The sequence below is a fragment of the Peromyscus leucopus genome, chromosome 2 (genome assembly GCF_004664715.2).
Source record: "Peromyscus leucopus breed LL Stock chromosome 2, UCI_PerLeu_2.1, whole genome shotgun sequence".
Lineage (NCBI taxonomy): Eukaryota > Metazoa > Chordata > Mammalia > Rodentia > Cricetidae > Peromyscus > Peromyscus leucopus.
In genome coordinates this window covers 95,336,030-95,408,118 of record NC_051064.1, presented here as the reverse complement: position 1 = coordinate 95,408,118, position 72,089 = coordinate 95,336,030, and the positions used below count along the sequence as shown (strand labels likewise).

Genomic DNA, 72,089 nt, shown 5'->3' with positions numbered 1-72,089 from the left:
TTTGTCCAACTTGTATTCATAGAGGTTGGGAAGCTAAGACCTGGAAAGTTCAAACACCATTTCATGCCTAAGATTCTTTGTATGTTGTTTTATATGTTTACGCCAATGTTTAACTTAAAATTTATGCAATTCAATACATGAAAATTTATATATTGACACAAACATTGCCTGCATATAGGCCTTCAATTCCTGAAAAGGATTATTTTTGAAGAAGTGTTTAGATAAACTTATATCCAAAATGTTTAATTAGTATTGATGACATCAGAGATATTTTTATTCTGCTGCAGCACTTGCATGCAAACTAATCATTATGATACTTTTACTACTGCCCAAAATGTTTGTATTATTTTTCTGTGATGTAAATGAAAATATTTATTCATTAAAGCCCATAGATGTCTGCATGTTTTATTATCTTTGAAATTGTCTTTCCTGTACATGGCATTGACATTAAACAAGAGCCAAGTATTACCCTGACAATTCTAAAATTCCATACAATTTAATACATGCTGATAGCAGATGTTATGCCAACATATGCATTTTAAGAAAGTGTTTCACCTTCTTTCTGAGTGAGAAGGTATTTTTGTCCCGAAGGTTGCAATTTTATGAATTAAATAGTAAATACAATGGTAGACCTAGAAGGAACCTTTAGGGCCATTTTTTTAAATCTACTTTTGAATCTTCAAACAGGATACCAGACACATTACATAAACAAGTAGTGGTCCATGTGCTGACACCTTAATGAATTCAGGATGGGACTAATGAGAATTAAGCACTAAGACATTAAAGTTTAATCATCTCTAAGCCTCTAGTTCCTTGCCATCTGAGTTTTTATGGATGCTGAGTATGGCAGAAATCTCAGGCAGTCAGTCATTAGGGGTATGGAGAACAACACAAAGCAACATCAAAGCTGAGATTCTTGACCCCTCATCAACCATGGTGTACTCGGGGAAGAGAAAGCTTTTATGCCTATTGCAGGAAACACTTCACTTTTCAAGCTTAAAACAAAACAAAGCAGGCAAACAACAAAAAAATGTGATACAAACATACAAAAAAATTGAAACTGTATTATATATTTCCCAAGTACCAATGATGTGCAGACATAAGCTTCAGGCCCAGTCAGAATTTCACATTACATTTTAGGATCCTTTACCTCTGAATGAATCTTTTCCTCCCTGAACAGTTAACATCTGTGTTGATTTTTCTAATTTGGGATTTTTCTGTCAAAGTGTGACAATGCATTTTAGACTACACTTTCATTTTCCTTTTTTGTTCTCTTTGTTGCACACAAATCCCATATTTGCTGTTGCTCTCTTAAAGTTGACAGTTCACCTGTCTGTATTCTTACATTGTTACTAGAAAAATGGTGATTTTACAGAATATTGTGACTGACTCCTGTCTTAGATCATGTCAAATTTCCTTTGACTAAATTTAAATATAAAATTAGAGATTATGAATGAATTTCTTATGACTGTACTAAAATTGAGACAAGCCTCAAAACAAAACAAAACAAACAAAAAAAAAAAACACACCAACAAAGAAAAGTATTCTAGCACTTGGGAAAAGCACCTTGATGATCTGGTGCTTAGTGGATATGTGGAAATAAATTATGATGGAAATGAAATAATAGATGTATCATAAAATATAGAAACATAATCTAAATTAAGAGTTCTACTGAAGATGAAATATTGGGGTCCTATATTCAATAATTAGGAGTTTTAAGAAGGCTAATAGAGAAAATTTTAAACAAAATAAAAGGGTTTGCAGATATATGTAAGTGTATACCTAACTGACATGTCATGGAGACAGATAAGTGGCCATATTTATACTTTCTATTTTACATAAAGTATTCAGGGTCATTTCTTTATATATGTTCTTTGTTTTCTGAAGTGGTAGAATAATAATGACCTGAGAGGACTTACTGTTGGTAAATTGACCTTCGTATTTTGGGCATTTAACTTTTCTGAATGATAGATTTTTATCTAAGATAATGTCTCATTACCAAACTGATTACTAAATGAAAACAAATGATACATCACAATCATCAAAACTAACACATTTAAAGATTCTCTCAGAGAAGTGATGTAGAAGCTAGGGAAGTTTGAAACTTTACATATTTAAAAACGCCTTCCATTACAGATTAAAATATTTAAAGTCTTAAGTGGCATGGTTTAAAAGAAATCAGTGTCTGAACCTAAACTCTGAATTTAGTGAAAGCTGAAATATTAACTTAGCAAAGATGTGTGGATTGGAGAGTTGACTCAGTGGCTAAGAGTAATTGCTGCTCTTATGAAGGACCAGACTTGGGGTTCCAGGACACATTCAATCCAGCATCAAGGAAACTGATGCCCTCTTCTGGTCTTTTGGAGAACACACACACTAATGTGACTCAACATGAACACACACACACACACACACACACACACACACACACACACACGAGTGGGGGGAGGGAGGGAGGGAGGGAGGGAGGGAGGGAAGGAGGGAGGGAGGGAGGGAGAACAAGTAAAAATGTAATAAAAAAGACTTCTGCTTAACCAGCAGTGTACAGAAGCTGTAGATGGAATGCAGTAAAAGACAGCTAGACTTGAGGGGTGTTTGAGGGTTGCTATGGAAACCTATTGCAGTGGAAACCTCTTAAAATATATCAAGATGATTCTAAATAATAGGGGACACACAGTCCCAGCTGGCAATATCTAGTCACCAAACAAAACTTCCAGTACTGGGATGAGTTACATCCAATTGAGTTTTGGGCCAAAGGAGTCCCATGGAAATCTCCAAACAACCCAAGATGTTGCCAAAACAATGTGCTACTTTCCACAAAGGCCACATTTCTGAAGACAACACTCAAACAACTCATTGAACATGGAGAAGTCAAGTTGGTGCCTATAAATAACCATCACCCCTATGTTATAGTATCTGGGAAGGTACTCTGTTGGCTACAAAAGAAAAAAAATAAAATATAAACAACAATCCAGCTACAAATATTTGCTCTACAATGCTGTCTGGCCTGGAAAAATATGCCAAGTCTTTGGTGGTAACATTATTGTGGAAGTATCCAACCAATATCTGATAGGACTTAAGGCCCACTCCAGGAGATAAAACCCACAGCCAACATGCTTTGGTGACCAAGAGCCTGAGGCTAGATAGCCACTGTTCCTCTTCCATTTCCCTAGAGCAGGCCTCACAGTGATATAAAGCAAACACAGCATAACAAGATGGAATAAGACTAGGCACAAATCTCCATTTCAAAGCTGGATGATGCAACCCAGTAGGAAAAAAAGGGTCTAAAGAGCAAGCAAAATTGTCCAAGACACCCCACTCTCACTGTTAGACGTCCCACAAAATCTCCCACAGAATCTATTTTCAAAAAGGGGTCGGGGAGAATTAGGTAAGAAGCTATGAGCCAAGTAGGTTTTCCTCGTTTATTTAGGTATGTAGTATGTATTTATTTTGCTTTTGTTTTCATTTTTGGATTCTAGGGAATAAACACAGGGTCTTACACTCCCTAGACAAGTGCTCTACCACTGAGCAAAATCCTAGTCCCATACAAATGAGTTTTCTTTACTCCTGGGAGTGTATTCATCTTTATTTTGAATGTGAAGTATTGGTGAAATTATTATGGCGAGTCCACGTAGTTAAAAGGAAGATTTATTTACTGGGTAACTTACAAAAAAGGGAAAGGTAGGTTGTGGGGTCTGGGGAAGGTGTGTTGAAGTCCAGCAGTGTTCTCTGGAGCTCTGCTTGGTCAATCTCCACCGTCTAGAGTCCAGGAACAGAGAGCACTGGCCCATCCAGATCTCTGGTCTCCCGGTGCCTCCCTTGGCCCCGCCTTGTAGACGTGACAGTTGCCGAAGCCTCAATGGGGGTTGGAATTTCCAGATCAAAGCTGGAATGGCTACCCACTACAGTGAAGAATTCAGCTAAAATTTTTGTCAACTATCATAAGGATGGTGTGAGGGTATATCATGCATTTTCTGTGAGTCATCACAAGCAGCACTGTGACATACTTTAGGAGAGAACAAATGTTGGTTCCACCATTAAAGCAGTGTGAGCAACCATTCCTGAAAGCAAGACATCATGAACAATCAAGGAAGACTCACCATGGCAGACCTTATTGTGAAACAGAATGAAAGAGCATTTAAGAGTTAAATCTTTGAATTCTAGAAAGTATAATTTTAAAGACTATTAACATTCATTGAAGATTTTGAAAATCATTCTAGTTAATAAATCTGATATTTAGTCAGCAATACTTCAGAGTTAAATAAGAGATCTATAATGGAAAACTGACTTTAAAATAGTCCCTGTTCATGGAACTATTATGAAGCATATTAAAAAATGAATCAGCATTTCTAGGAAAACCATCCTTAGGAAGGTAGCAAGGGAAGGATCTCTTGCAAATCTTAAATACTCCTTGAAGTCACTGAAGCTGATAAGCCACTATGAACATAATTAAAAAGTGAAAAATTATAGATAAGGTTTTCATCCTCAGAGCTGTAACCTCTGTCAGTACAAGACCCATTTGATAACTATTATGCCTTCCTAATTTACAGATATGATCATAATGCAAATCAATAAAAAAATCAGTTTTTTAAAAAACTGATTAGTTGAGGTTTCATGATATTTGGTGAGGATTGTCTAGATAGTGTGTGTCTGCAATTGTGTCTTCTCAGTATGTGAGTGTTATTCACATTAGATTAAGGAACATTGCATCTCACCTAACCATAATTGACTCCTCAAAAGCCCTTTTTTTCAAACACAACCATCCTGGAAGAACGGTGTTCCACAGGTCAGTTTGACAGTAGGAAAACTCAATCAACAACACAGGTACTATTTCAGGACCTGCGGAGCTGTTAGCATGTGCATGTCTCAAAACATCCCAGTAATTATCCAATAACTCTTTTCATTTTCAATAGGTGTGTGTGTGTGTGTGTGTGTGTGTGTGTGTGTATTATAGGTAGTTTACACAATCATGTTATCCATTTCAAATACTAGGAATAATTATATTTAGACAATATCATATAAAATTATAAATATAAAGGTATTTAAGTATTCAGAACATTTCTGATTAATTACAATTTGTCAAGCATTCACATTGATTGTCATATTTTATAGGTCATTGTTATCAGATATTATACACACATACACACATGCATGCACATACACATGCATTCATACACACTATACAGCTATTCCTTATATGTAGCTGTAGAAATCTTGCTGTTATGGCCATTTTGAAAGCCTGTGAAAGGTACAGGAAATGAAAGTATAGAACCGTTGATATTGAGGCTGAGGTTATACAATGTTCACAAGTTTATATAGGAAGTCTGTAGCAAGTTAGTGAATTAAAATTCAATAGTCTGCCTGCTAGTCCAGCAATATACTCATTAAACTACTCACTACTAAATATAATAATGCCTTGCCAACATTAGATCAATTCTCCAATAGATTTTAATAAAAATAGTTTTAGAACTTCAATACATAGCTGAACATTCCAACAGCTGATGCTGCTGTGTGCTGGTAATAATCCTTTTCTGAGCCCACATTCTACATCTCCTACCATGCTCTAATAATGATATTTTCATTTACATTCAGCTTATTTGCATTCTGTGTGCTTTGCATTTACTATTAATTCTGTCTGTAATGACTTTTTGTTCCTTCAGTGGCTGGTCACGAGTCACTTTTAATATAAAATGCTATGTCCTCAGGAAAGGCACTTCTGATCAAGTCAGTTAAATGCGCATGCACACACACACACACACACACACACACACACACACACACACACACCTCTACAGTGCAAAAAAAAAAAAAAAAAAACAGTTAACATAGTACCGTGGATCTATTGCCCTAAGCACATGCATTCAAGTTTAATCTGTAATTATACTATTTATGTATTTGTTAATGAATATATTGCCTGTTTCCCCCTTCCTTAAGGTAGGTAAGTTCTGTTTTGTATTGATTTGGACACACATATTTCTAGTGACATATTTTTTGAATAAATGAATAAATATTCCATTAAACCCTATCAACATTCGTATAGACATATTGATTTTAGATGAGAAATTGAGTTTCAGAGGAATTAGGAATTTTCACAAAGTCATACCAATGACAAGTGCTTGAACTATATGTCAGAGTCTTACTGAATTAAACCCACACTTCAGTATCTTCTGTCTTTCTGGAAATTGGATTTCAGCTTCCTATATGCAATGCTATTACTCTGTTCTTTGGGCTGAGACACTGAGTCAGAACTGGCAGCCTTCATGAGTTCCCCAGAAAGATCCCACTGTCACTGACACCAGGACTGAGGAATGTACTGAGTCAGAGGAAAGAGCTATGCTCTCACATTGAGTGGATGGTTGGCTTCTTCTGCACTTGATAAAATGCCATCTTTTTTTTTTTTTTTTCATCAAGGCTTTTCATAGTAATTTGGAACTTTGTGTTTTCTCCCTCAAAACTGGTGTAATTATCCAATGTAGAAATTAGTAAACAGCTGTCCTAGAAAAAAAAAATGACCACCAAATTTAAGTCAACCTGAGGATTCCCAGCAAGACATCAGGTCTGTCTTGCTGCATGCCTCTAAGTACATGAGCCAATAGTTTTCATTAAATATCCATTCTGGAAAGTGTAATGATGAAAGAGCAAAAGGTAAAATTAGAAAGGAGTCCTACTATGAAACAGGCCCATGATGTAGAAACCGTAAGCAGCAAAAAGCTTGGAAATTTATTGTCTCTTCGTGATGGAAATTTGTATAAAGTAGGCCTCATAGGGGCTTATCACTGACACAGAAGCTTCATGAGAAACAGTTATTGGGTGGGTTCGATGTGGCTAATTTTGGTTATCAACTTGACTACTGTGGTGGTTGGAATGGGAAAGGCCCCATAAGCTCATATATTTGAGCATTTGGACCCCAGTTGATGAAACTTTTGGAGAAGGATTGGTCGGAGTGGTTTTGTTGGAGGAAGTGTGTCACTGAGGGTGTGTTTTGAAGTTTTCAAAGACTTGCACAATCCAGTATCTTTGTCTCTGTCTCCTACTTGCCATGAATCAAGATGTAAGCTCACAGCTCTTCTTGCCACTGTGCCTTTGCTCTGCCACCATGGACGCTAATATTTTGAAACCATGAGTTCAAATTAAATGCTTTCTTTTATAAGTTACCTAGGTGGTTATATTTTATAATAGCAATATAAAATGACTAAGACAACTATATTTGGGATTAACTAGAATGAAGTTTCTGAGCACTCCTGTGAGGAATTTTAATTAGATTGTTTGCAACTGAAAAAAACCCATCCTATATCTGGGCCACAGCATTTGATGGCAACCCACAGAAAAGGACACAGAAGTTTTGTTTTTGCCTGGTTTCCTTCACTCTCCCTGGCAAGTACATATCTCCTAAAATTAAAACATTTCTAACCAGTATCATAACCAAATTCTTAGCTATTCCAAGGAAGACTAAAGATAATTAGCTTTCCAGGAATCTCCCAGCACTCTAGTGCTAGGTTGGGAATTCTGAGATGTTCAGCCTCATAGACTGAATGAATACTGTATTCTCAGCCCTTTTGTTATGAAAAAGCCATTGTTTAACTACCCAGACACAGCTTGTAAGCTAGTCTAAGAAATGCCAAGCACATGCACATACACACACACACACACACAAACACACACACACACCACACACACACACACACACACACACACACACACACACACACTCCATCAATTCTGTTCCTTTGTAGAACATTAATACAAACCTTATAATATTTTTTAAGTCAATGAAATACTACAGATGCATTCACTACAGTAGTGGGCTATGATAGTGATTCCTTAAAGTTACTACAAAAAAAAAAAAATGGTTGACCTCTCACTTACTGTCTAGTCTTCTAGCATAATAGTATAAGCCATTATATCTTTTTAGGAGTAATTCTGGTATAAACAAACATTTTATGCTGCCAGCCTTAAAAATTGTACTCTATGGTCTTCAAACAATGCAGAGTCACCTAAGGATGCAATTCTCTGGATGTCCTTCCATGATTAAGTGATGGATATATAACTATTCTCCACTGTACAACCTTAGGAACACCATGGAAGTTGATGGTCACAGTGTGATTGATCCCCAAAGCTTTTTTTCTTAAGTAATATTATATGTTTCTCACGTAGTTCATATGTTTTACTCTTGCTTTTCTTGACCCAACCAGAAGTGTGCCAAATGCCTGACTAAGGGTGTTATTTTTAATTAATACAAATAGTTTTGAATCTTACCTCTATGTATGAACAGTAAAAAAAATATTACTTTCAGAGAAAATAAAATTCAAGAAAGAAAATAACTAACATCAACCAAATGGTACATATATTTATAACTGCACAGGCAGGCTTATGGCATAATGCATTATAGTTTCACAAACAATCAATATAAATTATTGGATATAAAATTACTTTTTGATGACCACTGAGAAAATACAAGCTGTTCAAGTAATTTCTCACACTGTTATTGATTTTACTCTATTTTTTCTATTGCATTTTTAAAGCGCTTGATGTCAATTTTCAAGTCTCTAGTCTACAGTAAAATGCTAAGCAAATCCATGTACACTGGAATTGTCTAAGTGATCTCTAGGAAGAATGACTTCTTCAGAAAGATTTCTTTGAATATTACTTGCCTATGAAAGTCTCTTTATTACTAATACAAAAAGGTGTGTTATACTTACTAACACCATTTGAAATCATCTTGGCTGTTTTAAAATCATAGCATGACTATTACTGGCAAATAGGTCAGCAGAAAGTTATGGTTAACTACTAAACCTGAAATCATGTAATGCATTATTATGATTTCACATTAACCAAACTTATTTCCAACAGACAAGTGTTCTTCTTAGGAAATGTGGGCAATGCTGATGGCTTTTTCAAGGCTTGTTAAGAAGACCATGAAGAGTTGCTTCCTCATTTTTTTCAGGCAGAGCATGCCTTAGAATGTTCATGGAGTGTGAGAATCATACAAACAGAAAGCAGACTGAGTAGTATAAACTTCCATAGAGTTATAATATAGTCTTCAACTGATCCAAGTGTGTGCCATGAAGGTAAAATGACCTCTTCTGTTACTGAAGACAATGGTGCAGATATCATGTCTTAGTTACTTTCAGCCAAAAGCAGTTTCTTAGAAAGGCAGATGAACTAATGATTGTGACACCATGAAAATATGATCTGCATACACACACACATGCACACACACACACACACACACACACACACACACACACACACATATATATATATATACTTATATAAGTAGCTTGGGATATTGTTAAGCCAATATGGCTGGAATCCTCTATATGTCAAAGTTCCTCAACTCTCTAGTGTGGCCCTAAATACTTAAGTTCTTAAAATACACTGCTGTATAATAATGCTCTTGCATACTGTAAAGATTTTCACTTGAATTGGTTAAATAAAATGCCGATTGACCAGTAGCTGGGCAGGAAGTATGGGCAAGGTGACCAAACTAAGGATGATGAGAATAAGACCAGAGAGAGGAGTTGCCAGCCAGACACAGAACAGGGCAAGAGATAATGTGCCATGCTAATAAAGGTACCACAATGTGGCAAAGCATATATAGAAATAATGGGTTAATTTAACTGTAAGAGTTAACTAGTAACAAGCCTGAGCTATCAGCAGAGCATTTATAATTTATATTAAGCCTCTGAGTGATTATTTGGGAATCAGCTGCCAGGTATTTGGGAATATCTGCCTACAATACACTTACTTCTTTTATGCCTCTCACCCATGATTCCTCACTGTTTCTCTTCTATATCATTTTTTTCTATTTCACATACACATCCACATTACTGTATAATTCTCACCCAACAAATAAAACTACATTAAGAAAAGTTAAAAAAAAAAAAAAACAAGTTTTTATGAGCTTTTTGCTGAGATAAATGATGAATGAAGTTTCAAAATATATGCCTATCACACATGAAGTTAAAATTTATCATTTTTATAAGATTTTTAATGTACCCTACCTTAAAATTTATTCTATTGAACAAAATTGTTACTATGTGAGTTCTTAATGTTATTAGTAGTACACAGTTATTAAAATGACATTAAATCACCTTAATTCTTACTTTGAAACAAAAGGCAAAAATGTATTTAAATTGTTTTTCTGGGTTTGGAAGATGGAACAGTAGCTAAGAATGCCTTCTCTACTAATGGAAAGACCTGTGTTCTAATATTCAGCATCCATGTAAAAGACTGAGCATGACTCTGAATGTCTGTAACATCAGCACTGGATGGTGGAGATAGGTAGATCCTTGAGTCAGCCAGTCTTGATTAAATGGTGAGCTTTGGGTTCAGTGAAGAGACCTTACCTTAAGATAGTAAGATTGAGCCGGGCAGTAGTGGCGCATGCCTTTAATCCCAGCACTTGGGAGGCTTAGCCAGGTAGATCTCTGTGAGTTTGAGGCCAGCCTGGTCTTCAAAGCAAGTTCCAGGAAAGGCACAAAGCTACACAGAGAAACCCTGTCTCGAAAAACCAAAAAAAAAAAAAGAAAAGAAAAGAAAAAAAGAAAAGATAATAAGATTGAACACAACATAGGAATATACACAATGTTCTACTAAAGTTCCATATGACTGCAGTACTAACTTTCTAGAGATATATCCTAAAATAAACTATAAAAGTTTTAGAAAAGAAACAAATAATTCTTTCTCATAAATTTAAATAATTATCACACTCATGGTTATAAACATTGCATCTATGCACCACCAAAACCTTATCTCTCCAAACAATTTCAAAATGCAAGCAGTGTAGTTTGATGTTTAAGAAAAAAAAAAAAACATTTAAAACATATGTCAACTATATTTTTTACCAGTGGTAAAAAAACAAAATCAGTGTTAACTGTTTGCTGTGACCCAGACTGTTGCAAATATTTAGAAAAGTTATTCCCTGTTCTGATTAGTCTTATGTCAACCTGACACAAGCTAGAGTTATCTGAAAGGACCCAACCTCAATTCAGAAAATAACTTGATAAGATCTAACTGTAAGCCATTTTTATTAATTAATGATCTATGTGGGAGGGTCTAGGCCATTGTGGGTGGGGTCATCCTGGGCTGGTAATCCTAGGGTCTATAAGTAAGCATGCTGAGCAAGCCATGAGGAACAAGTCAGTAAGCAGCTCTTGTCCATGGCTCTACATCAGCTCCTGCCTCTAGGTTCCTGCCTGTAGCTGGAAGTTTTCCCATATCCCTGCTGGCTGGTGGTCAGGACAAATCTCTCCCACTCATGTCTCCCAAGTTAACACACAGAGGCTTATATTAATTATAACTTCTTTGCTATTAACTCGGGCTTATTACACTTAAATTAACCCATAATTCCTATCTATCTTTAGCCATGTGACTTGGTACCTTTTCTCAGTTCTGCCTTCACATCTTGCTTCCCCTGTGTCTGGCTGGCAACTCCTCTTTAATGTAGGACAAGTCAAGCTTCTCCATTGTTCTGGCAGGCAAATAATGTTCTAAAGGAAAGAGGACACATTGTGGACCTCTGGTTGGTAATCTCCATACTCTGCCCGGAGAGCCATGGATGCAAGCAGTAAGGCTATCTCATCTTCACAGTGCGTTCTCTCCTCCAGAATGTCTTTTCCGAAGCTGAAGGGTAATACTGATGGCAGGTTAGTTTGTGTTGTATCAAACTAACATTATTCATGAAAATTTTAATTTGGGAAAACAAAGTAAAATCAACAGAGACTTTACCCTTTTTCTTTGATTCTTCTTTCCATCCCTCTGGGGCCACTTTGGCTAATTTTATGTCAGGATCAACAAAGAAATATTTATTATCTTTGAGGATAGCTAGAACAAACAAATGATGTTCCACTAAGCCAACATGAGCCACGGCCATATCAAAGACATCTTTGTATACAGTCTTGGTATAACAGGTGAGCTTGAATCTCTTCCTACTCAGGAGCATTATGTTCACTTTTCTGTGGTGGTCCTCATTCTTCCCCTTCTGGTTAAGAATAGGCAATGGCAAAGTCAAAGAAATAAATGGCTCAATTGTCATCTTCAAAAAATCAAGGCCAAAGAAATTCCTCCGTTTTCTCTGGGTCATGCCTGTCTCCAGGGCAATTTCTCTTAGTGGAACTCTAAAAATGTCAAGCATGGAAGCTTTGATTGTGTCCCCTGGATACAGGCTCAACTGAGACTGTCAGAAAGCCATTCTGGCTTACAACTGAATCATTTTCTCTTCTTGTTGCTTTAGCATCATCTCTTGATTGATGAAGTTGCCTTCAAGCGATGTTTCAGATTCTCTTGGTTCTCACTCTGTAGACAAGGCTGGCCTCGAACTCACAGAGATCTACCTGCCTCTGCCTCCCGAGTGCTGGGATTAAGGGAATGCTACAGCAGCTGCCAAGTTTTAGTTCCTGTCCTGACTTCCTTCAATGATGGGCTATGATGTGGAAGTATAAGTCAAATAAACCATTTCCTCCCCAACTTGCTTTTGGTATTGATGTTTAATCACAACAATAGAAATGCTAACTAAGACACTCACATTAAAATTTTTAAAAATTTTTGGTTGTGAGCCTAGCCTTTAATGGCTGAGCCATCTCTTCATTGCTGGGTGGTTTTGGCACACACATTTAATTCCAGCACTCTAGAGGCAGAGGCAGGCAGATCTCTGTGAGTTCGAGGACAGCCTGGTCTCCAAAGCGAGTCCAGAAAATGTGCAAAGCTACACAGAGAAACCCTGTCTTGAAAAACCAAAATTTTTAAAATTATGAGTTTACTCACTTTTGTGCTTTACATTTTATTACAGAAAACGTAAATACATTGGTTGATTGAAGTTTCCAAACGTTTTGGCATGTTATCAGAATGCCCTTAGCCTTCAAGTGTTTTAGAGTAATAATTGAGCTTTAAATAGTTGATCAAAATATTTTACTGTTGACAGGTCTACTGAAAATAATTTGGGTAGATTATTGTTCTTCTGGAATTAAGCTATCAGAAGTTCCATTTTATTTCTTGCAAAATACAATAAAATGTCTCATACATACAGCTGGTGCTTATTGAAACTCTGTGAGGTTTATAAATATAAAACTTTAGTGTCTAGACTCACTACAAGACTATATGAATTCTTATGTTTCCTACTAGTCAGCTGAGTAATTATGAACTAATTTCATTTATAAAATATAGGTATTGGGTAGGTGATTATCAAAGGACATTTAATGCCTTAGTAGACTGTGACACTGTAATTTTAAACTCCATCCAAAGAAACAGTGTCATGATCTACATAATGCTCAGCATCAATCTTACACAAGCAACATGGACTTTCATGTCCACTTGAATCTTCACTTTTAAATGGAGAAACTACTGGCTGAATTCTAAGATTTCCTCATTTTTGAAGCACAGCATAACCTATTCTGATGTGCTTTGTCTATATCTTTTCTGTAGCTTCTAAATTGCAATTGGGGTAAACTATGTGTAACAATGTCTGTATCCTTTTGAAAAACAACAAACATCATTGCCTCTCTAGTATGACTGGTAACCAGAATGCAGTTGCAATCCTTTCAGCCACTCTTCTATGCTATTTCCCAGGTCTTAGTTGTAGGAATTATATTGTACATGTACTAATTGGGCCTGTGGGCCCCATGGTCAGTTTTTCTCTGCATTTTATTCTGTTATAGTTCTCTGTAGTTGCCCCTATCTGCTGGAAAAAGAAGCTAATTTGATATGGAGTGGCAGCTGCACTCATATGTGTATATAAGAGTCGGTAGTTAGAATGGAAATTATATGGTTTAGGAAAGTAGGCTCTCTTCTATGGCTCATAACCTCACCAACCACAGGGACTTGGCTAGGTTTGAAGTTCCAGGTATGGATTTTCTACTATTTAATGGACCTTCATTACAATTTGATACCTGTTGGTTACCCACAAGATAATTGCATCCTGGGATATATCTTACAAAACAGGGGAAATCTTTTAGAGACAGTCATTTTTGTAGCAGACTTCCAGGTCAGTTCCCATTCACTTCTTCTAAATCCTTATCCAGACATGCTTGGTATCTTCAGCAGGAAGTAAGAATTTTTTTTTTTTTTTTTTTTTTTTTTTTTTTTTTTTTTTTTTTTTTTTTTTTACAAAATATTCTAAAGTTCTCACAAGTATACAGGGGGACTAGCAATAGCACATATTTGGTGGAAAGTCTCTTAGACCTTGTGGCTGATGACAACTCAGTTGTTCATTATCAGCAATATGGTTGTCAAAGCAAGATGTGCTTAATGACAATGTCAGTTGATACAGGTGACTAGGAGAAATTTCACAAGGCCCATCCCTAGATGAAAAATGGTACTTACTCAATAGCTACTAAGAAAAACTGAATCAATTATACCCACAGTGGAACTCCTTGATAAGTTATTCATTCCAAAATAGTCAGACCTAAACACATGTAGATAAGAGCAATACTAGATGGCTTCAATAGATTATATGTATTTCAAAATAATATAGAAGAAGCAGTTATGAATTTGAGAGGAGGTAGGTACTGTGGTACCAGTTGGATGGGCACAGGCATGAAAATTATATAAATGCATATATGATACTTTCAATAATGCAGTGACCTATGGACACAGCTCTGAGCTATAATATCAGCAATGATTATATCATAATTACTGGCTTTTGTGTAACAATGACATCTTATAGTAAAATAAACCTATATTATTTCCAATTTTATTGATGAATAATCTAATTCCCAAAGGGCCTGGTGTATGCCTATAGGAAATAGGTTTAATATTATAAATTATTGAGAGACTTTGAATAACTTTAGAACTCTATTTCATGTGGAAGAACAAAGCTAGAGATTAATACACCAATGTTTCCATACACTTTTCCTGGATCTAAAGAAACCACCTAAGGAAAACTCAACAAAAAACAAAATCCTCCAATGAGCCAACTGTTTCTTGGTTATAGTCAACACACTTTTTGTCCGATCTATTCACCTGAGTTACTAATACCACATCATGTATTTAGGGATTAATACTTTGTCTAGTTGGAACTGTAAGAAAAGAAGGAGGATGACCAGGTATTTGGAAATTCTATTATAATAATCATTATGGGAGCAATAATGTTCTATCTCACATCTCTTGCATTCTTATTAAGAATATATTTAGGGCAAAGCCTCCCCCGAGGACTGCAATCAACCTGATAGACTCAGTCCAGGCAGGTCCAGTTTGCCCTGGAGGAGGTGAGAATGGGGGGTAAGCTGGGGGTAAGGGGAGGGGGTGGGAGGGGGAGAAGAGGGGAACCCGTGGCTGATATGTAGAACTAAATGGTATTGTAAAATAAAATAAAAGGAAAAAAAATAAATAAAAGGCAAAAAAAGAATATATTTAATTTTGTGAAACATAACTTATTTATACATCTGGAATGTCTTAGAAGTTTTTTTCCCCTCAGAACAGTTATATTTTCAGGCACAATTCGGTGGGAATCTGTATTTGATGGAACCCACAAAGAATATGGAATAAGAAAGAGACACTAGATTGGGAACTGTTCTTCAATCTGTCATTGAAACAAATGGCAACAGAGTATTAAGGTCACAGACAGTTAAACTCCACACCTTTTAAAAACTAGAGAGTTTTGAGGTAAACAGAATATTTCTGTGATGGAAATAAAGTTTCGTTTTTATGCCATCCAATAGAGAGAATCCCAGAAAGAGGAGTTCATAGCAACATACTTAAGTGGATAAAATAACAAAGTTTTATTATAAGATTAGGAAAAGGCTTGAGACATGTACTTATTTTTTAAGATTTCTTAATAAGATGTTAGTTTCTTTTGAGGTAAACTATTCCCTTGGCATACTGCTCAAGATTTCCCATATTTCAAAAATCAAACTTGATGACAAATCTGAGTACTTTGATTTCTCACAGCTTGCTGCCTGACTGAACAGACACAGCTCACTGAAGTCAGTCTATAGTCACAGGGATCATCAAGGCAGAGGCAGATTTTGTGTGATTAGAAGCCAGGTTTCTCACTTTGGGAGATTCTGTTTGTTTCATTCTCAAAATACAATTTACTAAGGTCTTCTTGTGATCACGAGTGAAGTAGTCAGAGAAAAGCAGTCTGGCTTTAGCTGTTAAGGTGTGCATTGCATGTTGGGATGTCTGCTTTTGAAGGCATTTTGACATTATTTAGTACACACATGCTGACATGTTCCGAATATTACTGAATCTTATTTTTTTTATTACTCAGTAATATCTAAATATAAAATAGGCAAAGAATGGTGTAGCTGTCAGAAACTTATTATGTTAAGATGCTAGAAATTAAGAATCACATAAAGAAAAAAGTTAAGGTGAGGAATAGATGAAAAAAATAAATGGACATGGTCTGTGTTATAGAAAGGACCAAGAGAAAATGTCATGATAGGAAGTATTTATTTTCAGGTTAGTAAAGGAATGTAAAATAAAAAGTATGTTTATTTTATCAAATATGATGAAAATATTAGTTCAACTTCTAAAATATATTAGGTAGTAGACAAAACAATATGAAACTTCTTATCTAAGATCCTATTTCTAAAATATCAAGACAATTTCCATTTCCATTTTTATTAATGATACATTGAAATATTCTATGTACCTTTTAATCACAAGTTAAAAATCTTTTCCATTGTTCACATAACCAGTTTGTACAGAAGCATCAGGGGTGTGAAGTTTCACTTTTGCAAACACGATTCAAAATTTATAAGTATACCTTATTAAATAAAGCAATACATATTAGAAATTCAGATGCCATTCTATATTAACAGTAGCTATATCTATCGCTGAGGTTTAATTAGCAACACTTTATAGTCATGCATTACTGATTGAAGTAAATAACTAAGAGGCACAGCTTCATTCAACTAGCTAAATCATTTACTCTGATAAAGGACCACCTCCTCACTTGTGGAAAGTGCAAAGAGCGATCATTCTTGTTTTTGCTACCTGTTTTCATTTCATGTAGAAGTTTGATGTTTGCATCCTAATTTTCTAACCTTGAGTGCTGGGGGTCTCTCATATATTTAATGAAGTCTGATAATAAATCTTCAGTTTGCCTCGAGTAAGCAATCCTACTGCAGACTCAGCTCTCTCTCTTTCTCTCTTGACTTTCCTGGAGCCCAAATAAGATTTGTGCTCTGACAGAGTGAGCATTTACTTTATCAGAAAGCATATTAGGGTAGGCATGTCTCAGCATAATGTGCACCAGAATCAGAGAGGATGACTAATTTGTTCTGCTATTAAGCGGATAATAAAATGATTTAGGCATGTAGATATGAAACAGCCAGCACTTTGTGAATTATATGTAGCATATTTCATCCTGAATCTGGCCAAGTCCAAGAACCTTTTATGCATTACATGACATTTACAGGAAAGACAATGCTCTACCCAGAAATTAGAAATGTTTACCCAAGATGAGGTAGGAATATAAGTAAGAATTATTTAAAGCCATGTCATTTATAGACATCATATAAATTTTGTTTTATACTTGCCTAGCTTTGGCCAATTTTTCCATGCTTAAAAGGTTTTAAGGATGGTACATACTTAGAGAGCTGATATAAACCAAAATAATTTAAAATTGTTTCTTAGAATTTTATTCTGATTCATGATTTAGTAACCATAACACAATTACAAATGTATCTGCACTCACACAGATTTATCTGGATACCAGAAAATACTAATAGTCCCTAAAGCTCTACCAAATGTTTTTGGGGTAAACTGTGTTAGTAGTGTATGCTGCTAAATTCTCAACATCATTGGAAAGTATATATTAAAGTTACTGGGATAGGTAGGTGGCTTGGTGAGGCATATTGCTGGCCGTGGAAGCATGAGGACCTCAGTTTGGATCTTTGTCACTGAAATAAAAAGCTGAGTGTGGCTGATTCCAAATGTAAATCCAGTGTCAGGTAGAGGAGAGGCAGGAGGATCACTGGGGCTTGTGGGCCAAAAGCTTCCACCCTGTCAGCAGCAATCTCAGGGTCCTGTGAGAGACCCTATCTTAAAGAAATGTAGTATAATGCAAGAAAAGAAGAAATCCACTGCCCTAGTTTTACCTAATATATATACACCCCAGCACATATACACATACAAAAGAAGTGAAATGAATTTATAAAGTGTAAACCTACTACAGAAGTCAAAGTAGACATACTTCAAAGTAATAAATGAGCGGAATAAAACAGTGACTATAGCATATTTTGTAATAATAATAGTAATTCTGGGAACTGGGGAAATGTCTCTGGATGCGCTTAGACAAGAATGAGGATATGACTTCAGTCTTCATTATCCACGCAAAAAGGCAGTTGTGATTACATGCCAGTAATTCCAGTGTTGAGTAGGTGAAAACAGGACAATCACTAGAACTCATTGCTGAGAGGATGCAGACTGGAAGTTCACTCACTGCACAGTAAGCTCATAAAAGTTCCAAATTAAGTGAAAGACCCTGTTTCAAAAAACACAGCAGAGAAGACACTCAAAAAGACACGATGTTCTCTTGACTCTACATGTACACAAAGACATGCATACACAAAGACACATACACAAAACACACCAAGAATAATAAGAATAATTCAGTAAATGTGCTTATTGTATAGTACTCCAATGCTACTATTACACTACATCAAATAATTTTAACTTCCTGCCATTTTTGAAAATTATTTCACTAAGTATTGATGCTATAGATCTTTAAAAATACTTTATAAATATAGGCATTCTTATAAGTATATTTAAAAACTCTATACATAAGTCTTTTAGCATATGCTTTTAATAATAGATTTTATAAGAAATTAACATTTACTAGAAGAGAAATATGTACATTTTAAAAGCAAATTTCCTAATGATTATTTTAATCTTTAGATTCCATATGGTTGTTTATCAATGTGTAGGTTGAGGAGCTCTTTTTGAATAAGAAAAAAAATTCAATGAGTTAAGAAATCAAATGCCCTAAATAGTTATGGGCTATGGATCTTAACAAGAAAGTGCAAGAGAATAAATAAAAATGGCTATGATATATCTTTAAAAGTGTTCAATGTCTCTAAGAAATTAGTGAAATGTTTATTAAAACTACTTTGAGCTTTCATCTTACTCTAGTCAGAATAACTAAGATCAAATATGTAGAGAAAAGGGGAATATTCACTTGTTGAAAAATTTCACTTGTTGAAATTTTCACTTGTTGAAATTTCACTTCGTGAAAAAGGCAATGGGTGCAGTCACTGTGGGAATCAATGTATAGAAATATATTAGCCACATGACTCTATATCAATCATTTGCATATGTCCAAAGGATTCAGCATCCTATGCTACAGGTTCATTGCCATTCTTTGTACAACAGCTAGGATGTGGAAACAACTTCAATATTCTTCAACAGGTGAATGGATGATGGAAATGCCATATACATACACAATGGAATTCCATTCATCTGTAAACAATAATAAAATTGTAAAATTTATAAGTAAAAATGGGAACTAGAAAATATCTACATTTATGTATATATGTAAAATTTAAATTAAGTTACATGACTTAGAATAATGATTATTTCCACAAGAGCTATTGACTAATAAAAGAGTATTTTCAATGAAAAAAAAAAAACTAACTTGCTTCCAAAAAAAAGTTTTTACATAAACTGATAATTTCTTAAAAGGTAATAGAAAAAAAATGATCCATTCTTTCATTATTATATTTTGCTTTGTTTTCTAAATTGTCCACAATGTAAATATTTTAATAGGAATGCAATTATTTTTTCTTTAAAGAAGACATTTTGTACTCTAAAACAGAAATCATAACTGAAGTATTATTTGTAAATAAAAAGATCTTAGCCATGATATTAGATTCATTTCGGCACTCAACTAGAAACTTTGCCCCTACTAACAAGCACCCATGATGCTGGAAAGAATTCAGGATGTTACTCAAGGAGAAAGGAAATCATCAGTATCACTCACCTACAAAACCTACAACCTGAAGCAGAGATTTGCCCGCAGAAGCTATTGGTGCAGCAGTGGCACAAAAGTTATAGAAGTAACCAATCAGTTTTTTATTAGATTTAGGCCAATCTCATGAGATAGAACTCATACATGACACTGTGACAGTGGCCAAGACCCTGGACTTAGATAGGTCATGGACCTATGTAAAATCCTAAAACTATTACTCTGGTAAAGGAACATAACAATAAAATAACTCTTAATGACATTTTTATTTCTATTATGTCAGTGCCTCACTCAGCCATCATCAGAGAAGCTTGTTTATAAAGTATAGGGGAACTAACACAGAGATACACACCAGACTTTGTGCAAGATTTTGGAGCACTCAGTCCTAAATGGGATGCCTTAATCAAACTCCTCCCCCTGGGATCAGGGAACTCTGTGGAAGAGAAGGTGGAAAGGTTGAGAAAGAGTCAGTGGTAATGAATGACCACTCTAAGGAAACCATCATTCAGACACAGCAGGACTGATAAACATTTGAACTCAGAGACAGTGGCATCATGCATAAGACCTGCCCAGGTACAAGTTGGACTGGATCCCAGCTCTAAATGAGCAAAGTGGAAATGGGGTTCCACTCCTAAACAAGAAGCTATCTGAAATTGATATCAGTTGGCAAATGTAAAATCCATATTTTCCAGTGGCATGTCACTGGGTATACCAAAAACACTCCTTGGAAATCCCATAAATAGGAGTGATTGGGCAACATAAAACAAGCTTCATCATTTTATGTATTTTTTTAGTTTGGAAATTTTGTTCTTATTGGTTTTGTCTGCTTGCTTTGTTCTCATTTTTTAAAATGTGTGTTTCATTTGAAAGAAAGAGAAAGAACAAAGTTGAGTGGAGAGAAAGATGGGAAGTATATGGTAGAATTAGGTGTAACAAAATACATTGTGTAAAATAATTTTAAGTAAAATGGAATTAAGAGATAAAAACAGATCTTGTTTTTACTGAATTGTCTATTGAGGAATATAGTTTGCTTTATTTAAGTGATTAAACACTTACATAAATAAAACACTTAGATCATTTGATGAGATCTACTTATTAAGAAGAGTCTAGCAAAGATTAGGGAAATCATTTCATTTTGTAGTTTGCAGGAGAAAGTAAAGCCTTACTTACACAAAAGAAGAGAATCAGATCAGGCAAAAAGTTCTTCAAATCTAAAATATATGACTTTAGCATTTATCTTTATATAACTCAGAATTTCACAATATCAGGTCAACCACTGATGATTACGGTATTCTCTTCTCCTTCATGGCATTTGAATTCTGAGTGATGCTGGTCTATGATGTGAAATAATTGGAGTAGAAATGTGGTTTATGATGACATGCAGCAGGCCCAGATGTCTCCTTGTCAAAGTCTATCTATTGAGAAATATACAGAAACACAAATTCAATTTCCATCATATTACAACAATGTAGAAATATAATTTTATCATGAGTTCAAACAACCCATGATTCTAGACACCAAGCTCTCTGGTGTTAGTCTCAGATGCCTCTTATTACTTTCTGAACAGTAGCTTTTTTGTTACCCATCCAATTGAACATAGTAAAAAAATATAATGCATTTTTATATTTTATATCAAGATGAATTAGCTGTGCTTATAATGTATTTAAGTAACAGTCTAACGATTTACAATTGCTTTATATTTTCTGTCTGCTTTGTATTGTATTGTATTACTTGAATTTATTTAAGACAAAAACACAATTAAAATTGCTGTTGATCTCAGGCTGGAAAGATGGCCTACATGCATACACATATTGGCAATACTAACTGGACAGAGCAGGTTTAAATGAAAATAAAGAGCCCATGATGTTGGGAGTGAATTGCAGTGCCAAGAGACAAAGGGGTAAATCAAGGGAGAAAATAGGCTGAATTTGATCATGCATTTTTTTAAAAATTAAAATTAAAAAATTCAAACACAAAAATACATACTTAAAATTGTGGCACAATCATTCAGCTTGCAGTATTTCTACTCTTGATTTTTAGTGTAGTTTGTCTTTTAGTGAATATAGGTGATATCATTTGCAGTAGACAGATTACCTAATGTTGAACAATCATGAACTTGTTAATAATGTCATTGTTTTCTAATATGCAATTTTAATTACTTGGTGTTATCTTGTACATTTTTACACTTCCATATGTAGATAAAGTAAAAAAAATTGTGAGTACAATTTTAGACATCCTATAAATTGAAGAATTCATATTAGTTTCCCTTTCCTTATGAAATACAGTATAGTCAATGGATCATCTGGAAATTGAATCCATGTATATGTAACAACAACATTTGTGTGAATATTTCAGCCAAGGTTGGGCAATTTATTTTCAAAATACCATAAAGGAATAAATAATGGTCACGTCGAAGTTTACAGGGTATGTTTGCTACACATACTAAAGAAAACTGAAATGATGACATACTAATTTTGATATATAAACAATGAGATACCCTTTAGCTATAGAATATGGAATTATGTCTCATTGATTAAATATGTGACCTTAATAGTGAATACTATGATTCTTGAAATGTATGAAAGAAAAAGATACATGGTGCATTGGTTTTGCTATTTTACATTGAAAGGAACAGAGAAAATGGTAATAATAACAAAAATTAAAATGCTTAGCCCTCTGTTTTACTATATTACATCTAAGAGGAAATCAAAGTTGAACAAAAAATTCAAAAAAAAAAAAAAATGGAGCAAAAATGCATTGGCTTATCGACCCAAACTCACAGAAAAGTCTTGTTTGTGTTAAACATTTCAGCAGGATTTTGTCATCACTATGGTACAGTTTCACATTCCACAGCAGCCTGTGGCTTTCTTTGGTGTAGGGATTCTGAGCTGTGGTGGTGAGGTGGTTGCAGACATTCTGAGCTGTTGGGGTGGTTGTAGGGATTCTGAGTTGTCATGGTGAGGCGGTTGTAAGGATTCTGAGTTATCATGGTGAGGTGGTTGTAGAGATTCTGAACTGTCATGGTGAGGTGGTTGTAGAGATCTGAGTTGTCATGGTGAGGTGGTTGCAGATATTCTGAGTTGTCATGGTGAGGTGGTTGTAGGGGTTCTGGGCTGTCATGGTGAGGTGTTTGTAAGGATTCTGAGCTGTCATGGTGAGGTAGTTGCAGACATTCTGAATTGTCATGGTGAGGTGGTTGCAGACATTCTGAATTGTCATGGTGAGGTGGTTGCAGACATTCTGAGCTGACATGGTGAGGTAGTTGTAGGGATTCTAAGTTGTCATGGTGAGGTGGTTGTAAGGATTCTGAGCTGTGGTGGTGAGGTTGTTTTAGACATTCTGGACTGTGGTAGTGAAGGGGTTGTCGGGATTCTGAAGGTCACATAACAGCACTTAGCACATTCAAAGCAAAAGTCTGTGTTTACTGTTTGTGATGCACTTTAGCAAGCCTGAATAAATCATTGCTCCTAGGGATATTCTTTGGAATGAATTTAATGCAGCTTAACATCTCCTTGTGGAACCAATCAGGGAAAAGAAAAATAGGGTATGCTTCTAAACAGTGCAATTTTAAGGTGGGACTGATCAAAACACTAGGGTGTTTTCATGCCACATACTGAAAACCAAAACCAAAATGCAAAAATGTGGACTTGTTTATATTCAGAAAAGCTTCGTATATTCCATCCCCACCACAAGTCACTGTAGTATGCATTTACTAATACAACTAGCATTAATCTACATAATTTGATTCTGAATTTTGAACAGACAAATCTGTCCTCCTAAGTTTGGTGGACTGTGATTGATTATTTCATTTATTTCACCTACTCTACCTGCTATGTTCAGCATTCATTCACAAATATATTTCAATCTTGTGTTTGCTGTGTTCATTGTTAGCTACTTTTGTTGTTCAGAGTTCTAAAAGCGTTTTATTGAGCAATTTCTCCAGTTTTAATTAATTATTGGATATTTTATGGTATAATGACTATTGAATACTGTTTCATTTTTTTAAAGATATGAGCAATAGTTCCCCAGTTTCACTTTGTCTTTTTCACTGTACTTATCCTTTTAAATGTCATCTGTCCTCTAAGATTATTTCTCACTTCATGTGCATGCTTCTGCACATGAGTGAGCTTAGAAAGTTATCATATGCTGAAATGATCTTCCTGTTTGGTGTATGGTTAAATTTTCATGTGGAGTAGACTTGTGTTAGCAGACGCTGAATTCAAAAGTCAGTATTCTCTCAGCCCAAAGCACTTCCACCTACTAGTCATTCATGTTTATGCCATACCTCCAGTCTATGTATCACTATCACAAACCAGTTCATCATCACCACAATTTTATAATTCCTAGAATTTAGTCATTAAATATAAACATCTAAGGCTAATGTTCTTTGACTCCAAAAAAATATCATTAGGTCCATTTGAATTGTTGTGTAAATTATATAACCTAGAAATGTAGACAAGTCCCACACTTTATCTATTCACCGGCTGAGCTTCAGTTGTGGAAAATTTGCATAGGGATCTCGTAGGTATTCATGTGCAGGCTTCTGCTCATGAAATTTCTCCTTTCTCTTGGATACTCAAGAAATGGATTGCTGGATTGACATATTGAGAGAAGCCACTGAGTACTGAAGTGTTTGCTTTTCCAGACAGAGGATTTACAGCTGCTGGGCACTCTCACTAACAATAAGGCCAGTACTTTTTTATATCAGTAACAGCATACTTTCAGTTATTCTGAAGTGTGTGAAATGCTATATTTTAGACCCTATTCTGTTCCCTTGAGCTAACTGTTTATCTCTTTACCAAACCTCACTCTTAAATAGTTCAATTTTATAATTCTTACAATTGGATGCTATCCCTCCAATTTTGTTCTTTTTACAATTGTTTTTCTTTATAGTAATATTTATTATTTGAAAATGTCTCACATGTATAAAAATTATATTCATCATATCTGTCCCATTACCCCTCTCTAGCTCCCTAGTCCTCCTCCACAGCACATTCATATCTTCCATTTGCAATAACCCACTGAGTCCAATTACTGCTGCTCATGAATGCATTCCTTTGTTCTTCCACAGACACATTGGATTCAGTTTGTTATCTCTGCAGCACTCCTACTGGGATTTGGTATGGACTGATATGGATTAAATATATAGATCAATCAAGGCAGAATTAACTTGTTTTCTACATTGGTTTCCTTCCAATACATAAAATAGGCAACACTCCAATTGTTTTGATAGTCTTTGGTATTTTTACTAGCATTTTATATTATTTAGCAGGATTGTAACATAGTGTATTTCTATATAAAAATTCCATTTTTGAATACTATATTGCATTTTATTGGGATTTAATTGCTCTTATATGTGAAGATTGAATTTTCACTAATATGTAATAATTTTTTAAACTGAGTTATCCTTTTTACCTTTTATTGGTGTGTATACAGTGTTTGGGTGTATACCTAAATAAGTATGTGAAAAACTGCATGGTTTGTGTAAATGCTGGTGCATGTATGGAGGTCAGATGACACTATTGTCAATATGTTCACTCTTTCCCATGAGATACAGTTTTGTTTGTATGTTTTTGTAATAAGTGCTGCATATGCAAGACTCTGATGTACCAGGAGCTTATATTTGTACCCATTATCTCTCTGTAAGAGAATTGTGATCACTAATGTTCTCAATTGTGATCTGGGGATCTGAACTCATGTTTGCATGGGAAGCACTTATACAAAATGAACCATCTACTCAACACCAATTTTTCAATTTTCTTAAACAAAGATTCCTGACCAGTGATGGTAAGTAAGAAGTATATGCAATATATATATATATATATATATATATATATGTGTGTGTGTGTGTGTGTGTGTGTGTGTGTGTACATATATATGTATATATATATGAGTGTGTGTGTGTGTATAAATAGTAACTACATTTCTATCATTAGCTATATCTATGTATATATCATCTATATATCCATAACTCACTCTTAGATAGACTTGGTGTTAGCTATAATACAATGATAATAGTGTACAATTTTCTAAAATTTTATTTTTATTTCTTAATTTAAGTGGTAAAACAGTAAAGACAAAATGAATTAATACTTATGTCTTTTCAAGGTTTGGGGGAAGACATTCTATTTATTGTTCATAGATTTATATTATCCCTTTTATTTAGCCCATTTACTCTCAAAGTGTTTATGGATGATTAGTGCTCTGACTTTTCATCTGAATTCATTTTTTAGACAATTGAATGAACTTGTTACAGAAAACAAATGGCTAGCAGATTTCATGGGAGGCCATGCTAAGTATCAAGCATCAGCTAAATCGCAAAATGCAAAAATATGTTGTGCCTTTGGGTAGCAATTAAGCTACTGCTTACACAATAATAGTCCCAAAATATCAAAGGTGAGAACAAATTACCTAACTCATTTTGTATATGATAACAGTAATCAAAACTATTCTGCCACATGAAAAATTCTAGGAACTTCTCTGCCAGTTTTCACCATGAACATCAGCTCTATTGGCGTCTTTATGAATGGCTGCAGAAAAGGATGTTTCCTTCAAACAAATACTCTGAAATGAGGGTTAATGGGAGGGTAAACAATGCTCTCTTTTTATGCTGACATAGACTGAACATATAACATCTCTGAACCTATAAAAGCTAGGATATTTTTCCTAACAGACAATTCTTCATATTGAGAAAGAAAATTAAGTATATCTATAGAGATATTAATTTTTTTTCTTCATTTGTTTACACAAAGATGTCCCATGTTTATTTTTAACATCTCAAAGAAGTGAGTGGGGCCCTATCTCAGAAGAAAGAAAAGGAAGAAGAGGAGAACAAAATGAAGAAAGAAAACATAAAAGAGTAATAGCACACTGAAATTGCCCAAACCTGTGTGATAGGTAAATATCGTTAGCCAGCATATGAATATTATCAATTAAAAATCACATTAGTATGAAGAACAAGGATTTTAGTTATAAAATGATGAATAGCAAAGCTTTTATAAATGTAAAGAATATCCGGGTTATTTTTTTTTATATTTTCTAGTGCTCTGTAGTACATACTATGTAAAATGCATTGGACATAAGTAGGAGGTATTAAATAATCAACATAAAATATTTAATTGATTTATTTATAAAACACTTAATTATGCTGGGTGGTGGTGGTGCACGCCTTTAATCCCAGCACTCAGGAGGCAGAGGCAGGTGGATCTCTGTGAGTTCGAGGCCAGCCTGGGCTAGAGAGTGAGTTCCAGGAAAAGCGCAAAGCTACACAGAGAAACCCTGTATCAAAAAACCAAAAAAAAAAAAAAAAAAAAACCAAACAATTAATTGCTAAATATTATATTGATGGTAGTAATTGTTAATTTCCATGCTACACTCAAATTAAACTAAATCCTTTATTGACATACTTTCATTCCATCTCTGAATATTGATTTGCTTATAAAAGAGTCTGTGATAGTAGTTAATGATGAAACTTCTATTAGACCATCGTCAATGCGCATATATGCACATATAGAGAGAAAGAGGAGAGGGAGAGAAAAAAAAATTATACACAGTGTTACTATCTAATAATTATAACTAAAATGCATTGAGTACTTTATCCAGGAACTTCAACACCTGATACGTATGAAGATTTAATTTACTCCTAACCATAAAGCTATAATGGACCTATCATCATTACCTTTATTTCAAAAATGAGGAAATTACTATCAAGATATCTTACTGAGTGCATAGTAATGAAAGTATACTTACTTTTAAATATGGAAATCAATGTGCTGACCAAAAAGAGTGACAATAGTTTTATACTTCCTAGTGAAACCCACAACATTTTCTCATTTTTAAATTATACTATAATCTTTGAAATCATCACAGTCAAAAATCAAAACCCTTATGAAGTTATTAAATTTAGCACTCCACTCATGTGGGAGTATAGATTCCATTTGCTGAAGAGATTATTATAGATGTGCCTAGAATAAAATGCAAATATCACACAGAATGGGCTGGATCTCTCAGCTGGGTTTCCCAAAACCTTATCACCTTAAAATCTTAAATATTAGAATAAGTATATATTTAAGAAAATGTTCTACCTAAAATAACATATGAAAGTGAGTTAACGAAATTGGGAAATGAAATGATTAGCTGTACATATAAAACCAAAAAGGAGATGAGGTGTGAACTTCTTTTCAGTGGTTGGGCCTAAAACAATGTTGTGTACTTGAAACTTACAGGGAGCATTGGTTATTATAAAATAAAGAACTACAGGATATGTTCTCTGCTTGATTATGTTGATTATTTATATATATATCACATATTGTTTTAAAATTTAAATGTGTGAGTATTCCTGTCAATTATATTTCTTTCAGAATAACAGTTAAAAGGAAATAGAAAGCCAAATAAATCATGATACAATAAAATAGGTAATCAAGGATAATAAGCAGTTGAAAATGTTTTTATTATGTCATAGCAAGTAAATTCCTAAAGGTAAAATTGAAAGGCATGATTAGAAATAATAAATAAGCAAATATTTTTTCAAAAGGAAATAACGTTGATTTAAATAAGAAAAAGCATGGATAGTTTTGGTTTTTGTTTTTTAACAAAGTTACTATATTTCTAAAAACACATGTTTTTATCTTTGATGCTATCTGGAGGATCTGTGATTAGTCCTTGATGTTTGTATGACTAATATAAGCATATATGAACATAATGAATTTTGGCTTATTTCATGAAAGTGTACTTTAGAGAAAAATTACTAATGTCATGATATTCCTGGTTTTCACAGAAATTGACACATTTACCTGAATAAACTATTTTTTATTTAATGTATTTATTTTACATCCTGACTGAGGTTTTTTATTCCTCCTCTAATCCCAGTCCCTCTCACCCTCCTCTCTGCTATCCCCCTCAATCCACTCCTCTGTTTCTGTTCAGAAAGGGGTAAGCCTCCTATATTGGTGAAATTATTAAGGCCACTCCACGTAGTTAAAATGATATTCATTTAATGGCATTACTTACAAATTAAGGGATAGGTAGGTCACAGGGTCTGGGGAAGGTGTATTGCAGTCCAGTGGTGTTCTCTGGAGCTCTGCTTGGTCAACCTCCACCGTTCAGGGTCCCAGAACAGAGAGAGCGCTGGCCCATCCAGATCTCTGGTCCCCAGGCACCTCCCCTGGCCCCACCTCATAGGCATGACAGTTGCCAGAATCTCAATGGGGGTTGGAACTTCCAGATCAAAGCTGGAATGGCTACCCACTACATCTCCCCCTTTTTGTCTAAATAAGAAGGTTCTAAACTAATACAAGACTATATACAAAGGAATGGTTATCAAATATTGTCCAGGAATAATGAGAGATAATGACCTAGATAAGATGGAACTACAACCAATGCAAACAATATCAAGCAAGAAACACATACTAAGATCCAGAGAAGTATAGAGCATAGGTAAATGGCATGTTATAAAGATCATTCCAAAAGGTGTCCTATCCTAAAGGACCGGAATCTAATACTTAATATTTTCTATCTAAGATATTATATATACTAAGTTGTAACTATAACTGCTAGTCTTCAATCCCATCAAAGACTGAGAAGGAACATAATGGTACCTGAGAAATGGTAGATGGATGCAAGCAACTTTCGGGAATCTTGCAAGAGCAGACCAAGACAGCTGGTAGCCTGGACAGTCACCTAATGTTTCTCAGAATTGCTGGTGCATTTAAATTGGCTACAGGCCTAGAGTATCTGACAGACCATTTTCAGAAGCAGGAATTCTGAAAGACCATCTTACCCTGTCTTGGCAGAGTACAGTGGTCGCTTTCCTTGTGTCCCGCTTGTCCAGAAAAGACAGCATTGCATTCGTACTGTCAGCCGTCAAAGGCAAGGGCAGTTCTTTGTCCAGTAGGCCATTTTGTGACAAGAAGACAAACTTCCAATGGAAATGTCTTAGAAGTCCAACATTCTCTCAGGATCAAATTGGTGCAGCCAGGAGCAATTGTGTCTCACATCAACAGAATTCTAAGTTATTTAAATGCCATATTCTCTAGGTCTATGAAGTGTTTGAAGATTAACTGTCCATCTGACCTATGTATCTGTAAATTTGGATAGCCTAACTAACGTAACTATAGAGATGACAGGCATAGGTGACTATAAATCTGTAAGTCTTATCTACCAAAATTACCTAAGGACTAAGGCTTCACATAAACAAGGTAAACAGTCTATAAGCCTCCCCTGGACCTGCTTCATAGGCATGACATTTGCTGGAGTCTCAATGGGGGTTGGAACTTGCAGATCAAAACTGGAATGGCTACCCACTACACTCCCATGGGTATCAACAAAGCATGGCATATCTATTGTGGTAAGACTAAACACTTCCCCTCACAGTAAGGCTGGGCAAGGCAATCCAGTATGAGGAATAGGTTCCCAAGAGCCAGCAAACATATTAGGGACAGCTCATGCTCACATTATTAGGTATCCCACAAGTAGACCAAGCTACACAACTGTCACACATATGTAGAAGGCCTAGGTTGGTCCCTTTCAGGCTCCCTGGCTGTAGGTTCAGACTATATGAGTTCCTATGAGCCAGATGAGTTGTCTATGTGGGTTTTCTTGTGATGTCCTTGATCTCTCTGGCTCCTACAATCCTTCTTCCCTCTCCTCAGCAGGATTCCTGGAGCTTGGCCTAATGTTTGGCTGTGGGTCTCTGCATCTTTTCCAGGAAGTTACTGGATGAAACTCTCTAATGACAATTGGGGTAGTCATCAATCTGATCACAGGAGATGGCCAATTCAGGCTATGTATCCACTATTGCTAGGAGTGTTAGCTATGGTCATCCTTGTAGATTCCTGGGAATTTCTCTTGCATCAAGTTTCTACCTGAACCAGAAAAGTACCCCTTTTCCAGTCATCTCTTTCAGTACTCTCCCCCTCCACCCACCCACCAACCCATTCCCTCAAGTTACCATCCCTACCTGCCTCCAAGTCCACCCAGGAGATCTATTCTATTCCCCCTTTCCAGTGAGATTTGTGCACCTCCTTGTTATCAAGTCTCTCTGGTTCTGTGAATTCTAGCATGGTTATCCTCTATTTTACAGCTAATATCCACTTATGAATATATACCATGTTTGTCTTTCTGGGTCTGGGTTACCTTACTCAGGATAATTTTTTTCTAGTTTTGTCTACTTACCTTCAAATTTCCTGATGTCATTGTTTTTAACAACTAAGTAATACTCGATTTTGTAAAAGTACTACATTTTTTTTTATCCATTCTTCAGGTGAGGGACATCTAGGTAGTTTTCAGATTCTAGCTGTTAGAATAAAGTTGCTATGACCATACTTAAGCAAGTATGCTTGTGATATGGTTGAACATCCTTTGGGTATATGCCCAAAGAGTAGTATAGCTGGGTCCTGAGGTAGATTGATTACCAATTGTCTGAGTAACTGCCATGTTGATTTCCAAAATGCCTGCACAAGTTTACTCTTCCACCAATAGTAGAATAGTGTTCCCCTTCTTCCACATCCTCTATAGCTTAATCTGTCATCAGTGTTTTTGATCTTAGGTACTCTAACAGGAGCAAGATGGAAACTCAGAGTTGTTTTGATTTGCATTTCCACAATGGCTAAGAATATGGAACATTTTCTTAACTTTTTTTTCTGTAATTTGATGTTCTTATGTTGAGATTCTCTTTTTAGGTCTGTACCCTATTTTTTAGTTGGAATATTTGTCTTTTTGATGTCTAGTTTTTGGAGTTATTTATATATTTTGTAGATCAGCCCTCTGCTAAGTTGGTGAAGATCTTTCCTTAGTCCAAAAGCTGCTGTTTTGTCTTATTGATAGTGTCCTTTGCCTTACAGATGCTTTTCAGTTTCATAAGATTCCATTGTTTGTAAGAAGAAACAGAAATTACTGAATATTAACCATTTTATTTTTCAAGAATGTACAAAAATGTAACTGCAACCAGCACAGTTGAGACCACCATGCTTTACAGGAAGTGTTCAACTAATGTTGTATGCAATGTATGAAATTTCTGTGAAAAAAATTATATAAAATTTAATCATGTTTCCTTTCTTTCTTTATCAACCTTGTTTCTCATATTTGAGCTCATTTTCATACACTAGTATCTTTAAAGGACAACTTTGATTTAACACTTAAAATTGATACTTTTGATTCAGCCCTTTTAGTTGCTGTAAATCTGTGCATAGTTAGTTATATATATAAATACAAATAAATGTTAAATAATATTGAATTATTTTGTTTCCTGCTTACTCAATTATATGGAATATATTTTCAACATGATTTTGTCATTAATGCACTGTTCTGTACAAACCAGTGGAAGTAGGTATTGTATATAATGTTAAAAATAAACAATTCCTACTTCCTTTCCAGACCTTATTCCATATTAAATTAGTAATCTTATTTTAGATTTTTCCTCTAAAGGTGATTTTATGTTTTAATTATTATTTTACATGTTAAGCAATTAAAGCATTTCTATTAGGTGTAAAAATTTAAATTTTTTATTATCAGGGTTAAGAACTTAAAATGTGCCAGTTCTCTAGCCCCTAGGCCCTGGGGGCATATATTCTGCCCCTCCACACACCCATCACAGCCCCAGAGTCTGGGCAACAGCCTCCTCTCTGCTCCCTCATTAACTATTCCCCCAGGCAAGCCACCATCGACCACCAGAGCTGCACACTCCATCTGCACCAACTGAGAAAAAGAGTACTGATTGGAGGAAGAGGGACTCTCAGAAGAGGAACAGGCTCCACCTGCACAGATTGGAGGAAGAAATGTGTAGATGGCAGTGTAAGGGTATATTCAACAACATAAAGAGCAATATGGCACAAACCAGTGGTTCTACAACAGCAAGATTTGAACATACCAACGCAGATGAACCAGAAGAAAACAACCTTAAAAATAACTTTATGAAGATGATAGAAGAGATAGAAGACAAAGAGGAAATAAAAAATTTCCTTAAAGAAATGGATGAAAAGAAAAACAAACAAAAAAAAAACCTAGAAGAAATCAGTAAATCCCTTAAAGAAATCCAAGAAACCCAAGAAAAAAAAATCAAACCAGTGAAGAAAAACTTTCAAGATTTGAAAGCTGAAACAGAGGCAATAAAGAAAAGACAAATTGAGGGAATACTGAAAAGGGAAAATCTCAGTAAATGAACAGGAACTACAGAAGCAAGCATAACCATCAGAATACAAAAGATGGAGGAGAGAATCTCAGGCATTGAGGATACGATTCAGGAAATAGACTCATTGGTCACAGAAAATGTTAAATCCAGCAAATTTTTAACACAAAACATCCAGGAAATCTGGGACACCATGAAAAGGCCAAACCTAAGAATAATGGGGATAGACAGAGAAAAATTCCAGCTCACAGGCACAGAAAATATATTCAACAAAATCGTAGAAGAAAAATTTCCCCAACTAAAGAAAGACAAGTCTATAAAAAGGTACAAGAAACTTACAGAACACCAAATAGACTAGACCAAAACAAAACAAATAAACAAACAAAAAATGAGTTCCCTCATCACATAATAATTAAAACACTAAACATACAGAATAAAGACAGAATATTAAGAGCACCAAAAGAAAAAAGGCCAAGTAACACATAAAGGTAGACCTATAAGAATTATATACTAGGCTTTGCTTTCCCCCCATGGGAGGAGGATAGGATGAGGGTGGGTTGGGGGTGGGGTGGGGGTGGGGTGGGGGGGAGCAGGAGGAGGGATAAGAGGGGAATAGATGGTTGGTATGTAAAATGAATAAAAAAAATTACAACCAACTTCTCAATGAAACACTGAAAGCGAGAAGATCCTGGGAAGACATTCTGTAGACACTAAGAGACCACAGATACCAGCCCAGACTACTATACCCAGAAAAGCTCTAAATCACTGTAAATGGAGAAAACAAGATATTCCATGAAATAAAAAAAAAAAAAAAAAAAAACAGACTTAAACAATACATTTCCACAAATCTAGCCCTACAGAAACTACTAAAAGGAAAACTCCAATGCAAGGAAGTTAACTGTACCCACTAAAACAAAGGCACTAGATAACCTCATACCAGTAAATCCCAAGGAAAGGAAACCCACAAACACTACTACCACCACCACCACCAAAACCAAAAATAACAAGAATTAACAATCACTGGACATTACTATCTCTTGATATCAATGGACTCAATTTGCCTATAAAAAGACACATGCTAACAGAATGGGTACAAAAACAGTATCCGTACTTCTGCTGCATACAAGAAACATACTTCATCCTAAAAGACAGACATTACCTCAGAGTAAAGGGTTGAGAAAAAATTTTCCAATCAAATGGACCTAAAAAACGAGCTGGTGTAGCTATCCAAATATATTACAAAATAGACTTCAGACTAAAATTAATCAAAAGAGAAGGACAAGGACATTTTATACTCTTCACAGGAAAAAATCCATCAAGATGAAGTCTCAATTCTAAACACTATGTCTCAAATATAAGGGCACCTACATTTGTAAAAGAAACATTACTATAGCTTAAATCATACATCAAACCCCACACTGTAATAGTGGGAGACTTCAACTCCCCACTTTCACCAATGGACAGGTCTGTTGGACAGAAACTTAACAGAGAAATAATGGAACTAGCAGATGCCATGACACAAATGGACTTAACAGACATCTAAAGAACATTTCACCCAAACACAAAAGAATATACCTTCTTCTCAGCAACTCATGGAACCTTCTCCAAAATTGACCACATACTCTGTAGCAAAGCAAGTCTCACCAGATAGAAAAAAAAATTGGAATAACTCCCTGTAGGCGAATTTCTAAATAAGACATAGAGCCAAATATAGGGGTGAAAGCCTTAGAGATCAGGGAAATAGGAATAGCCACTAGCCAACCTTACCTCACCAGTTCTGAAACTTCCTGTCTACCCACGCCTTTTTATGACTTTTTTTTCTGCCCTCTCACTGGCACTTAGCCCAGCTACCTCATTTTCTTGTCACTGCCTGTCTGCACAGACCTTCAGGTCTCTATGGTTTTAATCGCTATGGCATTAAAGGTGTGTGTCACCATGCTTGGCTCTGTTCCCTAGTATGGCCTTTAACACACAGAGACCCTGCCTACTAAATGATCAGATTAAGGGTGTGTGCTGCCTGACTTTGTTTACTTAAAATGGCTGGCCATTTTATCTTGAATTCCAGGCAAGCTTTATTTATCAAAGCACAAAGGAAATGTCACCACAACGCCCTGTATCTTATTGGACCATGATGGCTTATAGTTAGAATTTAACACAATGTAAATTGCTGAAGGCCTACAATCTCAAACCTAAATAATGCTCAACAGAATCACCACAGGGTGAAGGAAGAAATAAACAAATAAATTAAAGACTTCCTAGTAGTCAATGAAAATGAATGCACAACATACACAAACTTATGGAGCACCATGAAATCAGTACTAAGAGGAAAGTTCATAGCACTAAGTGCCTATCTAAAGAAAGTGGAGAAATCTCATACTAGAGACTTAACAGCACACCTGAAAGCTCTAGAGCAAAGAGAAGCAAACTCACTCAAGAGCAGTAGATGACAGGAAATAATCAAATTGAGGGCTGAAATCAATAAAATAGAAACAAAGAGAACACAAAGAATTAATGAAACAAAGAGTTCGTACTTCAAGAAAATCAATAAGATAGACAAACTCTTATTCAAACTAACCAAAAGGCAGAGAGAGAATATACAAATTAACAAAATAAGACATGAAAGAGGGACATAATATCAGATATTGAGGAAATCTAGAGAATCATTAGATCATACTTTGAAACCTGTACTCCACAAAATTGGAAAATGTAAAAGAAATGGACAAATTTCTGAATAGGTTTCACACACCAAAAGTAAATCAAGATCAAATAAACAATGTAAGTAGACCTATAACCCCTAATGAAATAGGAATAGTCATCAAAAGTATCTCAATCAAAAAAAAAAAAAAAAAAGCCCAGAGTCAGAAGTTTTCAACACAGAATTCTACCAGAATTTCAAAGATGATTTAATACCAATAATTCTCAAATTGTTCCAAACAATAGAACAGAAGGAACATTGCCAAATTCTTTTTACGAGGCTACAATTACCCTGATACCCAAACCACACAAAGACATAAGTAGGAAAGAGAATTACAGACCAATCTACCTCATGAACATGGATGCAAAAATATTTAATAAAATAACTAGCAAATGGAATTTAAGGACATGTTAAAAAAAATCTTCCACCATGATCAAATAGGCTTCATCCCAAAGATGCAAGGATGGTTCAATATGCAAAAATCTGTCAGTGTAATCCACCATATAAACAAAACTGAAAAAAAAAATGATCATTTCATTAGATGCTGACTAATTTACTTTACATATATACCTGAGCATCAGCATGTATAGCACATGCATGTGGGTGCCTGTGAATGCTAGAAGAGTCATCCGATCCCCAAGAACTTCAGTTACAGATTGTTGTGAGTCATGAGATGTAGGTGCTGGGAACCAAATGCGGGACCTCTGCAAGAACAGAAAGAGCTCTTAGTCACAATGCCAACTTTTCAGTCACTTCCTGCATTCCCCATTCATATTTCTTAACTGATGGCACTTTTTAATTTCACCAGTTTGGATTAAGACCAATGGTAACATAATTTCAGCAATTTAGAGGAAACATTCTTGATGCAAATAACATTTTGCTAACTTACCTACAATTCCTTGATTCTTCTATTGACTATATTCCCATGGTGACTTTTCACTCTCTGTTTAAATCATCATTCATCCATTTTAGTTTTGCTAAATTTTGATACAGATTTTATGTTTCTTTAAGTTCTGATTTATTCTTTATTGATTATGTGAATGTTTCTATTATGAAGAATTCTTAACTATTTACTTACAGTCGTACTATTTCTTCTTTGGGGAGACTATGATATTCATTTTGCTGCACATTTGCTCTTTTCCATCATTCCCATTAGAAGTATCATATACAATCTCAAACTATACACAGCCTTAAAAAGGTGTTAATACTTTAGTGTCCAATTCTCTTATTACAAATCAGTTTTCTTATTGATAAATATTGAATTCTTTCTCTCTCTCCTCTCTCCATTCTCTTCTTTAATTTGTAAAGTTGTTTTTACTCAATGTAATTAATTTTTTTTTCCTTTTTTTTTTTTTTTTTTTTTTTGAGGTAGGATTTCTCTGCGTAGCAGCTTTGGCTGTCCTGGAACTCACTTTATAGATCATGTTGGCCTGGAACTCACAGAGATCCACCTGCCTATGCCTCCCAAGTGCTCGGATTAAAGGCATGCACCACCACATCCAGCACTCAATGTTATCAATTTCTTACCTCGATGAATTTTGTTTAATCTTTTCTCCTACATAGATATTTGGCCAGCCTTAAAAATGAATATAACAAGAAGGAGTGAAACAGTGGTTCAACTGAAATAAAACACAGAAGAAAAACTCATATGGAAACATCACTTTTAAAGATATTTTTAAAGTAAATAAAAGATAAATACATTTTTTGGAGTTTTATCAAAATACTTTCTTTAATTTAACAGTTAACTTACATAAAATTTGAATGGCTGATTATTTGGGAAAATAATATTTTTTTTGATTTTTCGAGACAGGGTTTCTCTGTGTAACTTTGCGCTTTCCTGGAACTCACTTGGTAGCCCAGGCTGGCCTCAGACTCACAGAGATCCACCTGGCTATGCCTCCTGAGTGCTGGGATTAAAGGCGTGAGCCACCACTGCCCAGGCGGGAAAATAATTTGAATGTTAATGCTTATTCATAGTCATGTTAAACCTTGGCTTGATTGTAGTCTACAACATAAAAAGAAGGCAGGTAACCCTAGTCATCTGTATGTGTGGAATATCTGACTGACTACAGAGTAACTCGTTAACGAAACAAAAATCATAATTATTAAAATACACTTGTTTATTATTTTAATTGCTTTATATCAAGTTTTATACTATTTTTTCCAAGTTGTCATATTTTTCACACTTTCAAATTTAATATTCAGTATTATCCAGTGGCTTTTCTTCATTTGACAAGTATGCAAACTTAAAAAGAGTAGAAAAAAAGAACCTACTCATATGCTCTAATTATACTTCTCTGAATGGGTTGGTTCATATTGTTCTCATTTCATTTACTTTCTTGTTTTTGGATATTCTCAATAACTTTGTAACAATCCAGATGAAGAATATAATACAGGATTGCTGTGGGATGGTCTGTATGTCAAATGTGTTGCTCTGATTGGTCAATAAATAAAACACTGATTGGCCAATAGCCAGGCAGGAAGTATAAGCAGGACTAACAGAGAGGAGAATTGAGAGAACAGGAAGGCGGGAAGAGACACTGCGATGCTGCCGCCATGGCCATGACAAGCAGCATGTGAAGATGCCGGTAAGCCACAAGCCATGTGGCAAGGTATAGACTTATAGAAATGGATTGATTTAAGATTTAAGAACAGTTAACAAGAAGCCTGAGCCATTATGCCAAACAGTTTAAATAATATAAGCATCTGTGTGTTTATTTTATAAGTGAGCTGTCAGACTGCCGGGGCTTGGCAGAACCCAGAGAGAAAACTCTCCAGTTACATAGGATGAATGATTTATTTTCTTAAAAGACAGTGTCAAAGATTTATTGTCAGCCATACACAAAGATACCTAATTTTCTAAATGCCTACAATACAGTAAGAACTTTATCATCCATCTGGCTATAATAATAATACTAAAAAGATCACAAAGAATTTCTTAAGAATACCTTCCTGACAGTGTAAAGTTCTAGCTAGTTTTCTCAGCAGCTTAACATATGTAATGCTTTTTTTTTTTTTTTTTTTTACAGATTAAATCAGGCATTTGCTCAACTATGTTCATTGCAGCATTTTTCTTAATAGCCAGAACCTGGAAACAACCTAGATGCATCTCAACCGAAGAATGGATGAAGAAAATGTGGTACATATACACAATGAAGCACTACACATCAGTAAAAAACAATGACTTCATGAAATTTGAAGATAAATGGATGGGACTAGAAAAATATCATCCTGAGTAAGGTAACCTGACTCAGAAGGACGAACATGGTATGTACTCACTCATAAGTGGATACTAGATGTAAAGCAAAGGATAATCAGACATACAACCCACAGCTCTAGAGAAGTTAGCTAACAAGGAGGACCCTAAGAGGAACACATATATTGACCTGGAAAGGAGAAATAGATAAGTTCTCCTGAGTAAACTGGGGGTAAGTGGGGCAATAGAGGGTAGGGGATGGGGAATGAGAACATAAGAGAATAGGATGTATACTTACCTGGCAGGGGAGATACCATGACCATGAAGGTGGTTTTCCCAGGGCGAGGCTTATCCATTGCACTCCGGATGTGCTGACCCCTGCGATTTCCCCAAATGCGGGAAACTCGACTGCATAATTTGTGGTAGTGGGAGACTGCGTTCGCACTCTCCCCTGAATAAAAAAAAAAAAAAAAAAAAAAAAAGGAGAATAGGATGTTCGAGCTTGAACAGAGGCGAAGTGGGAGAGCAATGAAAGAGATAACTTGACAGAGGGAGACATCATGGGGACAGAAAAAAACTCGGTGCTAGAGAAGTTCCCAGAAATTCACAAGGATGACCCCAAGTTAGACTATTAGCAATAGTGGAAAGGGTGTCTGAGCTGGCTTACCATGGTAATCAGATTGGTGAATACCCTGACTATCATCATAGAGCCTTTCTCTTTAACTGATGGAAACAGATGCATCGATCCATAGCCAAGCACCAGCCCAGCTCCAGGAGTCCAGTCAAAGAGAGGGAAGAGAGATTCTATGAGCAAGGGGCATCAAGATAATGATGGGGAAACCTACAGAGGCAACTGAACCCTGGTGGGAACTCTAGACCAACAGCTGTGGAGCATGCATGGTACTTGACTAGGCCCTATGCATAAGCAAGGCAGTTGTGTAGGTTGGTCTGCTTAAGGGACTCCTGGCAGTAGGATCAGGATCTATCCCTGGTGCATGAGCTGGCATTTTGGAGCCCATTACCCTTACACAGCCTTGATGCAGGGAGAGGGGCTTGGACCTGCCTCAATTGAATGTACCAGGCTTTGCTGACTCCCCAAGGGAGGCCTTACCTTGTTGGAGGAGGGAAAGGGGGTGGATTGGGGAGGAAAAGATTTGGGGAGGGTAGAGGGAGAAGGGAAGAGAGGGGGATCTGTGGTTGGCATATACAATGAATAAAAATTTCTTAATAAAAAAATTTAAAGATATTGCCATTAAAAAAGTTAGTAAATTAAATATTTATTAATATAGTTCCTATAATGTAAATGGTTATGTAATAATACAAAAGCAAGAATAAATTATTAATTCAACTACAGCCAAATGTTAAAAACATTAAATCTCAGTGTATAAATACATTTCCATTTTGTATATGTATGAGTATATACACACATATGCAAAATGCAGCCATTACATATTAGTATTCTGAAAGCTGGTATTTACAAATACTTAAAATACAAAAAAAGAATATCAACTTCATAAAAAAAAAAAAAAAAACCTCTGGTAACACTTATATAAAAAGTCTTGCCGGGCGGTAGTGGCACATGCCTTTAATCCCAGCACTTGGGAGGCAGAGCCAGGCGGATCTCTGTGAGTTTGAGGCCAGCCTGGGCTACCAAGTGAGTTCCAGGAAAGGCGCAAAGCTACATAGAGAAACCCTGTCTCGAAAAACCAAAAAAAAAAAAAAAAAAAAGTCTTTCCTTTGTAAAGCTCTGGGCTTTATACACACATAATGTGGTTAAAGATGTTTGCTTTGGAATCTTACCTTTGCCTCATTTGAGCACTTTTGTTGCTAACAATGATGTGTTCATATTCTCACTTTATGAAAATCAAACTGCTGATGCAAGAATCACAGTGTATATGGAAGCACCTTAAATGTCAAATTTGGTCATTATGTCATAAGAAAGGATATCACTGTGGCAAAGAGAAAGTAGGGGTGCTTCATCCAGGAGGTCCCTAAATCACAAATATTCAAAGCATACTGCAGCCCAGACAAACACTGGCTCATATGTCAACATAATTCACAGACAAAGCAGCCATTTCTCAGGTGTCAGAAATGCTATTAAGCTATCCTTTATATCAAAAATTTGAGGTCTATCTAATTCTTGGCTTTATTCCTCTTAAGTATCTTGATTCAGATGGTGTTTAGCATAACAACATAACTGTACCTCTATAGCAAATCATGTGTGTTGCATCAATTGCTTCATAGGAAATGTACTTGCTGTAGAAGGAATCTTAAATTTCTTATCAATAAAATCAAACTTGAGGCCAGTTATTGGGGTGAATGCTGGAAGATCAGAGACACAGAACAAGCCACAGCTACCTCACCTCGCCAGTTCCTCAGCTGGTCCTGTTTCCTCAGACTGGAAGCCTCTGAGTCCTCATCCAGAATGAATTTCAGCTGAACTGCTGCTCAAAAGCCTGAAAACTTTTCAGTTGAGGTGCATCTAGGTTGTTTCCAGGTTCTGGCTATTAAGAAAAATGCTGCAATGAAACCAGCCAAATGCTTCTAGTTTCTAGTCTTCACGCCTTATATATCTTCCTGTTTTTGCCATCACTCCCTGGGATTAAAAGCTCACTTCTTGGGATTAAAGGTATGTGTCATAATGCCTGGCTGTTTCCAATGTGGCCTTGAACTCACAGAGATGGAGGGATTTCTGTCTCTGGAATGCTAGGATTAAAGGTGTGAGTGCCACCATTTTCTAGCCTTTGTATCTAGTGGCTGTTCTGTCTCTGACCCCAGATAATTTTATTAGGGTGCACAAATTTGGGGAACACAATACCACCACCACTTGCAGTAAAAGACAGTGCAAAATTGGCCTGCTTTGGTAATGAAGAACAAAACAACTGATGTAGCTTTTGTAGTGAAGATTTTTATAGCTGTTTTGTTCATTTCAGATGCATTCATTTTATCCTGGAAATCCAAGGATGAGGTTGTAAAAAAAAAACAACTAATTTTACTTAAAATGGCTTATAAAACAGATTAAAGTAACTTACATATGTTAAAAACATACCAAGCATTTTGTCCAAATATAGATGTGTACCATTTTTACACATAAATATATAAACTTAAGTCAAATTCATACGTAAAATTTAATGTAAAAATGTCACCCTTTCATAGGGACAATAACAGGATACAGAAAACATAGAGGCTGGTGGCAATACCTATCTCTTAGAAACCAGGAACTCTCTAATACATTGAACAGCAAGTCTTAAAGTGTTTTCTATAGAAGTTTGACCTTTTTAGATCTATGGAGATAGAACTGTAGTGTCCTTAGGATCAAGACTGATGAATAGGAAATAAGATTCTGCTGTTAAATGACCCAAAGAAATGAAGGACACACAGAGAGGAGAATGAGGTATACCAACGCAAGCGTGCCCTTGCCCCATTTTTGACCTGCACTAGAACAAGTTGACTAGAGGGCATAACCTGCAGAAGGAGTGGTCTTGCAGCACCAAACACGTGTTGATAGCTGCTCCCTATTCCTTCCTTTTTTTCAAGACCTCATCTGATGATGCTGATGGAAATCCATTTCTTTCTCAAAAGAATCTCTGAGAATTTGTTTAAACAAGCATTGAATAAAAACAAGCTCATGGGATTTTTATTGAATGTCTTATACCTTAATTAAAAAACAAACAAACAAACAAAAACTCTCCATAAAGATCATTCTAGCTGCTAAGTCTCCAGGAGGCTCATGGATGAGAGGTTAACTTGCACCCTGACCTTTGTGTGGTCTTTCAGTTGTTCCTGAAGGCAATTACAAATTAATTTTTTGCATACAAATCCAACATTCATATTCTGTTTCCTGAAGTTAATACAAGTGGACATCTTGGTTATTTTGTAAATATTTTCACTTATAGAAACAGTTATTTGCATTAATCATATTACCAAGATTAGAGAATTAACAAGATTTTGTACAATTAAGGATGCAAAAGCAAAGTCATTTCTATATTTCTCAAAGAATTTAAACTGATAGCAATACCTATAGTATTTCTTTTTGTAGTGAGATACACAGAGAATTGTGTAAGTGTTCCATAAGTCACATTAACAATAGATTAGAGCACCATGTGAAAACTTTTATTCAAATGGTTGTCATGTTGCAATTATTTCGCAGCCATGTGAATATGTATTTGAGTGTTTATCTAAATTGGATGATGTCTCAATTGATTGTGTGTATATATGTGAATGTATTAGGAACCTAAATGTGACACACAAAATATTTTGCATATTTTAATGTTATAGTTTGATTTTTAAGAGCAATACATGATGTTTTCTTTTGATTTATGTTTATTTTATTTCTGTGTTTACCTGCATATGCCTATATACTAATTGCATGCAGAGTCCATAGAGGCCAGAAGTGAATATCACCTTCCCCAGAACTGGAGTTACAGATGGTTGTGAGGGGTCACATGGTACTGGGAATAAAATCTTTTTTACTCTGATAGAACAGGCAGTTTCCTTAACCACTGAGCAATCTCTCCATATTCGGGGTTTTTACATTACATCCATTTCCTGGTTTTTATCATGAAGATTTAGTTATGTCTTAGCTTTCTTAATCTAAGATGCAATTTACAATCCTCAATTATTATTATATGATAAAAATCTCTTCATCCTTGTGAATCATATAAGAGAACTATAGAATGTAAGTCTATTATCTTGTGAAAAAAAGTATTGTTTCTAGTCTGCACTCATTCATGTTGTATTAACTAAAGAGGATTTATTTTTCTGTTTTCACATAGTCTCCGTTTATTTTTTTCCTAAATTTTAAAGTTTCAATTCATTTGTCTTTTTTTCCACTCATTATCAGACTGAGGCTGAAGGCCATTGACAAAGTAAGATATTTTTCATAGAATAGTGGCTGGTGTAAAGATGTAACAAATGTCATTTATATGGATTACCAGCAATCACTAGTGCTGTTTAACCTGGTTCGGGCAAAAAACTTGTAGAATTTTTTATCTGTAGTATTTCCATGCACCTTCCAATAATTCCCTCTGAAATGGAAGTGCAGTCCCAGGCTTGGTGTTCTGAGAATAATGATCTCCTAAATCTTCCTGGCACTAACAGCATAAAGTACTTACTATAAAAGTCCCAGTCACTGCCCACAGCAGTCCAGCAAGAAAATTGCTTATTACATAGATCCTTTGTGTATCTTCCTTGCCATGATGGACAGGGACAAGAAAGGAGGGAGTTTCAAGTACATCCCATTATGGCAGATATTGATAGAGTGGAATACACACTCATAGTTGAGGTGATGAAGGAAAAACGTTCCAGTAGACTTAGAAGGAAATCATCTCTCAGTGAAGCAAGCAATGGATAAACAGAGCCCCCAGAGCTTGGGATGCTCGAGAGATGGATAGCCTGAAGAGAAAAGTAAAATGACATAAGAAATCAAAGAATATTTTACCCACAGAAAGAAAAAAAATCAATGAAAATGATGAAGTACTGTTTGAAAGAAATAAAGTAATTTTTCCGGTCTCCTCAAAGAAGGGGTGGGAGATGGTTGCAGATAACTCATGGGGGTGAGCCACTCTTAGAAGTTGAGCTTGAAGAATCCCAGATATGACCACCTTATCGTAATTATTTTTCTAGTCCAAAACTGTAAAGTATCATTTACATGTTACAATGTGAAATACATTTATTTATTGAAATGAGGAATATCAGCAAGCACTTAGTTTCAACTTCTTTTCTAGGTTTCTATTTTATACTTTAAAATAAAATGTTCCCAAACTCCAACAGACATTATATAATATAAATGCATAATTTTAATAATAATAATAATAAACAATGATAATAGAGCAGATTAATGATGTATTTACCAAATTTAAAGAAGTCTTCTGAGTACTTCTTCAATTTACTTGCCATTTATTTCATAGAGAAAAAGTAACCACTCCCATATTTCTGATTTAATCTTGTACTTTGTTTTATTTATTTAACTGTCAACATCATAGATAGGTAGATTAGAGAGAGAGAGAAAGAGAGAGAGAGAGAGAGAGAGAAACAACATAATATTCAATGTTTTCTTCTTTAGCCTTTAATGTTCTTACAAATGATTCAAACAGTATGAAATGAGTGTCAGGTTTTCTTAGAATTCTATGATTTTGAGACTTATGCATGGTTTCTTGGCATATGTGTTCTACCCATATTTTACCCTCTTCTTATTTGAAAAATGAGTGCTTTAATGCTGCTAATTACCAACAAAACATATTGTAAATAATAGGTTCTGGGCTACATTCCTGCTCAAAGCTATTATATAAAACAACTTCACAGAAGTGTGTTTCAATTTTTGAACCTCAAATACTGTGAGAATTCCTCTTGATCTCCACCTTGGACAGAACTTGACACTGTTTTATTCTACAACTTTAATTAAATGTACTCAACTGCCATTTTCATTGCATTCCCTTGATCACTAATGAAGAACATTTCATATCAACAAATACTTATGCTTTCTCTTTGGTGTGTGTCCTGTTCATGACTTCTGCTGCTATTTTGAGGTGTTGTTTTGCTTTTAACTCTATCCTTATCCACAAATAATGGATATATCTTTCCAAATTGTAGCTGAGTTTTCACCATGTTTACAGTTTATATGTATATATACATTTTTCTGATTTTATTGTCATTATATCTATGAATTTATTCTATGATTTTTGTGTATTTTTGACATCATGATGTGATAGACATTTACACACTGACATAAAATGAATTAATACATTATCCAATATTGAGATTTAAATTTGATATTTTTATATAAAATTTTCAAGAAGTTTAGGGCTAAACATTCAGTTCATTGTAATTTCTTCCCAGTATTGGAGCAGCCAGGAATCTCTGGATGTACCACTGTTCTCTGCAATAAGAATGATCTCTGGCTAAGAATAAGAGTATATTTTCATCTGAAATATATACACATAAAATGTTTAAGAGAAGCTACCCTATAACTGGGGGACAATAACCCATATACTATCAAATAAAAAAATCAAGAAAAGTGTTACTTGCTTTTGAGTTGTTGGTTAATGGGTAACAAAAACACCCACCACTACACATCCCAGGCTATTGCCAAATATTCTTCATTTTTCTTTGGACCTTTGTGGTGAGACCCAATTTTTGAAGACATAACATGCTTGCATCATAGAATTTGAAGAGATCTAGTTCATACATACCTGGGTTTCATGTCTTAGGGCTAGTTTTCAAAGTGTTGGAAGTTACTCTATACACTATTGTAGAAGGAAAAGTCATCTTTACCCTTACTCTTGTCTACCCTGTAAACTACAATAACAGCTGGCCTGACATGATATGCCTGCTCTTACAATAGTGGCATTAATGTTATAGGGTTAACCAACAACTTCCTAACTGGTTTTAAGGGTTTCTCCATAATGTGGAATCCTTATCTAGCACTACTAACAAGGCTGTGGGTGCTCTGAGCCTCTGTGACCAACAATTCAGAAGTTGTATCCCATACATGGCACTGAGATTACTGTTTAATAAACAATGACTTCATAGAACAGTATTACTCATACATGCAGGGTATGTCATTCCAACTAAATTATGATACATATTTCAATTGACTTCCCAATCAGTTAGGTTCCCATGGTAGCATATTTTCACATGGCTTTTTCATATGTCATTTTGACTAAACCTCCTTTCCTACACTCTCCATTTCTTTCACCCAATCCTCACCCTGCTTAGATTTTTTTTTTTTTTTTTTTCTACTTTCTTAGGTTTAGGGAACATCATTGAAATGGGGAGTGAGAAAATGCAAGAGCCAAAATGTAAGGGAGGGGATGTAAGATGCTATCTTCTAATAATGACATATCATTGCAAATCTGACCTCATAGCAGCTGAAGCTTCCTGGCGTGACCCTGGACAACAGCCAATCATGGATTGGAAGAGGGATTCATGAGGCCATAACCATCCTTGATGGATTTTTGGCTACTGATGCATTCTATGAAAAGAGTAGCCATTGACATGAACTCACTTGAGTTCACTAGGCTGTGGTGGATATTTTCCAATCCTTGGTCAAACAGATGATCTTAGTTAACTTCAGCAGGTCACAAAACAAAACAAGGAGCCATGAAGGTTGGAAAAAATCTTGTAGGGAGGAAGAGGGCTATGAGGGAATTTGTGTGGAAAAAGAAAAGTTTGGCATAGGACTGAAAGAATGTATTATATACTTACAAGAAATTGTAAAACAAAAAATTAATGAGTAAAAAATACTGATTGTACAACAATATAACCATAATTAATGTCATGAATTATATATTTTAATAAATAAATTTTAATATATTTTGCCTGTTATTGGCTAATAATAATCATCAAAAAAATATAAACACTGTTTTTAAGAATTTAGAACTTCTCAGTATTCTTGCAAAATCTTAATTCAAATTTTCCAAACAAAAAAACATTAATATTATATATAAAAGTGAGCAGAATTTAACCTGGAACTCCTGTTTGGAAAGAGAATCCAGTGAGCATCACTGTTCTAAAAACAGCCACAAGGAAAATATAGATTTGAACTAATGAAAATTGTTCCCCTAAATATTTCATTTAACCATGTTAGACTGACAAAGATTTTCTGAAATCAAATTATTTTACAGACAATATAGCTGTATATTCAGATTGCATTTCTATCCTGTGAGTGTTTTTATGATACTCCCCCAACTCTCACTGTCCATTATTCTTCAGAACAGAATACATTATAGATGTATCATCTAGTATGGAGGACATACAAATGTATTTCATTTTTGAAATATGTTTTATTTTATACTCACAACAGTCATTTTGTAGATGAAAAACCAAAGGCCCAGAGGTTATGTAACATATTCAGTATCAATTGGTCTGTCTGTAATAGAACAGAAACTTGACCTGCAGCCCATCTTCTTTCAAAGCCTATTCCATTTCCATTTCCCACGCTAATGTCTCACAAAGACCTGTTAAGAGTGATTGGCATTTTCTGAGCGTGCCAGACACCTCACTGCTTTTACTGAATGCTTAAAACCACTCTACTGGGAAGTTAGGATTAGTGGAGTGAGAAAACTGAAATTCTGTAAGGTAATTGTCTAACTTAATATCAGAGCCAGGATTTTAATCACTATTTGGCTCTAAATACTATGTATGCATTCCCTAATAATAATACTACAAGACATGCATTGGGATATTATTATTTCCTTATTTCCTGCTTATAAAGGTCTTTTCCACATCACAAAGCCTCCTATCTTATAGTAAAATTTTTTCAAATGGTATTTTTCCTGAAAGAGAAGACCTTGGACCTTTTGTGACTATGAATTGGTTAAAAGTATAAATTCTCAGTTCTCTCACCAGAACAACTGAGTCAGAAAACCCAGGGGTAAAATCCATCAATTCATGCTCTATCAGGTTCTTGGGAGGGTTTAAGTGCAAATGACAGCAAATCGTGGGTTCAGACAAGTTTCACAGTGTGCTCCACCAAAGAGAAGATGACTACACAATTTTCCTTCCTGACTTTTGAGATCCAAAGGCCTGGGGTGTTAGAATGCAGTATACTGGTGAAATTATTAAGGCCACTCCACGTAGTTAAAAGGAAGATATATTTAGTGGGTAACTTACAAATGAAGGGATAGGTAGGTTGCAGGGTCTGGGGAAGGTGTATCGCAGTCCCGCGGTGTTCTCTGGAGCTCTGCTCGGTCAACCTCCACTGTCCAGGGTCCAGGAACAGAGAGAGCTGGCCCATCTGGATCTTGGTCTCCAGGGGTCCTCCCTTAGCCCTGCCTTGTAGGTATGACAGTTGCTGAAGCCTCAATGGGGGTTGGAACTTCCAGATCAAAGCTGGAATGGCTACCCACTACAACAGTATGTTGAATAATAGAAAATACATATATGAGGGTGAGGAGATTATTTAGTTGATTAAGGGCATAGCAGTGAGGCTGAGGACCTGAGCTTGATCCCTGAATCTGCATGGTTAGAGATGAGAAATGACTCTGTAAAACTAAAATTAAAGTATTTAAATAATATATAAATATTTGGGATTCAACCCTGTGGATGTGACTGTCTCTGTGAGAATTGGCATATCTCTACCGGGACATTCTCATCTGGAAGTGATTTAGCAACTTTTCCCCAAGAATATCACATTAGGAGAAAAATAGAAGCTACTGTATTTTAGAATCACACAAATGGGCCCAATAATTAATATTAAGTCAAATAATCTCTAACTATAATGAAGATAATATTGTGGACAGGAGTTGGGGGTAGAGATTTCAACAGCCTAGAGTTCAGTATCATATTTGTACTGGGATTTTACAAGGAATTAAAGGTATAGCTTGCTAAAGGAAGCTTATAGTTTTTGAGAAACAGACTAACAAGTACCCATTCTCTCCACCAAAAGCCATTTGGTAATAATAAAAAAGGAGACAACATTCCTATCCTCTTTGCTAAAGATAAATAAGTTGCTAAAGATAAATAAAAATAAATAAACAAACACATTGTTGTGTTTGGAAAGAAGTCAAGAAGGTTCAGTAGTATGTAGAGACAGACAGTATTTCATGTTTGAAAATCCCTCATCAGTTTGTAAAGAGAACAAGCCACTCAGATTATGATTGTGTATAAGTTTGTTTGGTAGTAAATACTTTATGAAAGAATTACCTGGGGTGAATTATAACTCTGAAGATTTACTACTGTAAGTTTGGTAAAAATTCAGCTTAATATTCATTCATGGTACTTACTCAATACCAACACAATATGGTGAGACTAGTAAGAGAGAAGATTATCACAGCTAAAAAATTATTGTGACATATGCTGCTACTATGTTGTGTGTGAGTTTGCATGCTGTAGAATTTTCCCATGACATGTATGTGAAAGTCAGAGAACAACTTTTGTGGGGTCAGCTTTCTCTTTTCACCTTCACATGTGATCCAGGAGTTAAACAGAGGCTGCTGGGCTTGCTCAGCTAGTACTTTTGTCTTCAGGATCATCCTACTTGCCAAGAACTTATATTTTTAACACTTTCTATGTACCAAGGATTGTTTAGGTGCCTTATATTTATTATATTTCCTCAGTCTTTAATATGAAGGTATAAAATTTCAAATGGTCAAATATGTTCTTGATATCAAACAGAAAAATATCTGGTTTTAAAATGTACATTAATGGTAGTTAAAACTAACCACCCTCCATGATTATGAGTCAATTGCTACTTATTTCTTAAGTCAAGAAATCACATATAATGAAGAATGAGTAGTATTTAGAGTTACAACAGTAGATATGAAAACAAATTCAGTATTTTCAATTGTTTTTTAGTGTTAAACAGATTCAGTGTAGAGTATAGGGTTAGTGAAAATACTCATATTTGCAGCCAGGATTGTCCAGGAGTGACCTGGAAACACTAAGAAGTTCAATATACTCAAGAGGACATTGGCTTACCACTGTACCTACCTAAAAACATTATGATTGTGTGTTCAAAATGAAAAACCATGGTTAAAACATGATAGATAATCCCCAACTCTGATTAGTTAGCCACATTTAAAATACTATTAAATATCATCAAATAATTTATTTAATGAATAAATGGTATGTGAAAGAAGTCTAATATATTACATTAGAAATTGTACCAGAAAATTGACTTGTATCATCAATCAATCCTGTATGTGACACACAAATTGGAGAATGCCTTCTATCAAGCTAAATTTGATAATTAAAAAAATAAACTAACATAAAAGGTGAATTTAGAGTGATGATGAATTGTTACTTAGTAGATATACTGTAAGTCAGTAGGGACCAAGAAGGGTAATTCAGTTTTTAAGTGCTTACATGAAATCATGACTACCTGACATCCAATTACATCACTCCTGTAGAAAGGCAGTTACAGTTGTGTATGCTTGCAACAAAGGACTGAGGATGGAGAGAAAGGCAGATTAGTAGAGCCCACTGACAATCCAGGTTGGACAATCTAAAAAACTCCAGTGACAGTGAGCTACCATGTCTCCAAAATATAAGGTAGAGAAGAAATGAAGAAGAAACCCTATCTACCTTTGACCCCACACACATTAACATACACTGTATGCTAAATACATGCATGTACATATGTACATGAGTATATATACACACACACACACATTTGTACACACACTTAAAAATGGTTAAAATTGTAAATTGTATACATTTTGCTGCACTAAAAGAAGAGATAAGAATTGTATCTCTTCTCTGTTAGCTTTTTCTCAGCTTTCCATAAAAGGAAAGTGTGAGGAGCAAAGAAGTGAGAGAATTAAACACAACTGTTTAGTATGTACTCAGAACTAGGCATGGTAGATATTATTACCTCTATGGTGATATTTTATTTGTATTAAAATGTTATTTGTATGTTAATAAATAAAGTTGCCTGGGGGTCAGAGCTATTAAGCAAGCCATAGGAAAGCTGGGCGGTAGTGGTGCACGCCTTTAATCCCAGCACTTGGTAGGCAGAGCTAGGTAGATCTCCGTGTGTTCAAGGATACAGCCAGCAGTGGAGACACATACCTTTAATCTCAATACCAACCATAGAAGACCTGGAGGTCTGTACAGACAGGCAGTGACTAGGAGGTCATGTGGTTGGGTTTACAACAATGAGAAGGCAGAACAGAAACTCTATAAAAAAAGACAGACATAGGAAGTAGGTCTCTTTTGGAGAGGTAGGACCACCGCGAGAGGAAGGGTAAGGTTTTTAGCTCTTAGCTCTGACCTCTTGGCTTTCTTCTTTGCATTGGTTCTGTGTTTCTTATGGAATAAGAAGGTTACTTCTACATACCTCTTATTTTAATTAAAGTCAATAAAATATAATATTGATGTTTTCTAGCTGAATATATGTAGTGGCATAATTGGTATTCCAATGAAATTTGGGGAGATTTGTGCTATTTTCCCATAGTGGAGTGCTCTGTAGAATTTAAATGAATGCATTTTTATAACACCAAAAAGGCTTATATTGATTAGGTCAAAATAAAATGATACCTATTCAATGAGTTTCACATAAAACTGATCACAGCCACACAAATTATAAATCTATCAAAGTTAAACATCTACCAAGAGCAAATATGTATAGGTTTCTCTTTATTATTAATTATTATTATTATTATTATTATATATCATTTAATTATAATAATATATTATAATATATAAAATTATAATTAACATAATAACATTATTCTCATTATTTTCTTCATATTACTTATGTAATTCTGTGACTCCTAATTAGAATATTGACCACACTAAAGAGTAGAAATACTCCATAACCATTCAAACCTTCACTTTAGTTTTCACAATAACTTAGATGATGTATTCCAAAGCAAAATAAGTCATCTTAGGGAAAACTGGTTTCATGTCAGCATAAATACATAAGATATTGTCACTGAGAGCAAAGGCCACTGTGATAACAATTGCAGTGGAGTAACTAGGAACAAAAATTGTTATGTATAAGATCCTTTTATGTATTATATGAGGGACATTTTAATTATAATATAAGTATATGCAAAACATATATATGCCAATATATATGCAATTATACTTGTTTCTTCCCATCCTAATACCAAATCTTCACATAGGTAAGACATAGTTACAATCATTTCAGAAAGAGAAATAATTAGGATGATGTTGGAAAGAACAGGATAACAACTTCAGGTTGAAGTAAATTTGGTATGAAAAAGTGTGTCTTTTGATGCTTTAGAGTTATATAGCTGAATGATGAAGTGGAAAGTCAACTATTAATGGGACATAGTTCTCTAAAACAGGGACTCCCACTATCTATGCCCAAGGGTATATAGGCTCAGCTTTAAAAACACTGGTGCTGAGTGAAAGGTTTTGTGTGGAGCCCAACCCTAGACACAGAGTTGTTGGTTATCAATAATGTTTATAGATTGTTCCATATTTGGAAATAGATTGGAGAATAATCAAACTTGTAAAATGAAAGCAATCTTCCTTGGAGGTAGAATCACAGCTAGTAAGCTAGGGGTTGTTCACACGTATGGGATTTGTGTGAGAAAGAAAAATGGAGGTGAACCTCAAGGAGAACTGTCATTGAATTCTACAACTCAGCTGTTTCTCAGCACGTTTGTACCTTGAACGTTGTAGCATTTCAGTGAAAATAACTAAGTATATAACTGTGAGGAATGTTTAAGATTTTGAAATTGATGACTCTCAGTGTAAGTTTCCCTGTCATTTTTATGTGAAATACAATGCATGTATATCAAAAATATTAGAACTGCATATACATTGCTGTTGATTCACATACATATGCCAGCATAAGATCAAAGTAAATGTCACAGTAGTAATAATTAAAAATCAAAACAAGTACCTAAAAGCATGTTAAAATAAAAGTGAATGCACATTCACAAAGTTCTTTGAAACTTAACCTAATTCTTAAATCTACAGTTTGAAATGTCTTCAATAGAAAGACCAATTATATTTTGGAAAAGTTAGTGAGTGTTGAAGTTATCTCTAGATGAAGAAAAATTTTAAATATATATATATATATATATATATATATATATATATATATATATGACTTCATACTGGAGTATAATTCATGTCATTATTAATAAATTATTTGAATCTCTAAGATTCTAGCAGTAATATTACACACTAGAAAACAGAGGGGACAGTACTGCAGAGTATTTTACAAAGCAGTGGATTAAGAAGGCAAATATTCTTCAGTGCATGTACAGCAACAGTAGGAAGCCACTGGCCCCACTGCCACATGTACTTGAAGTAGGCAAAGAGGTATAGGACCACCGTAACCCATGATTACAGGAGCAGTAACATCCTCAAAAGTATTTAAGATGGCTGAGGATGCAGCTCATGGATACTGTGCTTGCCTAGCATGTCCCTGGTTTGATTCTAGTACAAAAAAGAAAGCAGAAAGAAGGGAAGTTAGGAAGGGAGGGTGGGAGGGAGGAAAAGAAGGACAGAGGGAGGGAGGGAGGGAGGGAGGGGAGGGAAGGAGGGGGGAGGAAGCAGGACAGAGGGAGGGAGGGAGGGAGGGAAGGAGGGTGGGAGGAAAGCAAGACGGAGAAGGAGGGAGGGAGGGGGGGGAGGGAAGGAAGGAGGGAGGGAGGGAGGGGAGGAGGGAAGGAGGAAAAAGAGTCCCAGATCATAGTAGGTTAAAAAAGAAAAGCAGTAGACACTGATCTGCAAAAGAGGTACTTAGTAACAACTACCTTGAGTCCTCCCACCTTCTTTCCTCTGGTGGATTGGTGCTATTTACTGCCTAGCTGTAGCAGTGGTCCTTGGATCTCTGTGTATAGGGCCCAGAGCAGAATGGAGAAAGGAAGATCAGAATATCAAGAGGCAAAAAGGAAAAAAAAAGTCAAGTTAGGATTTCCATAGTGTTCTTAGCTCTTCTACATTTCATCCAAATCTTTCGTTCAAAGAACTTTGGAAAAAACATAACAAGACTTTGAGTTTCTCAACAATGTCCAATTCATGTGTAAACAAGCAAGTAAACAAGCATTCTTATAATTTTACATTATTTAGACTACTTGCATGACTCTGTATCCAAGAAAATGCCATTGTATAGGTAAAAAGCTGCTTCTCGGTGCTTCCTGCTTCTGTGATGGGTAATTAAAATAAAAATGTAAGAATCTGTAGCAGGGGCATAGTTTTCAAGGAAGCTTTGCTAGTCATGTGACCATTCCTTCAGTGTTTTAGCATTATGATGCAGGTAGTGGGATCCTCTGTCATTCTTTTCAGGCATCTTACAGTGAAGTGTACACTAGGAGAAAATAAGGAATCTAATACCATGTCCCCTGCCTGGTCACTGCAATGAGCTACAACAGTATGACACCCACTGTGCTGTGTACATGAGAATTAACTGAAAAGAAATATTGATCTCAACATCTGGAAACCTTTGTTCATGAACAACAAAAATTCCAGCTCACCCCAGGCACAACAATATGCATCTTCATAAGGACAGAAAAGCTCTTTGATTCAAAGGCTATCAAATAAGGAAGGCAAGATAATATTCATCAGTGTGAATCAAAATACTAGATGCTATTTTATACACACACACACACACACACACATATATATATATATATATATATATATATATATATATATATATATATATATATATGACTAGTCTTGGGAGGAAGAAATAATCCCAGAAATATAACATGTACAATAAAACTAGACCCTCATAAAAGTTCTGATTTACTTCAATAGAGACTGTTGTATGGTGTGTAATGTTTTGAGTTGTGTGTTTGAAGACAAAGTGAAAGGAATTTGAGGCACTTTGCCAAAGTTACAGACTTTGAGTGATAATCCAAGGCTACTTCATAAATTATAGGAAGCAAGAAGTGCCCCTTCCCTTGTTTATCCTAGAGTTGAATCCTAGTAGTAAATCTCCTTAGGGACAGTTCAGCAAGCATTTTGCAACCTTAGAAACACTAAACAGCACACACATTGCATCTACCTAGGAGGAGCTGGCTATTTTGTTACTGCATGCTGGAAAGATACTGGATCATTCCTATGATCTGTCATAAATCTTTTGTGTTTTTTCCTCACAATAATTTATCTGAAATAGAAGCCAACACCTTCCAAGTTACTGAACCTACCTATTGAATTAATTCATGAGCTGCACTGGAAAAGGGGCCATTCTTCACCACCAAGATCATGAATATTTTAATGTCTGAATAAAGATAAGAATAAAGTTGAAGCCACTCAACTTTGTAGAGATGCCACCAGGAGAAAAGCAGAGTTAGATGCTATAGCTGAATTCATTTTATATTAGCATAATTGAGAAGACTGAAAAATGTATTTATTATTGTGGTTCAAAACAAATCATAATACAAACATCAGCATGGTTACTTCATGGAAAAATGACTAGCACCTCCTTATGCTATATCACCCTACAGAGAAGTTAATTTTTTTGTTTCTACTTGAAGGTTCACACAATCTCATCATGTGTTGATGTTTAGTATGCGACCTGATAATCCCAGTGTTCTATCAACTTAATAACAAGAAGTGCATTTAGAGTAATTCTCCAACATTACAGGAGACTTCTCCATGGTACACAACTGAACTGGATTGTGAGGGCAATATATATACAACTTTCAGACACAGCTATGGCTTCTGAGACTTCTGAGATGTGGCCAACCACAACAATTTGACAACTCAGAAACAGAAAAGAGAGCAACAGATAGGTTTTCTAATCTGCTATCCAATGTTTCAGTTTGTTGTTCTCCAAAATCAGAAAAGCAAAGGGTAAAAGAATCTGCACAGGGAACTGATGAACAAGATATGTACAACTGTGTGCTATATTTTACTACCCACCCCTCAAGTCACTGGGTCAGCTGGCCTCTCTGACTTGAGACTACCGAGCACGTGCCTGGCTTTCTAGGAAAGGGTAGATCAAACACTTTTGAATCACTGCTAAGTGAATGTGTTCTCAGTCTGGCCTTAGAGCCTGAATTACTTCCACATGTTCATTGTCCTTTTACCTTTAATTGTAATATTTTTATGCTACTTGACTTTTTATAGCTTAATTCTTATATATGTGCAAGCATTAATTATAACCAAAATTAGTCATTGATTTAAATGCTCTCACATATTCAGTATCTTCTCTGTAATGGAGAATGAAGATGAAACAGATAATTTTTCCTTATTTCCATATGTGCAATCTAAATAGAACTTCAAGGATTTATAATGAATATTATAATAAAGTTGCCAGTCATTTTGAAGAATGTTTATTATAGTAGTTCAGTAAAGAGGTTAACCACACAATTAGTGTTGATTCATAGTTTAAGTACAACTTAAGACTTAAGGAGAAGGGGGGATTTTCATGCCCAAATAACAGAGAATGTATTTTAATAAAACTATAAATGCACAAATATTGAGAAGTAGCATCACAACACACCAAAAGTTAGATAATTTGGAAAAATGCTGGAGTAGAACCACACACTGTAAAGGGAACTGAAGGCTTAGTTTATAGTCCTTCCAACATGACCAAATAATGTTGAAATATTTAGTGTGCACACATAAAATGCTTAATTTAAAACGTGATTGTAACAACATAATCTCACTTTAAATATACACACACTATTTCTTCTTTAAAAATGAATTTGTCTTTATTATACAGTGTTTTTATACAAAATTTAAGTCCATGAGTGTAATGAGTACCTAAGGGAATAAAATAAGTTATTTAGCAACTAACTGTAACTGCTGACCGGAAAGAAGAAATCAAAGTGATGACCAATTATAAAAGGGTTACCAAAAATGATTTAAAACAAACAAATGAACCAAAGACTCACAAACAGCACTTAAATCAAAAGACACCACCATTCCCTTAACCAAAAACATAATCTTCCTGTGTAAGGAAAGAGGTTTTGAATATTTACCACCACCATCACGTCAATCAAATTATTAAAGTATCAAAACACATCATTTCCTTTGGCATAATTTTCAGTTTAAGACCATTCTCCTTTAAAGGTCAAAATGACTTCTGGAGGGGAGAAAGATTTTTATCTAGTAAACAATTATTTGAAGGGAAATTAAGTTAGAGGATATTCTAGAAAGAAGCTGATATGACCTAGCAGTGCACAAAAGGATATGGATATGCATAAAAGGTTTCATGTGCCCACTGGGACCACTTTAGTTGCCAATCTGAAGTATAAAATATTATAATTGTGTTAGCATGGTCGTCAGCAACAGACAGTATAGAATTATCGTGTTCTTAAGCAGTCACCCATTGTGTACCTGATGAAAGATACTGTCTGCCATTTTTAATTGCTGATATTGGAGGTTCCTGCAGTCTGTTGATTAAAAAAAAAAAAAGAAAGAAAAAGAATGTATTTGATTTTTTTCAGGTGAGCAAAATTGACTTAATAAACTTACAAGACTCTAGAAAAGGAATTTAGTGCTACATCAATTCTTGTTTAAAGATGGATGCTGATTTCAGTTTTTTAAGTACAATCCACAAAAAACAAGAATTTCACCATAAAAGTACTCCTACTCTGAGACCCAGAGATTGAAATTTGGGCAAAGGATTTCAAGTTGGCATCAGATAACAGGAGAGAAAAAGAAAAGATGTTAGATGCACAGCCTGTGTTTGTGACTGAGGGTTGGCTAAAGAATGGTCTGGTGGAGGCTTACTGCTTGAAAGATGGCTAGAAAAGTTAGGAAAAAGGGGCAAAACAGAGTTCCTGTAGTGTGAGCCAGTGCTGTTCATCCCAAGAGGCAGTTTGGAATTACAAAAAAAAAGTGTCTTTGACAGTCACTGGAGTTTCAGACTGTAAAAAGGACACATGAGATTACCCAGATGACATTTTGGTGCTTTGATTTCTGAATGTCCTTGCAATAGAGTCAGGGTTGTCCAGAATAACAGAACTCAGAGAATGCTAGAATGTGTGTGTGTATATATATATATTATATATATATGTGTGTGTGTGTGTGTGTGTGTGTGTGTGTGTGTGTGTGCGCGCGCGCGCGTGCATGCGCACACGTGTGTATGTATGTATGTATGCACACATATATGTATATATACATGTATACATAAATATGCATATGTATGTATGTATAGAAAGAGGATTTTTCTTTTATTAAGAAATTTTCTTTTCATTTTACATACCAATCCCTGATCCCCCTGTCCTCCCTCCTCCAGCCCCTCAGCTTTCTTCCATGACACCCCCCCTCATTCCCACCTCCTCCAAGGCAAGGATTCTCATGGGGAGTCAGCAGAGACTGGTACATTCAGTTGAGGCAGGTCCACCCCCCTCCCTGCATTAAGGATGTGTAAAGTGTCCCACCATAGGCACTGTGCTCCAAAAAGCCAGCTCATGCAGCATGAATGGAACCTGATCCCACTGCCAGGGACCCCTTAAGCAGGTCAAGCTAAACAACTGTCTCGCTTATGCAGAGGACCTAGTCCGGTCCCATGGTTGCTCCACAGTACATGAGTTCCCTCTAGTTTGGTTTGGTTGTCTCTGTATGTTTCCCCATCATGATCTTGATACTCCTTGCTTGTAGAATCACTCTTGTCTCTGTTTGACTGGACTCCTGGAGCTCAGCCTGGTGCTTGGCTGTGGATCTCTGCATCTGTTTCCATCGGTTACTGGAGAAAGGTTCTATAATGGCAGTTAGGGTATTCACCAGTCTGATAACCAGAGTAGGCCAGTTCAGGCACCTTCTCTACTATTGCTAGGAGTCTTAGCTCGGGTCATCCTTGTAAACTCCTGGGAACTTCCCTAGCACTCTGTTTCTTCCTGTTCCCTTGATGTCTCTGTCATGCTTTCTCTTTCCTTGCTCTCCCATTCTGTCCCTCTTCCAGCTTGACCATCCCATTCTCTTATGCTCTAGAATTTTATTAGACCAAATAAAATCCATATATATCACAAACATATTGAACATTGTAAAAACATTATAGAGCTGAATAAAATTATAGGTGAACCAAGTGCATATTACATAAGACTTTGCAACCTAACTATATGTTCAAAACAAATGAAAGTGCATGTCAATTCAAACACACAGTATTATTAGCAGCTTTCCTCATAATAACTGAAATTGGATACAAACTGCACATTATCACTTAGTAGAAAATATATCTATATATAGAATGAAGTATCATTCAATAATGACGGAGACATCATGGGGATAGGGAAAAAACAGGAAACAGGTCCTCCACCTGGAAATGTAACTGTACATCCAAGGCTGTACATTTGTCTCTCTGCCAACTCCTCTAAGCAAGGCTCTGGGTTGGGGTGGGTAGAGCCTAATCTTTCAGACATCTCATTCACTGATGATTGCCCAACTAAGAGTAAACTCAGCAGGAGCTTCTAACCTCTACACCCACCCTCCACCACCACCCCTTCATCTTTCTCCACTGCAACCCTGTAGTGATCACATTATTTATCAGACCCAGGTGGAATGTCTTTACTGAGAAAAAACAGTATGTAATAAATGAAAGTAGTGTTCCTACAAATGTACATATACCATGGCTGCATAGCTATACGAATAACCTCGTGACAGGCAAATATGTCACCACCAAAAGAAACTAAGAAGGCCCCAGTACTTTTTCCCAGAGAGATGGAAACATACAAACTGTGTAATGAATAATTCACAGAAATTACCTCAACAAAGTCCAAAAAGATATAAAAATAAGTGGATGCATCAACAGAACATTTACAAACCTAAGGCTTAGGGAATATTGCAGAAGAAGGTGGGGAAAAGATTGTAAGAATTAGAAGATCAAAGAATTTGCTATGAGACTGAGTTTCCTGGTATGTCAGAAGCAACACCTATAAAGTCTCATCAATATGACAGCCCAAATGTTAGCTGAAAAGGATGAACCTGCAAAACTGGAAAAGAAAAGCCCACGAAGCCTCAAGCCTACAGAAACAACTATAATGGAATGACTTAAGTGAAATAATAATGCCAAAACTTTCCAATTTTTTGAAAGAAAATGGAAATTTGACTCATGAAGCTCTTTGGATCACAAGATAGGTAAGTCCAAAGGTTATTTCAAACCATGTTACAATAAAGCTATCAAAACAGATTAGCCACAGAGAAGAAGAGATCCTCCATAATTTGATCAGCAGAATTTCAGCAGAAGTCTAGCAAAGGAGGAAAAAGAATATTCATTCAAAGTTCTGGGGGAAAAAAAGACTTGCAAACCAAGCATATTATCCATGCTGAAGCTGTCCTTCAGAAATGAGAGCCAGACTTGGCATTCGGGACAGGGCCTGGTATTTTATCACCATTAGATCTATCTATAGATTGCTAACAGGAGTTAAGCTATCATGAAAGGATGTTAAACACCAACAAAATGGAAATGCCTATTTCTTGTAGAAGTAAATGCATAGTCCAGAACAGAGCATTCCAATGTTGTACTAATAGTGGCTGTATTATTCTTATTTGTAGAGGGAATGCTACACATATAAATAAGAAAATCAACTGAAAATATTTTAACTTTAATGGATATACTGTAATAAATAATTCCCCAAAGTGAAGTATGGTAAGTGTAACCTGGCACAGAGAACAAGGTTCAGATGTATAGTCTCACATATGTCAGAGGCCTGAAGCAGGAGGGTTGCTTTAGCCCAAGAGTTTAAGATCTGTCCAGGCTAAATGAGGAGAAGACATTTTAGAAAAGAAAGAAAATATGACTGTGTGGCCAGTAACATAAAAAGTGAATGGATGGAAGGAATCTTAAGTATTCTGAATACATACCCACACACACACACACACACACAGAGACACATATGGACAAGCATGTGCACTCGTGTGCACTCACATTTGTGTTTAAATGCAAACATATACATACATGCACACATTTAGACACAAAGTGTACATATAGGCACACACATGTACACATAATAAGAGGAATAAGAGGAAAACTGTATATTCACTAACTAAATATTATACTAATAATTTTACAATATATATGTATTAAATTGTCAAATCATTTGCTCTGAATATATGAATTCATACACACACACACACACACACACACACACACATATATATATATATAAATATATATATATATATATATAAAATACACCTAAATATTATATCTAAATGAATCTGAGGTAAATTATTTCCTTGATTTAAATAGAAAAAAATGTGAGAAAAGCTCAGAAAGATTGGTAGATGATGAAATATAAGTCATCTTAAATTCTGAGATCCACACTAGCTGAAGATGAACCCAATTCTTAACTAAATGCACAACACATATAACTAGGTACGTGTGTATGGATACATTGATCATTGATGACACATTTCATTTGCTATGTTTAATATAACACTGCTTGAAATCTTATATTATGGTCTTTAAAACTTATAAATTTTATTACAGAATTGATTGAAAACTCAGTAAAATTACAAAATGCTGCAGGTATGTGTCTAGAGAAAAGGTGCTTTAGAAGTAAACACTTAGGAGGGGTTGTTTTCTCTTTTTCACTCTGTTTTCAAACAAGAATGAAGTAGTAGGGTACACAGTGCAACCTCCTTCCAGCTCACACTGAAGAGCTATAGGCAAGCAGCAGCTACCGACAGGATAGCAATTAAAGCCCACACAATTCATTACCCCTTTTAACAGAGTTCTTTTGTTTTGTAGCACAAAGGGAAAAGAAACCATGAATTGACACCCAGTCCCATAACACGAAAGCTATAAATTCTGTAGAGTTATATAGCAAGCTAGTATTTGGTGTCTCAGCTGAACACTGTGTTTATTTGTTTTCTGCTCAGTTTTGACCCAGGCAATGAGAAGTCCATGGGAGAATCAGCTTGCCTGCATTCTCCAAATGCTACCATTATTCTTTCATGCCACAGTCTTACTTTGGTCATGTTTTAAAAACTATGTCAATTCTGACTTCAAGTTTGAACAGAAACACGAATTTTCAGCCCTTTACCCCCCCCCCATTTCAGTGAAATAAAATGTTTCCTCTCTAAGAAAAATACAAATGTAAGAGGCCTTCCCAATATCTAATTTTAAAACATTTAAATAAATCAATATCACATGGATTTTCTTTCCCTTACAATATATATTTAAAGAATGCTGTAAAATAAAATGTCTTACATTTTTTTTTTACCTAAAACAAAATCCATCAAGGTATGTTCTCAGCTGCTCAATACAGTGTACTTACTCCCCTCTCCAGGTGTCCAGTAGCTGCTGGGCACTGTTATAAATCACCTGTTAAGGATACTTACTAGAATAGACTGGAGTAGGGGGTGGCGGCTATGAGAAGTAAGAACCTACAAATAATGATTACTTTGTCTGAATAGAGTTTATGAAATAGCAAGCATAAGATACTTGGATAAAAACAATGGATCCCAAAATTCCGTGATGCTTTAAAAGAATAGAAAATATTTTAATGAAGCATGCTTCTTTTAGATGTTTTTAATAACTGAAACATGATACAAAATCCCAATATACAATTATGTTTAACTTTGTAAGCAATGTTTCTTGAAAGAATAGCAATAAAGGATCTTGACCAAGTCCACCTATATTTTATTTCATTATTGACTACAAGAGGTATATATAATATTGCCATCATTCCTAGTTAAGCGATGGAAAATATTCCTACCTGATAGTCCCAAGATGTGAATTTACATTCAAAAACTTTAAACTGTTCATACAGATACACTGTGCACATGTATCTTCCTTATTTCCGCTCTGTTTGTTAAAATCATCTATTAATCTAAAGATAAGAGAATGTCTCTGAGGGAAAATAAACCATTTTATGTAATTAGGTGGAAAGGAGAGGTGATAAAAATTTCAGTGAGGGGTATAGAGATGGCTCATCACTTGCTGCATTTGCTGAGGACTCTGGTTTGGTTCTGTGCATCTAGATGGCAGCACCTAACTATTTGTAACTCCACTCTAAGTTATCCAACACCTTCTTCTGATCTCTTAGGGCACGAGCCAGGGATAATGCACAGGTATATATCCTGGGGATGTCTTTTTGTATTCTGTGATAAATAAAACGATGATTGACCAGTAGCCAGACAGGAAATATATTATAGACGGGATAAACAGAGAGGAGAATGCTGGTAAGAGGAAGGCTGAGCAGAAGAGACACTGCCAGCTACTGCCATGAAAAGTAAGATGTAAAGATATCGGTAAGCCATGAGCCATGTGCCAAGGTATAGATTTATAGAAATGGGTTTTTAATATGTAAGATGTAGCTAGAAAAAGCCTGAGCCATTAGGCCATACAGTTTAAATTAATATAAGCATCTGTGTGTTTATTTGGGTCTGAGTGGCTGCAGGCCCAGGCGGGACTGGAGAAAACTCCAGCTACATATATAGGTAGGCAACACTAATACATATAATTTTTAGAAAATCAAGGAAGTGTTAGGAGGCTAGAATTCTAATTCTCAACCTCCCAGTTAGGATCTACTTTTGTCATTCTATCCGCCCCCCCATCTTTTTGAGATGGGGCACCAAATAAACCTTATATTTAAGATTAAAAAATAAAATCATTGGAAGTCCTTAGCCCAATGCATGGCCTCCCAAACCCAATTATTATCATTAAATAATAGTTATTTGCAATCATATTGGTCAATATTTGTGCCATTGCAGTTATAAAACTTGTTGAATTGAAATAAGGAGTATTGATATCTTACAGCAATAGAATATTAGATGAAGAAAATTCAATTGGGGGAATCTAATATAATTCTGTTATTTTATAAGTAAGGCAACTGAGAACTAGAGAGGCAGGTGTGTTCATTGATGTACCCCACATGTAGTATAAAAAAACCTGACATTTGGAATGGAAGTTTGGCATCCAAGTATGTATGCATTTCTCTTTTACTTTGCTGCATGAATGTAGATGAGTTTCTAAGCAGTCTTATTAAATAAGGAACACAGAGACAAATACAGAAGTGAAAGCCATAGAGATCAGAGAAATAGTGATAGCCACCAACTAACCTTAGCTCACCATGTCACCTTAGCTTCCCAAGAGAACCATCTTCTTCCTGCCTAACCTGAGCCTTTATTGCCTTGCTGTTCTGCCTTCTCACTGGCTCTTAGCCCAGCCACCTCACTTCCTTATCATGGCCTGTTTATACAGATTTCCAGGTCTCTATGGTTGGTACTGGGATTAAAGGCATGTGTCACCATGCTTGGCTGTGTCCTTGAACACACAGAGACTCTGCCTGCCCTGTGATCAGGTTAAGGGCATGTGCTACCACTGCCTGACTTCTGTTTATGGCTGGCTTTGACCTCTGATCTCCAGGCAAACTCTATTTATTAACATACAAATAAAATTTCACCACATTTCAGCAAAAATAAAATATCACTACACATGAAGGCAACAGAATGTCAAAAGTGATTGGCTTACTGGGTCTCTGTGTTCAAATCTCTAGGTTTTCAGAAAGTATAGTTCCAAAATATATAGGCACAATTACTAAATATCTATATTGCATGTATTAGTTCAACCAGAAATGAAGGATATCGTACTTCTGTCTTAATTCAGAATTCTCCAATTTCTGCTCCTGTGTTGAGATCCTTATTTGTTGCCTACATATCTCCTATAGGTAGCATTCAGGACAGCAGAACAATTCTCACTGAAGCACACCACAGAGTTCCTGAAAACTTTAGATTTCTTCCCCTGTTATGCCATAAACATAACTATATTTTATGGGTCACAATGGCCTGAGACAAAATATGAACATGAAAGTAAGAATTGTAAATTGCTTATCTGACCTCACATATCTTCACTTTGGAAACACAAATGCTTCTAGAAATCCTTAAATCTTTTTCAACTGGAAATTAATTTTCTAGGACAGTGATAAAAATTGTTTTTTTCCTCCCTATTCTATCAGCTGTAAACTCTTACAAGAAGTGTTATTCCTACCGCTCAGCAAAATCACTTTCTACTATGGCTTCTGACATCTTCCCTGAAGCTCAGGGACCTCTGTAAACAAGAGGCCCTTCCTCAAGATGGCAGGGTCTTTTGTGACACACCTGATTAGTTCAGTCACAGAAAATTGCCAATATCTGACTGTTTGGGGCTGATTATATAGGCTGTAGCCTATTTCATCAACAATTAATAGTGGGATTCAGAGAGTAGCCATCAAGCTTGGGTCAAAAATGTGAGGTCAGAATCACGAAGCTGATTGCTTTTTTAACTGACTCCAGACTGTGTCTTCTCATAGCAAGAGATACTTCTGGAAATGCCCTTTTCCTCATGATGACTATCACCATCGAATCCCCTTGGACATATTACAGTAGAAATATAATCAAACTTTAGGAATGATATTTGTTTCCTACTTCACATGGTGTTCATCTGTTGATCACAAGGAGTTGATGTACCTAATGGCAATGACAGATATTCTGGACACCAAAATTCTTGAACTCAGCCATATAAAATACTCTAGTCAATCTTATCAACAAAGCAGTATTATCTGAATGAAGAATTATTTAAATAGGACCCTGATGCTTAAATCTGAACTTTTTTTTTTTTTTTTTTTTTTTTTTTTTTTTTTTTTTGGTTTTTCGAGACAGGGTTTCTCTGCGTAGTTTTGCGCCTTTCCTGGAGCTCACTTGGTAGCCCGACTGGTTCTGCGCCATTCCTGGAGCTCACTTGGTAGCCCGACTGGTTCTGCCTCCCGAGTGCTGGGATTAAAGGCGTGCTCCACCACCGCCCGGCTTAAATCTGAACTTCTTATAGTCAGTTTTCCAACTCACCGTCTCCCCACTGTCTGCTTCCTTTAAGTCCCTCTGCATATTTTCCTTTTCCCTCCTGGTGTCAATGGCACCTCCCAATTTAGTAAACCAGTGAGTAAAATTAATGAGCTTTTCACTCTTCCTTCCAGACCATTAACATGGGTGTTACATAACGGCAGTCCTAACACACAGTCCTGCTGCATGTTCCCACTGGCTTCTTCCTCCCAACTGTACATACTGCTCTACATTATCACCATTAATTTAAAATTCTTCAGCCAAAAGCAGTCACAGCTGGGACCATTTATAGGATATATTTTAAGCAGTCGGTAATGCATTAGTAAATTTCCATAATTTTAGTTTACCATAGAAAAAATAGAGTACGAAAATAGAGTAGATCTGTCTCGCAGATAAAGCCTACATATCATTACACATTAAACCTTTAATAAAAACCTGTAAATTGTCATGGAGAGAGAGACTGTTTTCTGTTGTTCCTGCTTTGTCAAATCTTGACACTGTACTCTGCATGTAGGTTCAGTCCTTTCCATAACAGACCAATACTGTCATGTCTTCATATTTTTCATTGAAGACTCAGGAAAAGGTTTTGAAAACATTCAGGTTTCATTTAACAAATACTCAATGCTGTCTACATGCCTGGCACTGCCCTAGGCATTGGACATAGCAGAATGAATAAGCAGGTAAAAGCACACATATCAAAAGAAATTATGATGCAGAAATTATGAACGAGCAACTGAATTAATATATATCATATCTGATGGTGTTAAGTGCCGGCTAGAAAAGTAAAATGTGTTAATAAAGGATCAAATATTTGATGGGAGAGAGGAAATTTTAACAAGTGTCACTGAAAACAGGATGAACAAAGAGCCAAAGGCAGTGACAAGGTTAACAAAGAGCCAAAAGCAGTGAGGGGACAAGCCAACTTGATTCTGGGCAACACCATTTCCTCCTTGGAAGACACATTTGCCAATAGCACAAGATAAGGGAGGAAGAAGCTAATTGGCATGTCGGGATACTCAGAGTCAGTTAATGTGGGTTAAAGGCAAAGACAGCAGCAGGTGAGGCTATCTAAGCATTGACAAGGGTTGATGACTTGAGGCAGAAATGGGGTATGACAATATGACCCAAATCATCGTCTTCTTCAGAGTTTTTGAGATGCTTGTGCATAGAAGAACAACCTTGCAACACAGACAATATGCAGACTCAAGTTTGGTGGATCTGAGGTAGAGACAACACCTGCATGTTTGAAAAGCCCTCAATACCTGTAAGTGCATCCCCTCCATGCAGAAGTAAGTTTTATCCTGTGCTTCTTTTATTTTTCAGTGTACAAATCCAGAAAATGACTTCTAGGACATCTCAGTCACAACAAACTCACAGTTAGTGTCTGCATCAAGTCTATCATCCCATTTGTACCCCACTCATTGTATACATGCTCATCTGAAACCTCTGTGTGTACTCTTAGGAGATTATAAATACATTTAGAATGGTAAGTTAATGCATTAAGATGTAAGATATGAGTTATTTTTGGTTTTACAAAATAATTTATATTTGAATAAAAGGTTTTAAAGAACTAAGGTATTCTCACATACACTATGGCAGTTTAATCCTCCACCAATTCTGTGATGCAGTTTCAGAAGGTAACATCAGCACTGCTTTGCAGCTGAGAAAAAAAATAAGTCTCAGGGTCAGACTGGTAGTTAATGACAAAAATTCAAAATCTCAGGCCTCTTAGGCCCTAGACTAAAATGTTCTCCACTACACTCTACATCGTCAGGGGTGTTCCACACATAAATAGGAAAACCAAAGCCTGAGTGTACATACCAGTAATTATGACTTTAAATCTTCCTCCTTGTTAGTACTTCTTTGTGATGCAAGGTGTTATTGCTTGAAGCAATAAACAAATTTAGGAAGTAAAATATTACTATGTTTTCAATATCTATCTCTCTGTTTCTCTCTCTTTACCTCTTTCCCCCTCTCTCTTTTCTCTCTCTCTAAATACACATATAAATATATATTTCATAATTATGTCAATATGGAGGAGCACTTCTAACCAATTTGCCACCTCACAGAGGTGTTGTAAAGATTAATTAAGCTTAATTAACTGAATTATTTGAAAGCATAGGCATGATCAAGGTGCTAAGCAATGTTAGCACTTGCTTTCCAGATGAGTCTTAAGTTAAAAAGATAATCATTAGTAGATAATACATTCCAGAAAATTATTCCAACTATAGACACCTCCACTTTTCTCTCAAAGAAGATAATAAACAAAGCTGTTTTAGTTATGATCAAATACAACAAGTAAACATAAACTTGTTATAATACTAAGAAAAATGTTAAAGATGAGAGCTTGCTTGCAGTGTGTACATATTCCCGTTATTTCTTTATTCTCCTCTCCCTCCACCATGCTAGTATTTAGCTCTTCTTCCTATTCTGGATATCGCATTTCTCATCATACACAACCAAGCTCATTCGACAGAAGTCTCTGTGAGAACAACATTGTGTTCATCACATTAGACAGCATTTTAAATGTTCAATCTTTTTTTCTGGAATGTGGTTTTGTAAAAATAGCTTTCATTTCAAATGTCAAAATGTATGAAAAGCATTTAGTAAAACTGTAACTATTCCACCTGGAGATAAGAAAAGTTGATTTTCAAGAACATTTCCTAATGCCTGTCAGCACCATTTAAGGCATTTCCATGTAAATGTTTTCACATATCCTCTTTCCTTTGGCTAAGTTTGTTGTCAATTCCACTTGCCAGACTTATCTGTGAGAATTCATTTTAAGCATGCATTTGAAGAAAAACACATCAACGTTAATGACTGTTAGTTATTGACAGCAGTAAATTTTGAGGGAAGTTTTTATTAGTATCAAGTCTCCAGCATACTATGCAGTTATTTTAAGAAATGTAATACATATCTAACTAATACAGGCCTAATACATTTCATTTCATGCAGCACAGATCAAGAATGGGAGTGGAGGATATTCATGGGAAAAGGGAAGTAGTTTGTATGTATTTCTCTGATCTCAGGATGTTGTTTATCTTCCTACTCCCCATGTTGATGAGACAATAATCAACAACTGGTTAGTTGGTTTAGTGAATAAATGGTCTCATGACTGCTACATTCCTCCTATGATTTCTTCTAAGGCAAAGCAAAATAGGTTTTGCAGAATATTCTTATTAAAAGTATGAAGTTTTATTATTTATTTATTATTTCTGAAAAAGGTAGCACTGGGCATAATTTTTTTCTTGGAATAGAAATCAGTTTCTGTGGTGGTATTGTGTTCCCCAAAATATTGTGTACTCTAATAAATTTATCTGGGGGTCAGAGAATAAACAGCCACTAGATACAAAGGCTAGAAAATGGTGGCACTCACACCTTTAATCTTAGCATTCCAGAGATAGAAATCCCTCTGGATCTCTGTGAGTTCAAGGCCACATTGGAAATAGCCAAGCATGGTGACACACCTTTAATCCCAGAAAGCCAGCCTTTAATCCCAGGGAGTGGTGGTAGAAGGCAGAAAGATATATAAGGCGTGAGGACTAGAAACTAGAAGCATTTGACTGATTCAGTATTTGGCTGGTTAAGCATTCAGGCTTCTAGCAGCAGTTCAGCTGAGAGCCATTGGGATGAGGACACAGAAGCATCTAGTCTGAGGAGACAAGACCAGCTGAGGATCCGGTGAGGTGAGATAGCTGTGGCTTGTTCTGTCTCTCTGATCTACCAGCATCGACCCCAATAACTCGCCTCAGGTTTGATTTTATCAATAAGAACTTTGAAGATTCATGCTACAAGTTTCTAAGTATGGGAAATTGATACTTATCATGCTTTGTTATCAACCCAGCCCACATTTTCTACAGTATTATTATCAGTGTACATCATGAGTCAGTAGGATTTTCCAAAATTAGTAATTTTTCTAGTGTGTTTTAGTTGCTGTTAACTGTTATCACAAGATTATAGGAAAGCAGAGTATGAAGGACTGCTTTACATCTCTATATTACATTCAATTGATTGATGTGAACTTTTGTTTCACATTTTCTTGTTTTCTCATTTGCTATAGAAGGAAGCATGAGGAGACAGACGACTGCAACACAATCCCATCGTCAAAAGCACACTCTGTCTTGTAGTGACTTTATAATTTTAAGATTCAGAACCTCAGTTTCTAGGCCTATAGAAGGGAAATAGTAAAGTCACCTTGCAAGCAGATTTGACAATTAAAGAGTATTTGCTTTGTATAGTTTCTATTGAATGTTGCAGATTAATGCCTTGACGACACACACCAGGACTGAAAGGCCAGGTGAGGTCAACAAAAGGCTGGATTAGCTTGAGCACACACCCATTAGACAAACTCACCATTTGTGAGTGGGTATCACTACTGATCATTCAAGTTAATATGTATGTGTAAGTCTAAGATAAAAGTGAATAATTATGCGGGAATGAGGAATACAGTAAATGAATCAAGAAAATGCTTAAGAGGAAACACATTTCTATTTCCTATAATATTCAGTATGCCTCAAATGGATCATAGGACTCAGTTCTGAATGAATCATTATCCAACACCTCTTTTCTTGATTAATATATTTATAAGCTTAATGCAATCTTTGTTGGCATGAGCCCATAATAGAAATTTAAAAACATCCTCAACAGCCAGCTTTCTTAAATGTTGCCTGTTTCCCTAGTTTTTGCAGCAGTTTTAGCATTACAGATGCTTGTCACCCATCATAACTAAGATATTTAATCAGCAAATGAATATATGTATGTATGGATAGATATTCCCTCTTGTAAAACTTTGTTTTTGGAAGTAAAACATAGCATGCCTTTTTAGCATCTTAATTTAGTGAAGCAGTTGAATTCTTAACAGTTAATGATTAAGTCATCTACATTCCCTTCCATATTACAGGAGCTTCACTCTAATATTTATATACTTTCTGGGATGTGTGTGTGTGTGTGTGTGTGTGTGTGTGTGTGTGTGTGTGTGTGTGTGTGTGTTCTGATGTTTTAAAACTCTATCACCTTCTTCTGCAATTACTGACCAGTATGAATTCCATTTTCTCTAAGTTAAAATTCATAGAGTGAACTTGTATCCTATCCTACAAAGCACTTCTCTTTCACTCCCCCCTTTTCATGTAATAATAGCACCACTTAAACCAGGACACAAGGTAGACCTGGTAGCAGTAGCTTCTCCCTTCTCATCAAGAAGTCCCCCATTCAGACCAATACACAGTCTTAGCCTGGGTTTTATAAAATCTACCATATTCTGCGACTTTAATTTGGGCTCTACTAATTTCCTGCCTGCACTACATCAAGTTCTTCTGACCCAATCAGATTGTCTGTTCCCTCATCATTCCAAGATAGGCACAAGAAATCCCTGTAGTGGTTTAGGGTGAGCACAGAAGACAGTGTTTTCCAACATGAGCTTTGAGGCCTAGATGGCAATTTCTTTGTGCCATAAAAGGCAAGTGTTTTGTCTAAATAAAATAGATAGACCTGCATTTAAAGGGTGAGGGGTTTCATTACTTGTGATATTTTAAACATTAACAAAATATTTAACAAGCTAATAAGATTTAAGATTCTTACTAAGAAGGTATTAATAAGGCTTTTAAAGTCAAAATGAAAGACACACACACACACACACAAACACACACACACACACACCTTGGGTGGGTGGATGGTGGATGGAGAAGTATGCTGATTAGACTTTATCTATTTAACACAACTAGAATAATCCTGGGAAGAGACCACAACTGAGTTATTGCTTTGTCTCCATTAGACTGACTTGCGGGGATTTTTGTTGGGCATTTTTCTTGATTAATGACTGATGTGGGATGGCTCAGCTCACTGCGAGTGATGCCACCCTGAGGCAGATAGTCCTGGGTCATATAAAAATGCAAGCTGACATTTCTCCATAGTTTCAGCTTAGCTTTCTGCCTCAATGGGAAGATGCTAATTCTCTGAAGACAGAGCCTTGCATGGAACAGAGACTTCTATTCTCTCCCATCCGTGCAGGCTGAGCATGGCTGTGGAT

The 72,089-nt window shown here is 35.7% G+C and overlaps 1 long non-coding RNA gene and 1 other non-coding gene across 2 annotated transcripts; one reads left to right on the top strand and one right to left on the bottom strand.

The window, feature by feature from the left end:
* Positions 1-21,125: 21,125 nt before the first annotated feature.
* Positions 21,126-37,339, bottom strand: LOC119087347. The gene is made up of 3 exons (XR_005090756.1): positions 37,252-37,339; positions 36,295-36,428; positions 21,126-21,321 (listed from the first exon to the last, which is right to left on the bottom strand). It is a non-coding gene; the product is annotated as an uncharacterized LOC119087347 (long non-coding RNA).
* Positions 37,340-39,210: 1,871 nt separating this feature from the next.
* Positions 39,211-39,372, top strand: LOC114698360. The gene has a single exon (XR_003735342.1). It is a non-coding gene; the product is annotated as a U1 spliceosomal RNA (small nuclear RNA).
* The last annotated feature ends 32,717 nt before the right edge of the window (positions 39,373-72,089 follow it).